Raw genomic sequence first — 72,089 nt, 5'->3', positions numbered from 1 at the left:
TACCAGGATTGGAGGATGAGGAGGCCATGGATACAAGGATTGGGTCTAAGGGCGCCATGCATACCAGGATTGGGTCTGAGGGGGCCATGCATACCAGAATTGGGTCTGAGGGGCCATGCATACCAGGAAGGGGATGAGGGGGCCATGCATACCAGGGATTGGGGATGAGGGGGCCATGCATACCAGGATTGGGGATGAGGGCGCCATGCATACCAGGATTGGGTCTGAGGGGGCCATGCATACCAGGATTGGGTCTGAGGGGCCATGCATACCAGGAAGGGGATGAGGGGGCCATGCATACCAGGATTGGGGATGAGGGGGCCATGCATACCAGGATTGGGGATGAGGGCACCATGCATACCAGGATTGGGTCTCAGGAGACATGCATACCAGGATTGGGTCTGAGGGGCCATGCATACCAGGAAGGGGATGAGGGGGCCATTCATTCCAGGAATGGGGATTAGGAGGCCATGCATACCAGGATTGGGGATGAGGGGGCCATGCATACCAGGATTGGGTCTGAGGGGGCCATGCATACCAGGATTGGGGATGAGGGAGCCATGTATACCAGGATTGGGGATGAGGGGACCATGCATACCAGAATTGGGGTTTGAGGGGGGCATGCATACCAGATTTGGGGATGAGGGGGCCATGCATACCATAATTGGGGATGTGGGGCCATGCATACCAGGATTGAGGATGAGGGGGCCATGCATACCAGAATTGGGGATGAGGGGGCCATGCATACCAGGATTGGGTCTGAGGGGCTATGCATACCAGGAACTGGGATGAGGGGGCCATGCATTCCAGGATTGGGGATGAGGGGAACATGCATACCAGGATTGGGGATGAGGGGGCCATGCATACCAGGATTGGGGAAGAGGGGGTCATGCATACTAGAATTGGGGAAGAAGGGGCCATGCATACCAGGAAGGGGATGAGAGGTCCATGCATATCAGGATTTGGTCTGAGGGGGCCATGCATACCAGGATTGGGTCTGAGGGGGCCATGCATACCAGCATTGGGCCTGAGAGGGCCATGCATACCAGGATTGGGTCTGAGGAGGCCATGCCTACCAGGATTGGGAATGAGGGGGCCATGCATACCAGGATTATGGATGAGGGGGCTATGCATACCAGGATTGGGGATGAAGGGGCCATACATACCAGGATTGGGGATGAGGGGGCCATGCATACCAGGATTAGGTCTAAGGGCGCCATGCATACCAGGATTGGGTCTGAGGGGGCCATGCATACCAGGATTGGGTCTGAGGGGCCATGCATACCAGGAAGGGGATGAGGGGGCCATGCATACAAGTATTGGGGATGAGGGGTGCCACACATACCGGGATTGGGGATGAGGGATGCCACACATACAAGGATTAGGGATGAGGGGTGCCACGCATGCCGGGATTTGGGATCAGGGGTGCCACGCATGCCGGGATTGGGGATGAGGAATGGAGTGTCATGCATACCGGGATGAGGGATGGGTTACCATGCATACCAGGATGAGGGATACCATACACACCAGGATAAGGATGAGGGGTGCCACGCATGCCGGGATTGGGGAAGAGGGGTGCCACGCATGCCGGGATTGGGAAAGAGGGGTGCCACGCATGCCGGGATTGGGAAATAGGGGTGCCACGCATGCCGGGATTGGGGATCAGGGGTGCCACGCATGCCGGGATTGGGGATCAGGGGTGCCACGCATGCCGGAATTGGGGATGAGGAATGGAGTGTCATGCATACTGGGATGAGGGATGTGTTACCATGCATACCAGGATGAGGGATACCATACACACCAGGATAAGGATGAGGGGTGCCACGCATACCGGGATTGGGGGTGAGGGGTGCCACGCATACCGGGATGAGGGGTGCCACGCATACCGGGATTGGGGGTGAGGGGTGCCACGCATACCGGGATTGGGGGTGAGGGGTACCACGCATACCAGGATTGGATGGTGGGAACAGGATGGGGGCAGCACAAATACAAGGAGGGGGCAGCACATACCAGTATGGGAGACCATATACCAATAAAAATGCTCGCCACCCAGGCGTAGAACGAGTTCAATAGCTAGTGTAAAATAAGGGTATAAATGAAAACGCCAAATAGTCCTGCAAAAAAATAAAAAAAGTTACAGCTCTCAGAATATGGCGATGCAAAAACAAATTCATGTTTGTAAAATATTGTTTTTAGTATATAAAAGTAGCAAATCATTCAAAAAACTATATAAATCTGGTATCGCTGTAATTGTACCGACCCGAAGAATAAATCTGTCATCACTTTTACCTGCAAAAAAGTTTATAACAATAACTGAATTGCTGGTTTTTGATCATTCTGTGTCTGAAAAATCTGAATAAAACGCAATCAAAAAATGTTATATACTCCAAAATGGTCCAAAAAAATATTCAAATCTTCACGGAAAAATGAAGCCCTTATTCAGCTTTGTTGGCAAAAAAAAATAAAAAAGTTATAGCTCTCACAATTTGGTGACAAAAAAACAATTTTTTTATAAAAAAAAAAGCATTTTAGTGTGTGATAGTAGCAAAATACAAAAAAAAACGACATAAAATCAGGCATCACATGTACCGCACAGTTAACCGCACAAAAATAATAATACAAACTGTTCTTGTACTTCTATCTATTTGCTCATTCTACCTCCCAAAAATCGGAATAAGGGTCAGGTCACATTTATCCTGTGCTCTCCGCTGAGAGCTTACATCGGGGTTTCCATGTAAAACAGAAAAACCGCGATTCAGGCAAAAACCCAATGGAACCACTCACTATAAAGAGGCAGATGGGGGCACTGTGGACCCCATTTGGTCTGTGTTCCGGCAGTGTCACATTATTTTAGGTGTTTTTTTAGCGCACAAGTGTGGGTGACCACAGTTCTGTAAAGACCTAAAAAGATGGATACCACCGGAAAAGACAGGAAACGGAGCCAAGGTGTTATTATAGTGAGTAGTACCAGCAGGGGTTTCATCTGAATCACATTTTTGTGGGATTTACACGGAAATCCCAATTTAAGCGCTCAGCATAGAACATAAGAATATGATCCAGCCTTATACTGAAAGCAATCAAAAAATATCATGTACCCCAAAATGTTACCAATAAACCCTAACTTATCCTACACAATATCATTGTAGTGTCGGCGTCCCTGCCTCCTGCTAGGCAGGGACGCTGTTCCCCTCACCTCTCCGCTCCGTGCCCGGCGTCTTCCTCCCGCTCTGCTGGCAGCGCGCGCTGCTTCCCGGCCACGGTGCTTAGGGCGCGTGCGCGCTCCCCCTCTCTTAAAGGGGCCGCGCGCGTCGTCCTAAGGAGTCCCCGGCCAATGGCCGGAGGACTTCACCATATACAGTACAGACCAAAAGTTTGGACACACCTTCTCATTTAAAGATTTTTCTGTATGTTCATGACTATGAAAATTGTACATTCACACTGAAGGCATCAAAACTATGAATTAACACATGTGGAATTATATACTTAACAAAAAAGTGTGAAACAACTGAAAATATGTCTTATATTCTAGGTTCTTCACAGTAGCCAGCTTTTGCTTTGATGACTGCTTTGCACACTCTTGGCATTCTCTTCATGAGCTACAAGAGGTAGTCACCGGAAATGGTTTTCACTTCACAGGTGTGCCCTGTCAGGTTTAATAAGTGGGATTTCTTGCCTTATAAATGGGGTTGGAACCATCAGTTGTGTTGTGCAGAAGTCTGGTGGATACACAGCTGATAGTCCTACTGAATAGACTGTTAGAATTTGTATTATGGCAAGAAAAAAGCAGCTAAGTAAAGAAAAACGAGTGGCCATCTTTACTTTAAGAAATGAAGGTCAGTCAGTCCGAAAAAATGGGCAAACTTTGAAAGTGTCCCCAAGTGCAGTTGCAAAAACCATTAAGCGTTACAAAGAAACTGGCTCACATGAGGACCGCCCCAGGAAAGGAAGACCAAGAGTCACCACTGCTTCTGAGGATAAGTTTATCCGAGTCACCAGCCTCAGAAATCGCAGGTTAACAGCAGCTCAGATTAGAGACCAGGTCAATGCCACACAGAGTTCTAGCAGCAGACACATCTCTTCAACAACTGTTAAGAGGAGACTTTGTGCAGCAGGCCTTCATGGTAAAATAGCTGCTAGGAAACCACTGCTAAGGACAGGCAACAAGCAGAGGAGACTTGTTTGGGCCAAAGAACACAAGGAATGGACATTAGACCAGTGGAAATCTGTGCTTTGGTCTGATGAGTCCAAATTTGAGATCTTTGGTTCCAACCACCGTGTCTTTGAGCGACGCAGAAAAGGTGAACGGATGGACTCTACATGCCTGGTTCCCACCGTGAAGCATGGAGGAGGAAGTGTGATGGTGTGGGGGGGCTTTGCTGGTGACACTGTTGGGGATTTATTCAAAATTGAAGGCATACTGAACCAGCATGGCTACCACAGCATCTTGCAGCGGCATGCTATTCCATCCGGTTTGCGTTTAGTTGGACCATCATTTATTTTTCAGCAGGACAATGACCCCAAACACACCTCCAGGCTGTATAAGGGCTATTTGACCAAGAAGGAGAGTGATGGGGTGTTACGCCAGATGACCTGGCTTCCACAGTCACCAGACCTGAACCCAATCGAGATGGTTTGGGGTGAGCTGGACCGCAGAGTGAAGGCAAAAGGGCCAACAAGTGCTAAGCATCTCTGGGAACTCCTTCAAGATTGTTGGAAGACCATTTCCGGTGACTACCTCTTGAAGCTCATCAAGAGAATGCCAAGAGTGTGCAAAGCAGTCATCAAAGCAAAAGGTGGCTACTTTGAAGAACCTAGAATATAAGACATATTTTCAGTTGTTTCACACTTTTTTGTTAAGTATATAATTCCACATGTGTTAATTCATAGTTTTGATGCCTTCAGTGTGAATGTACAGTTTTCATAGTCATGAAAATACAGAAAAATCTTTAAATGAGAAGGTGTGTCCAAACTTTTGGTCTGTACTGTATAAGGCACCTCCTCCAAAATGGAGGTGCTCGAGCAATGCTGTTGCAAAGCCTTCACTCTGCTTCAGTCCTCAGGTCCCGCTACCAGTTACCTGCCAGTCACCTGCCAGATTCCTGCTTGATACTTGCCTGATATCCGCTTACCTGCTTGCAAGCCTGCGGTCCGACGGTCTGCCTTCCGACACCTGTCAGTCTGTCTATGGACCAGCCAGCCCGCTCACCTGGGAGCGCTCACCTGCTACCTGCCTGCTAGCCTACCTGGAGGCTCTGCTGTCACTTGCCGTAACCACCTGCCCGTCCAGAGACTCTTGCCCGCTCACCTGGGAGCGCTCGCCTGCTACCTGCCTGCTAGCCTACCTGGAGGCTCTGCCGTCACTTGCCGTGACCACCTGCCCGTCCAGAGACTCTTGCCCGCTCACCTGGGAGCGTCTACCTGCTAACTGCCTGCTAGCCTACCTGGAGGCTCTGCCGTCACTTGCCGTGACCACCTGCCCGTCCAGAGACACTTGCCCGCTCACCTGGGAGCGTCCACCTGCTTCCTGTCTGCTAGTCTACCTGGAGGTTCTGCCGTCACTTGCCATGACCACCTGCCTGTCCAGAGACTCTCGCCCGCTCACGTGAGAGCGCTCACCAGCCACCCACCTGCTGTCCTTCTACCCAGTGACTGTCCCTGTCACTTACCGTGACTACCTGCCCTTCTACTCAGAGACTGTCCCTGTCACTTGCCGTGACTACCTGCCCTTCTACTCAGAGACTGTCCCTGTCACTTGCTGTGACTACCTGCCCTTCTACCCAGAGACTGTCCCTGTCACTTGCCGTGACTACCTGCCCGTCTTCCCTGGGAGCCACCCGCTTCCTTACAAGGACCACCCCCTTGTATAGTTGCTCAGAGGTTCCACCTCCCAGACCCGTTACAGTTTGCTCGGGCCAGGGAATCCGGTGGCACCCAAGCTCCCTCGCTCTCGGACCTATGTCATGAACTGTCCCATCAGAGGTCCCAACAGGAGTCCATCCTGAGTCACCTGCGGAATGTCAACTCTCGCCTGGACAATCTGACTGCTCCACCAGCAACCACCGCTAGTGTCATGACTCGCAACCCGGCAGCGCCGCTGCCCACCAATACCATGGTATCCTGCCCCGGTCCCCGGCTTTCTGCACCTCCTCACTTCAGAGGTGACCCCGCTCAAGCTCGGGGCTTCATAAACCAGTGCACCCTGCACTTTGAACTTTTGTCCCACCAGTTTATCTCCGACCGGTCCAAAGTAGCCTTTATCATGTCCCACCTCACCGGGGAGGCTCTGGCTTGGCTAAATCCTCTATGGGAAAGAGGAGACTCCCTGGTGTCCGACCTGCCAGCCTTTCTCACGGCTTTCCGGAAAGTCTTCGACGAACCCTGACGGAAGACCTCATCCTCATCGTCTCTGCTACGCCTCCATCAAGGAAATCTCACCGTGGGCCAATATGCCATACGGTTGCGTACCCTTGCTTCGGAGCTGGCCTGGGATAATGACGCCCTGGTGTCTGTCTTCTGGGAGGGTCTGTCCGGCCGTATTAAAGATGAACTCGCCGGTCGGGACATTCCTACCACTCTCGACGACTTAATAACACTTGCCACCCGGATTGACATCCGGTTCCAGGAGCGCGCCAAAGAGGTCACCCGTGAGAGGAGGTTTCCACGTAGTGTTGAGCCACCCCCGTAGTGTTCGAGTTCGGTTCGGTTCGTCGAACACCCGTGTGTTCGCCGAACTGTTCGTCGAACTGTTCGTCGAACACCTTCGAACACCGTTAAAACTAATGGCAGGCAAACAAAAACACATAGAAACACATAGAAAACACCTTCAAAGGTGTCCAAAAGCTGACAAACTGCTCAGAAGACACAACTAACACATGGAAAAGTGACAAGTACATATAGTCATGCGAAAAGAAAAGAGGTGGAGGAGTAAAAGGAGGGGGAGACACAGATATAGGCATGTCATGCCCTTCTAAAATCCAAAAAGTGAGAAGCCGACACGTTCAGTCCGCTCCTGCCCGTGCCACCTCCGCGTCGCCGGGTTTGTGCCAGAGCCGCGGTGAACCCTAACGGCCAGCCCCCCTCTCCCAATACTGGTGCCTGTCCGCTGGTGGGTCGAGCGAGCCCCCCTGTGGTGGAGGCAGCTCTAAGCTTTTTAATTTAAATTGTCTCTCTAATTTGAATGAATACACTTTAAATCCATTTACAATGATCTATTGGAGGGCAAGTCTCATGCCAGCAGCCGCGTAATTCCAGCTCCAGTAGCGTCCACTAAAGCTGCTGCAGTTAAAAAGCTTTTATAAGGATCGAGCTCGGCTGTCCACCGCAAGGCATCCTACTGCCAGTCCGAGCCCCTATGCCTTGGGGTGCCTCCTGATGCTCTTCACTGAGTATCCCGTGGTCCCGAAGCATTTCCTTTGAAAAAATTAAGTGTCCAAACTACAGGTGGTGTAGCTTGCTTAACAGCCGGGATAATCCGCTGACTAGCAGACACTGCTACTAGGCACAAAGTATTTCCTGGGCTAGATGAAGTTAAAAATTTGTAATTAGATACTTTCGTTGGATGCTGAGAAAGCATTCCATAGAGTCTCCTGGCACGCCATATATGATTCTCTTAAAAAGCTTGGGGTAGGGGTCTAGGGGACCCTTTTATAGCCAAAATCACGGCCCTGTATCGCAATACGTCACCTAGGCTGAAGATAAATGGAACTGTAGCACCCTGAGGGCTCGGTTGCTACAGAGGTATTGCACCTCACCCAGAGGTGTGATATCTCACTCTCAGGTAAGGATGTAGTGTGGATCAGGACCCGACACCTGCATGCATTACACCACATTGCCGTGGGGCAGGGCGACCAATATGCCCCTGAGATGGGCACGACAGTCCCTGTCCCTGGCTGGAGTGGGGGGAGGGAACACTGAGGAAGGGGAACCCTGTAGTGCAGGAGCAGGGAGGAAGCAGTTCCTGGGTGCATTGAGAAGGGAGTATAAAAGGTGGGCACCATCTTAGTTCAGTGCAGAGAAGTCTGAGCAGAAGTGGCAGGGAGCAGGGGCTCTGCATGAGCTCTGCTCCGGAGGCGGGCCTAGTAACAGAGGCCCAGGCCTGGAAGAGGGAGAAGGAAGGAAGAGGAGCGGAGAAGGCTCCAGGAACGAGGAACGAAGGGATCCCAGGGGTGCGGACGGGCGAGTCGCCATCGCACGCCCGAATCCACCTGCGTGGAGGGGTCAGGCCAAAGGGGGAGACCGGCCCCCGAAACTAGTGGAGGCAGGAAACGACCCTCAGCTAGAAACAGGAGGCTGTGACATTTTATGTGGCGCAGCCCCTCGCTACACCCGCTAGGAAGGCACCACATAGGGTCAGGGAAACTGGCGCCAAGTTTACCAAGAGGAGGCCCAAGGCAGCCGGACAGAAGGGTTGGTAAGAAAGGCCAGACAAAGGACACACAAAGGGGGTCCTGTGAAGCGCTCCAAAGTTATCTGGGAGTTGTCTGAGCCCCTCACCTGGTGAGCACAGTACGACGTGGGAAGCCGTTACCTGCAGACGTGGTCTGGATAATAAGAACTGTGAGTAAAGGCCCTGGACTGCATCACTGACTCCGTGTCGTTACTGCTGCTGCCCTGCACCATCACCCCCATCCTCCGCATACACTGCCCTGAGGCTATACTCCTCCCGTGGGGAGTTATGCTACGCTTTGCTGCACCCACAACACCAGCCTCAGCGGTCTGCCCTGGAGCGGCGGTTCACTCTGACCGCAATCCACGGGTGGCGTAGTCGGACATTTAAACATCAAAACCACATAAATAGTTCCGCCACTGGTTTGACCGCCCTGAGCCACGGAACCGGGTCGCCGCCACGGAGACTACAACCACCAGCATCCACCAAAAAGGGTCCGGCTCCGGGTGTCCCAAGGCCCAGGGGGTGCGTCAGAACATTTTCATCACCTTTCACAATCACCAATGGGACAAGGCAGGGATGTTCTCTGTCCCCTCTCTTATACATCCTAGTGACGGAGCACCTGCTCTCATCAATTCGCCATAACCCCAATATTAGGTGGATTGAGGTGGGAGGCACCGAGTACAAGTGCTCTCTATTTGCTGATGATGTCCTAGTATATATCACTCAATCACATATATCCATCCATGCTGTTATGGCTGAAATAGATCACTTTGTTACATGGTCAAATTTTAAAATCAATGCAGCGAAGTCTGAGGCCCTCGATGTCTCCCTCCCCAAATCCATATAGGATTCCATCCAGTCCAACTTTCCCTTTGCCTGGCCCTCACAGGGTATCAAATACTTAGGAATTCCTATTCATAGAGACCTCTCCCATCTATGTTATCTTAATTTTGGGCCCTTTATTGAACAACTCCATACAGACCACGGTTGGCAAGTTAGAACTGTAAGATTCACTACGTGAACCACTGGTGTTTTGTGGAAAAGCACATGTACACTGTGTTCCAAATTATTATGCAAAAAGTGTTTAGGAGTGATAAGGGAAGAATTTGTTTGTTTGTCAGTTAAACTCATTGATGGTGATGTGTGTCAGGGCTCTTTATATCACTGTAAGCAATTGCAGACACCTGTGCTAATTAGTTTGGCAGGTGTGTCCAATGAAAGGCAAGACTACTTAAGAAGGCTGTCTCACATTATTAAGCAGCCTACATTTTCTGCCAAAATGGGAAAGAAAAAGGATGTGTCGGCTGCTGAGAAGCAACAAATTGTGGAGTGTTTAGGTCAAGGCATGACTACAATCAACATTGTGCGATGATCAGGATGAAGTGTCTTGGCAATCAAGAAGTATGTAGCTGATTCACAGTACACACGTGTGCGTGCTGATAAGGGCAAATTGAGGACTCTTTCCTACAGGCAATTACGTCAGGTTGAAAGAGCAGCGGCAAAAAAGCCTTGTCATAGCAGCAGACAAGTTTTTGAAGCTGCTTGTGCCTCCAACGTCCCCTGAACAACAAGATGCAGGGTCCTTCAGAGGTTTGCAGCTGTGCATACGCCATCCTGTCGACCTCCTCTATCCACTTCACACAAGCAGAAACGGCTCCAGTGGGCCAAACATTACATGAAGACTGATTTCAAAACTGTTTTGTTCACGTATGAGTGCCGTGCAGCGCTCGATGGTCCAGATAGATGAAGTGGAGGATGGCTGGTTGATGGACACCCCACGCAAACACGGCTACAGCGCCAACAAGGAGGAGGTGGAGTAATGTTTTGGGCTGGAATCATGGGGAGAGAGATTGTCAGCCCCTTTAGGATCCCTGAAGGCGCTAAAGATGAACTCCATAATGTATGTGGATTTTCTCAAACAGCACTTCCTGCCATGGTTCAAGAAGAAGAACCGTGTATTTCACAGCAAGATCATTTTTTTGCATGATAATGCACCATCTCATGCTGCACATAAAACATCTGCATCTCTGGCTGATATGGGCATAAAAGGGGACAAACTTATGGTGTGACCCCCATGCTCCCCTGACCTCTACCCCATTCAGAACCTTTGGAGCATCATTAAAAGGAGTGTCTATGATGGCGGGAGGCAGTTCACATCTAAGCAACAGCTCTGGGAGGGTATTCTGTCCTCATGCAAAACAATTGAAGCAGAAACCATCCAAAACCTGACAAATTCAATGGACGAGAGAGTTCAGAAGCTCCTTTCGAACAAGGGGTCCTATGTGAAAATGTAACATCACCTAGAATAAAGTTTTGAGTTGAAAACTGTTTGATTTCAGTTTCTAACAACCTGCTAATGCTTATAATTTCAAAAATGACCATTTTTTTGGTCTTTATTAAAATGAAAAGGTTGATCGAAAAGTTTGGGGGATCTAAGAGTGTGGCAACCCAGTAGTCATGATTACTTCGAATTCTGACAATATGAGGGTCATGCTGCAGGTAGTGCAGCAAGAAGGCACTTATGTGTCTTGCGCATCTCGGAGCCCCAAAATTATTTTCCGGGCTAGATGCAGCTAAAAATTATTATTAATTTTAAATCTGGTGAAGCTTTAGTATAGATGGCCTAATAGGATCAGTGCTGCACACTGCTGCAAAGCCCAAATTATTTTCCAGTCAAGATACAGATAAACATGATTAGTAATTTTAAATCTGGTGGAGCTTATTATAGATGGCCTAATAGAATCAGTGCTGCACACTGCTACAAAGCCCAAATTATTTTCCAGCCAAGATACAGATAAACATGATTAGTAATTTGAAAGCTTAAAACGGTTGGTAGGGTGATTTTAACCAATCATCAAGCTTTTACTCTCCCCAGGATGACACAGGGGTAGAAAAGTCGTTTCGGATCCATGATTTGTTCATCTTTATGAACGTGAGTCTGTCTACATTATCAGTGGAGAGCCGCGTGCGCTTATCTGTCAGCACACCACCAGCAGCGCTGAACACACGTTCAGACAGAACGCTGGCTGCGGGGCATGACAAGATCTCCAAAGCGTAAGTGGCTAGCTCCGGCCATTTATCCAGATTGGAAGCCCAAAAAGAGCAAGGGTCCAGTGACACAGTCATGGCTTCAATGTTTACTTGGAGATACTCCTGTACCATCGTCTCTAGGCGTTGACTATGTGTCAGACTTCTTGTCTCCTGTGGCCTTGCAAAGGATGGGCTAAAAAAGTGGTGAAATGATTCCGCAAAATTGATGTTACCAGCAGATACTGTGGTTCTGTTACGGTTTGAGTGCTGAACACTTGACGGTCCCACGGTTGGCAAGTTGGAACTGTGAGATTCACTACGTGCACCACTGGTATTTTGTGGAAAAGCACATGTAAGATTCTGCAACAGTCTCTGCTGATACTCCTGCATGCGTGCATCCCTTTCTATGGCAGGAATAATTTCTGCAAATTTACTTTTGTACCGGGGATCTAACAGTGTGGCAACCCAGTAGTCAGGATTATTTCTAATTCTCACAATTCGAGGGTCATTTTGCAGGTAGTGCAGCAAGAAGGCACTCATGTGTGTTGCGCATCCAGGAGCACCAAGTCCCTGTTGTGTTGGTGGCGAGGTAACAATCATGCTTCCTTCCTCTGTCCTCTCCCCCCAACCTCGCACAACAGAAATGTGATCAAGGTCTCCCTCATCTGATGAGTCTTCCATCAGTTCGTCCTCCACTTCTTCCTGGGCTCCTGCACCTTCCTCACTAGTTTGGCTGCTACCATGCGCCCTGGTAAAACCATCTCCCCCACCCTCACATGCCTGCCGCCTTGGTGCTGCCGACCGTCTGGACCTTGCAGATGTTAGCCCTTCCGCATACAACTCCTCCTCCTCTACTTCCTCCACCTCCTCTTGTGCCACCACCTGACTCCGAATTCTGTTTAACATGTGCTCCAGCATGTAAATCACCGGAATAGTCATGCTGATAATGGCATCGTCAGCACTAAACATCTTCGTCGCCATTTCAAAACTGTGCAGAAGGGTGCATAGGTCCCTGATCTGAGACCACTCCTCCAGCGTGATTTGCCCCACCTCTGGATCTCGTTGGCCCAGGCTATATGTCAGAACGTATTGCACCAGGGCTTGTCGGTGCTGCCACAGTCGCTGCAACATGTGCAGAGTTGAATTCCACCGGGTAGGCACATCGCATTTTAGCCGGTGAAGTGGCAGGCCCAACGACTTCTGTAGAGATGTAAGTCGCTGAGCTGCGGGATGCGAACGGCGGAAGTGAGCACACAGCGACCGTACCCTCTGCAGAAGGCCATCTAGTCTGGGATAGTGGGCTAAAAATTGCTGGACAACCAGGTTCAACACGTGAGCCATACAAGGCACGTGTGTGACATTGCCCCGGCGAAGGGCCGCACCCAGGTTTGCAGCATTGTCGCACACGGCCTTCCCTGGTTTCAGGTCCAGTGGAGACAACCATTCATGAAATTGATTCTCCAGAGCTGACCACAACTCCTGAGCTGTGTGACTCACATTTCCCAGACATTTCAATGTAAAAACCGCCTGATGACGTTGAGCCCTACTGCCAGCATAGTAAGGAGGTGTGCAGGATCCCTTCTGCGCAGTTAGAAAGCTTGTGGCATGATCAGACAGGCTTTGGGTGCAGGTGGAAGACCGAGAGGAGGTTGAGGAGGCAGAAGCAGTGGAGGAACTTTGACATAAAGAGGATTGACGCACAACTCGTGGGGACGGCAAGACTTGGATAGCAGCCCCTTGTCCTGCTGTCACCATAGTTACCCAGTGCCCAGTCAGCGACATGTAACGCCCTTGTCCATGCCTACTCGTTCAAGTGTCTGTGGTGAAATGCACCCTGTCACACACAGAGTTTCTCAAAGAAGCGGTGATGTTGTGTGCGACATGCTGGTGGAGCGCAGGCACACCTTTCTTTGAGAAGTAGTGCCGACTGGGCATCTGGTACTGGGGCACTGCGACGGACATAAGGTCTCGAAAATCCTCTGTGTCCACCAGGCGGAAAGGCAGCATTTCTGTAGCCAAGAGCTTGCAGATGGTGACATTCAACCTCTTAGCTTTCTCATGGCTAGGAGGAAATGGTCTTTTACTTGTCCACATCTAAGGGACCGAGGGCTGGCTATTGTGCTTAGACGGGGTTGATAAGGGTGTCCCCGGCAAACTGCCGGTCTGTGAGGAAGATGCAGACGGACATGTTAGGTTGCCTTGATCCAAAGGTGGTGCTATCGATGTCGGACAGCGCTCAACACCAGCTGGTGTTACCACCTCCAAAGAAAATGATGACCTGCCAATCACGCTGGCTGTTGCGGGTAAAGAGGTGGCAAGTCTGCGCCCCAAAACAGGTGTGACTGCTGTCCCCCCAGTCACAGAGGATGAAGAGGCCGCGGATGCACAAGATATGGCAGACGGTGGTTGGCCCGGCCGGCTAGGCCGCATTGTAGCACACTGAGCTTCCCACTGCAACTTATGCTTCATGTCCATGTGCCGGTTCATGCATGAAGTACTCAAACTATGTATTTTTTGGCCTCTACTTAGCTTTTGCTGACAAATGTTACAGATAACACGAGTTGGGTCATCTTTATCGATCTGAAAAAATGCCCAGGCTATGCAAGGCTTAGCACCCATGCGACCTGAAGAGCCACCACGACTTGTGGTGAGAGGCAGAGTTGTGTTTGAGGATGCAGTTGTTGACGTGCTTCCAGTACTACGTCTCTGTCCAGGAAGGCGCAACCTGACCTCGTCGTCACTAGCATCTTCCTCCACCTCCTCTGCTGACCTCATCTCTTGGCTGACTGTGGGTTGACAGTAAGTGGGATCTCCAACCTCATCATCATCACCCTGTGCGTTATCACACCCGTCGTCCTCAGAGCCAACCTGTTCCTGCCCTGACAAAAAACTAAAGTTGTCGCTCCAATCAGGTATTTGAGTCTTATCATCGTCTTCCTCATTGTCTCCAAGTTACAGTTTGGGAATGAGGGTCTACATTATGGTCAGAACCTTCTGCGTCTGGTCCTGGATCCGACTCATAAAGATTCTGGGCATCAGTGCAGATCATTTCCTCGTCTGGATTCACAGAAGCGCTGGAGTCGACCTCTGATTCCCAGGCTATAGTATGAGTAAACAGCTCTGCAGACTCAACCATCTGTTCTACCTCATACTCAGACGGGCAGCTGGAGATTTGGGAGCTGTGAGGAAGCAAGTGCGATTGGGGTGACACCTTTGAGGACTGGAGTATTTGTGATGTTGAAGTTGATGTGGAGGAGAGCCCACTTAAAGGAGCACTTGATATCCGTTGAAGCACCTGCTGTTTTTGTGCCTCATCTGGAATTTGTAGCGATTGGCGTGGCCGTAAGAAAGGGATCTTATCACATTGTCCGCTAAAAGAAGTAGACATTTTAGTTTGGCTGGAAGATGGTCTTTCTTCTGCAGATGTTACTGTTGCTTTAACACCTACCCCATGGACACAACCTTTTTTCCCCTTCCCAACACGCCTATTCCCCTTTCCACCAGCAGCAGGCCTTTTTCCACTCATTTTGGTGGTTAACTAATTCACAATTCTGGAGTTGTTTGCACAAAAAAACAATGGATGGGAACCGAGCAGAGCTGAGTGGCCAAACTGTGGTATTAGGCCAAAACAATTGGCTGGGTTAGATGCAGAAAAAAATTATATTCAATTTGCAACCTGATGGAGTTCTGTATAGATGGATTAATAGAACAAGTCCCACACACAGCTAGAAGCCCAAATATTTTTTCAGAGGTAGATGCAGATAAAAATTATTTTTAATTTGCAACCTGATGGAGGTCAGTATAGATGGACTAATAGAGAAAGTCTCACACACTGCTAGAAGGCCAAATATTTTTTCAGAGCTAGATGCAGATAAAAATTATTTTTAATTTGCAACCTCATGGAGGTCAGTATAGATGGACTAATAGAGAAAGTCCCACACACTGCTAGAAGGCCAAATATTTTTTCAGAGCTAGATGCAGATAAAAATTATATTCAATTTGCAACCTGATGGAGGTCAGTATAGATGGACTAATAGAACAAGTCCCACACACAGCTAGAAGCCCAAATATTTTTTCAGAGGTACTGTAGATGCAGATAAAAATTATTTTTAATTTGCAACCTGATGGAGGTCAGTATAGATGGACTAATAGAGAAAGTCCCACACACTGCTAGAAGGCCAAATATTTTTTCGGAGCTAGATGCAGAAAAAAATTATATTCAGTTTGCAACCTGATGGAGGTCAGTATAGATGGACTAATAGAGAAAGTCCCACACACTGCTAGAAGGCCACATATTTTTTCAGAGGTAGATGCAGAAAAAAATATATTCAGTTTGCAACCTGATGGAGGTCTGTATAGATGGATTAATAGAACAAGTCCCACACACAGCTAGAAGCCCAATATTTTTTCAGAGGTAGATGCAGAAAAAAATATATTCAGTTTGCAACCTGATGGAGGTCAGTATAGATGGACTAATACAACAAGTCCCACACACAGCTAGAAGCCCAATATTTTTTCAGAGCTAGATGCAGAAAAAAATTATATTCAATTTGCAACCTGATGGAGGTCAGTATAGATGGACTAATAGAATGATGCTATGCCCAAAAGATTTTACTTCACTAGGTGCAGTAAAAAAATTGGTATTCTATACACAGGTGGTATATCTTGCAACACAGATAGGCTACTCCACTGACTAACACACTCTGCAATAGGCCAAAAAGGATTAGCTTTGCTAGATTCAGCCAAATGCTGTGAAAAAAACTTGCACAGCACTGGCACAGACCTGCCTGGCAAAAACTGATAGGAACTGATGTAACCTAGTCCTGAAAAGGACTCCAATTACAATTAGTCTTTACTCCCACAATCTATCTATTTAAGAGCACAGACCTGCCTGATAAAAGTCGTAGGAAATGCTGTAACCTAGTCCTTAAAAGGACTGCAATCACAACTATTCCCTACTCCCAAGCTATCTGTAGATTTGTGCGAAAATTGGCTTGAAATTAACAAGGTATAGCGCACACAGCAACAGCGGTGCCGTCTAACACGCAGCTGCAGCAGTGAGAAAATGGTGGCGACGGGGAAAATGGCTTGGTCTTATAGGGCAAGGACATGTGACATACACTGCCAATGACACATGCCCTTGCTTGTGTGAAAAAAAGCACTTCGCTCCGTGTGTGCGCTGCTGATAGGCTGACAGATTGCACCTCCCCACTGTAAATGCGGGAAAGAGAAAAAAAAAATGGAGATCTTCATTGTTCCTGCAGAGATCCATCCCCTGCCCCTCCTCCCACCCCGCTGTACACTCAAACTGCGTATTAACATTAATTTTCATCATTACTGAGAAAAAATCCAGTTATGATTTTGGTGCACGAACAGTTATCGAACATAACCTCGAACAGCCGAATTTTTCTCAAATTGTTCGTGTTCGCCGAACGGCTCGAACACCGCCCAAAACAGCTCGAATTTGAGATTGGCGAACAGTTCGAGTAGAACAACGCTCATCTCTATTTCCACGTCTAGCCCCTATCTTCCAGAAACCCGTCACTCCCTCCGTTACTCCCCAGGCACACTCACCTGAGCCTATGCAGGTCGACCAGACCAAGATGGTCAAAACCCGTCAAGACTTACGCCGTGCCGAGGGGAGCTGCTTCTACTGTGGCAGCAAGGAGCACCGGATCCGTTCCTGCCCAGAGAGGCCTGTGTCTAGGATCGCTCAGAGAGGTCGCCCTATACAAAAATAAACCCTCTTCATCCCTGATGCTGTCAGTCTCAATCATCTGCAGAGAGAACCGCTATTTTGAACTGGCTCAACTTGACTCAGGAGCTGCTGGAAATCTCATCTCTCAATCCCTGGTAGAAAAATACTGCATTCCCACCAAACCTCTGGCCGTACCTTTATCTGTCGCCGCCGTGGATGGGGGCCTCTTACCACATCCCATCCAACTCATCACCGAATCTCTAACTCTACAGGTGGGAATGCTGCATTCTGAGTGCATCTCCTTTCATGTTCTGCCTGGACTCTCTCACGCCCTCTTACTAGGCCTACCTTGGCTTCAGAAACATGCACCTGTGCTTGATTGGCAGACCGGAGAGGTCCTTCGCTGGGGACAGGACTGCCATAAGACTTGTTTAGTTCCCGTCCATCCTGTCCGTCCTTCTCCTACTCCAGCCAATCTACCTGGTCTTCCGGCTCCTTATTGGTCGTATGCGGACGTCTTTAATAAAAAGGAGGCAGAGACATTACCCCCTCATAGACCATACGACTGCCCAATCGACCTGATGCCCGGCGCTACTCCTCCTCGTGGGCGCATTTACCCTTTGTCCGCTGCTGAGACCTGATCCATGTCAGAATATATTGAGGAGAATCTGGCCCGGGGATTCATCCGGAAATCTACTTCCCCGGCGGGAGCAGGCTTCTTCTTTGTCAAAAAGAAGGACGGCTCACTCCGTCCCTGTATAGACTATAGAGGCCTTAACCAGATCACGGTGAAGAATAAATACCCCCTTCCGCTCATTCCGGAATTATTTGACCGTCTGAGGGGGGCTAGAATCTTCACCAAGCTGGACCTCCGTGGGGCGTATAACCTGGTCCGTATCCGTCAGGGGGATGAATGGAAGACGGCATTTAACACCCGGGACGGCCACTATGAATACCTGGTAATGCGCTTCGGTCTCTGTAATGCTCCCGCCGTCTTTCAAGAGTTGGTCAATGACATCTTCCGGGACCTTCTCTACTCCTGCGTAGTGGTGTACCTGGAAGACATCTTGGTCTTCTCTCCGGATCTCCCCACACACCGGAGGGATGTTCGTCAGGTTCTGCTCAGGCTCAGGCAGAACCATCTCTACGCTAAATATGAGAAGTGCCTCTTTGAGCAGACCTCGCTTCCGTTTCTGGGCTACATAATCTCTCAGACCGGCTTACAAATGGACCCTGAGAAACTGTCTGCCATCCAGAAGTGGCCCCGACCAGAGGGGTTGAAAGCTATTCAGCGGTTCCTGGGTTTCGCCAACTACTACCGCCTCTTCATACCACACTTCTCTTCCCGGACTGCCCCAATCTCTGCGCTCACCCGTAAGGGCGCTAATCCCAGAGAATGGCCGCCCGAAGCAGAGGAAGCCTTTCTTTCCTTAAAACAGGCTTTTTCTTCCGCCCCTGTGCTGCATCGTCCGGACGGCAACAAACAATTCTTCCTGGAAGTTGACGCCTCCTCCTCGGGAGCCGGAGCAGTACTTACCCAAAAGTCGCCTTCCGGAAGAATGGTAACTTGCGGCTTCTTCTCCAAACTCTTCTCCTCTTCTGAGCGCAATTATTCTATAGGAGATCGAGAGTTATTGGCCATTAAGTTGGCACTGGAGGAGTGGCGTTACCTGCTCGAGGGGGCTCTTCACCCGGTAATAATTTACACTGACCACAAGAACTTGGCTTACCTCCAGAGCGCCCAGAGACTTAACCCGCGCCAAGCCCGGTGGTCCTTGTTTTTTGCCCGCTTTGACTTCGTTCTTCATTTTCGCCCGGCAGACAAAAACATCAAAGCCGACGCCTTGTCCCGATCCTTCCTGGTGTCTGATCTAGGGGAGGAACCGAAGCACATCATTGACCCCGCCAGAGTAATACAGGTGGCTCCCGTGAATCTAAATAGTTTCCCTCCCAGTAAGAAGGTCCTACACTGGGGTCACTCGTCTAAACTAGCTGGCCATGCCGGTCAGAAAAAGACCCTCCAGCTTATTACCCGACATTACTGGTGGCCTACCCTGCACAAGGATGTAATTAGTGTTGAGCCACCCCCGTAGTGTTCGAGTTCGGTTCGGTTCGTCGAACACCCGTGTGTTCGCCGAACTGTTCGTCGAACTGTTCGTCGAACACCTTCGAACACCGATAAAACCAATGGCAGGCAAACAAAAACACATAGAAACACATAGAAAACACCTTCAAAGGTGTCCAAAAGCTGACAAACTGCTCAGAAGACACAACTAACACATGGAAAAGTGACAAGTACATATAGTCATGCGAAAAGAAAAGAGGTGGAGGAGTAAAAGGAGGGGGAGACACAGATATAGGCATGTCATGCCCTTCTAAAATCCAAAAAGTGAGAAGCCGACACGGTCAGTCCGCTCCTGCCCGTGCCACCTCCGTGTCGCCGGGTTTGTGCCAGAGCCGCGGTGAACCCTGACGGCCAGCCCCCCTCTCCCAATACTGGTGCCTGTCCGCTGGTGGGTCGAGAGAGCCCCCCTGTGGTGGAGGCAGCTCTAAGCTTTTTAATTTAAATTGTCCCTCTAATTTGAATGAATACACTTTAAATCCATTTACAAGGATCTATTGGAGGGCAAGTCTCATGCCAGCAGCCGCGTAATTCCAGCTCCAGTAGCGTCCACTAAAGCTGCTGCAGTTAAAAAGCTTTTATAAGGATCGAGCTCGGCTGTCCACCGCAAGGCATCCTAGTGCCAGTCCCAGCCCCTATGCCTTGGGGTGCCTCCTGATGCTCTTCACTGAGTATCCCGTGGTCCCGAAGCATTTCCTTTGAAAAAATTAAGTGTCCAAACTACAGGTGGTGTAGCTTGCTTAACAGCCGGGATAATCCGCTGACTAGCAGACACTGCTACTAGGCACAAAGTATTTCCTGGGCTAGATGCAGTTAAAAATTTGTAAGTAGATACTCTCGTTGGATGCTGAGAAAGCATTCCATAGAGTCTCCTGTCACGCCATATATGATTCTCTTAAAAAGCTTGGGGTAGGGGTCTAGGGGACCCTTTTATAGCCAAAATCACGGCCCTGTATCACAATACGTCACCTAGGCTGAAGATAAATGGAACTGTAGCACCCTGAGGGCTCGGTTGCTACAGAGGTATTGCACCTCACCCAGAGGTGTGATATCTCACTCTCAGGTAAGGATGTAGTGTGGATCAGGACCCGACACCTGCATGCATTACACCACATTGCCGTGGGGCAGGGCGACCAATATGCCCCTGAGATGGGCACGACAGTCCCTGTCCCTGGCTGGAGTGGGGGGAGGGAACACTGAGGAAGGGGAACCCTGTAGTGCAGGAGCAGGGAGGAAGCAGTTCCTGGGTGCATTGAGAAGGGAGTATAAAAGGTGGGCACCATCTTAGTTCAGTGCAGAGAAGTCTGAGCAGAAGTGGCAGGGAGCAGGGGCTCTGCATGAGCTCTGCTCCGGAGGCGGGCCTAGTAACAGAGGCCCAGGCCTGCAAGAGGGAGAAGGAAGGAAGAGGAGCGGAGAAGGCTCCAGGAACGAGGAATGAAGGGATCCCAGGGGTGCGGACGGGCGAGTCGCCACCGCACGCCCGAATCCACCTGCGTGGAGGGGTCAGGCCAAAGGGGGAGACCGGTCCCCGAACTAGTGGAGGCAGGAAACGACCCTCAGCTAGAAACCGGAGGCTCTGACATTTTATGTGGCGCAGCCCCTTGCTCCACCCGCTAGGAGGGCACCACATAGGGTTAGGGAAACTGGCGCCAAGTTTACCAAGAGGAGGCCCGAGGCAGCCGGACAGAAGTGTTGGTAAGAAAGGCCAGACAAAGGACACACAAAGGGGGTCCTGTGAAGCGCTCCAAAGTTATCTGGGAGTTGTCTGAGCCCCTCACCTGGTGAGCACAGTACGACGTGGGCAGCCGTTACCTGCAGACGTGGTCTGGATAATAAGAACTGTGAGTAAAGGCCCTGAACTGCATCACTGACTCCGTGTCGTTACTGCTGCTGCCCTGCACCATCACCCCCATCCTCCGCATACACTGCCCTGAGGCTATACTCCTCCCGTGGGGAGTTATGCTACGCTCTGCTGCACCCACAACACCAGCCTTAGCGGTCTGCCCTGTAGCGGCGGTTCACTCTGACCGCAATCCACGGGTGGCGTAGTCGGACATTTAAACATCAAAACCACATAAATAGTTCCGCCACTGGTTTGACCGCCCTGAGCCACGGAACCGGATCGCCGCCACGAAGACTACAACCACCAGCATCCACCAAAAAGGGTCCGGCTCCGGGTGTCCCAAGGCCCAGGGGGTGCGTCAGAACATTTTCATCACCTTTCACAATTACCAATGGGACAAGGCAGGGATGTCCTCTGTCCCCTCTCTTATACATCCTAGTGACGGAGCACCTGCTCTCATCAATTCGCCATAACCCCAATATTAGGTGGATTGAGGTGGGAGGCACCGAGTACAAGTGCTCTCTATTTGCTGCTGATGTCCTAGTATATATCACTCAATCACATATATCCATCCCTGCTGTTATGGCTGAAATAGATCACTTTGTTACATGGTAAAATTTTAAAATCAATGCAGCGAAGTCTGAGGCCCTCGATGTCTCCCTCCCTAAATCCATATAGGATTCCATCCAGTCCAACTTTCCCTTTGCCTGGCCCTCACAGGGTATCAAATACTTAGGAATTCCTATTCATAGAGACCTCTCCCATCTATGTTATCTTAATTTTGGGCCCTTTATTGAACAATTCCATACAGACCACGGTTGGCAAATTAGAACTGTAAGATTCACTACGTGAACCACTGGTGTTTTGTGGAAAAGCACATGTACACCGCGTTCCAAATTATTATGCAAAAAGTGTTTAGGAGTGATAAGGGAAGAATTTGTTTGTTTGTCAGTTAAACTCATTGATGGTGATGTGTGTCAGGGCTCTTTATATCACTGTAAGCAATTGCAGACACCTGTGCTAATTAGTTTGGCAGGTGTGTCCAATGAAAGGCAAGACTACTTAAGAAGGCTCTCTCACATTATTAAGCAGCCTACATTTTCTGCCAAAATGGGAAAGAAAAAGGATGTGTCGGCTGCTGAGAAGCAACAAATTGTGGAGTGTTTAGGTCAAGGCATGACTACAATCAACATTGTGCGATGATCAGGATGAAGTGTCTTGGCAATCAAGAAGTATGTAGCTGATTCACAGTACACACGTGTGCGTGCTGATAAGGGCAAATTGAGGACTCTTTCCTACAGGCAATTATGTCAGGTTGAAAGAGCAGCGGCAAAAAAGCCTTGTCATAGCAGCAGACAAGTTTTTGAAGCTGCTTGTGCCTCCAACGTCCCCCGAACAACAAGATGCAGGGTCCTTCAGAGGTTTGCAGCTGTGCATACGCCATCCTGTCGACCTCCTCTATCCACTTCACACAAGCAGAAACGGCTCCAGTGGGCCAAACATTACATGAAGACTGATTTCAAAACTGTTTTGTTCACGGATGAGTGCCGTGCAGCGCTCGATGGTCCAGATGAATGGAGTGGAGGATGGCTGGTTGATGGACACCCCACGCAAACACGGCTACAGCGCCAACAAGGAGAAGGTGGAGTAATGTTTTGGGCTGGAATCATGGGGAGAGAGATTGTCGGCCCCTTTAGGATCCCTGAAGGCGCTAAAGATGAACTCCATAATGTATGTGGATTTTCTCAAACAGCACTTCCTGCCATGGTTCAAGAAGAAGAACCGTGTATTTCACAGCAAGATCATTTTTCTGCATGATAATGCACCATCTCATGCTGCACATAAAACATCTGCATCTCTGGCTGATATGGGCATAAAAGGGGACAAACTTATGGTGTGACCCCCATGCTCCCCTGACCTCTACCCCATTCAGAACCTTTGGAGCATCATTAAAAGGAGTGTCTATGATGGCGGGAGGCAGTTCACATCTAAGCACCAGCTCTGGGAGGGTATTCTGTCCTCATGCAAAACAATTGAAGCAGAAACCATCCAAAACCTGACAAATTCAATGGACGAGAGAGTTCAGAAGCTCCTTTCGAACAAGGGGTCCTATGTGAAAATGTAACATCACCTAGAATAAAGTTTTGAGTTGAAAACTGTTTGATTTCAGTTTCTAACAACCTGCTAATGCTTATAATTTCAAAAATGACCATTTTTTTGGTCTTTATTAAAATGAAAAGGTTGATCGAAAAGTTTGGGGGATCTAAGAGTGTGGCAACCCAGTAGTCATGATTACTTCGAATTCTGACAATATGAGGGTCATGCTGCAGGTAGTGCAGCAAGAAGGCACTTATGTGTCTTGCGCATCTCGGAGCCCCAAAATTATTTTCCGGCCTAGATGCAGCTAAAAATTATTTTTAATTTTAAATCTGGTGAAGCTTATTATAGATGGCCTAATAGGATCAGTGCTGCACACTGCTACAAAGCCCAAATTATTTTCCAGTCAAGATACAGATAAACATGATTAGTAATTTGAAAGCTTAAAACGGTTGGTAGGGTGATTTTAACCAATCATCAAGCTTTTACTCTCCCCAGGATGACACAGGGGTAGAAAAGTCGTTTCGGATCCATGATTTGTTCATCTTTATGAACGTGAGTCTGTCTACATTATCAGTGGAGAGCCGCGTGCGCTTATCTGTCAGCACACCACCAGCAGCGCTGAACACACGTTCAGACAGAACGCTGGCTGCGGGGCATGACAAGATCTCCAAGGCGTAAGTGGCTAGCTCCGGCCATTTATCCAGATTGGAAGCCCAAAAAGAGCAAGGGTCCAGTGACACAGTCGTGGCTTCAATGTTTACTTGGAGATACTCCTGTACCATCGTCTCTAGGCGTTGACTATGTGTCAGACTTCTTGTCTCCTGTGGCCTTGCAAAGGATGGGCTAAAAAAGTGGTGAAATGATTCCGCAAAATTGATGTTACCAGCAGATACTGTGGTTCTGTTACGGTTTGAGTGCTGAACACTTGACGGTCCCACGGTTGTCAAGTTGGAACTGTGAGATTCACTACGTGCACCACTGGTATTTTGTGGAAAAGCACATGTAAGATTCTGCAACAGTCTCTGCTGATACTCCTGCATGCGTGCATCCCTTTCTATGGCAGGAATAATTTCTGCAAATTTACTTTTGTACCGGGGATCTAACAGTGTGGCAACCCAGTAGTCAGGATTATTTCTAATTCTCACAATTCGAGGGTCATGTTGCAGGTAGTGCAGCAAGAAGGCACTCATGTGTGTTGCGCATCCAGGAGCACCAAGTCCCTGTTGTGTTGGTGGCGAGGTAACAATCATGCTTCCTTCCTCTGTCCTCTCCCCCCAACCTCGCACAACAGAAATGTGATCAAGGTCTCCCTCATCTGATGAGTCTTCCATCAGTTCGTCCTCCACTTCTTCCTGGGCTCCTGCACCTTCCTCACTAGTTTGGCTGCTACCATGCGCCCTGGTAAAATCATCTCCCCCACCCTCACATGCCTGCCGCCTTGGTGCTGCCGACCGTCTGGACCTTGCAGATGTTAGCCCTTCCGCATACAACTCCTCCTCCTCTACTTCCTCCACCTCCTCTTGTGCCACCACCTGACTCCGAATTCTGTTTAACATGTGCTCCAGCATGTAAATCACCGGAATAGTCATGCTGATAATGGCATCGTCAGCACTAAACATCTTCGTCGCCATTTCAAAACTGTGCAGAAGGGTGCATAGGTCCCTGATCTGAGACCACTCCTCCAGCGTGATTTGCCCCACCTCTGAATCTCGTTGGCCCAGGCTATACGTCAGAACGTATTGCACCAGGGCTTGTCGGTGCTGCCACAGTCGCTGCAACATGTGCAGAGTTGAATTCCACCGGGTAGGCACATCGCATTTTAGCCGGTGAAGTGGCAGGCCCAACGACTTCTGTAGAGATGTAAGTCGCTGAGCTGCGGGATGCGAACGGCGGAAGTGAGCACACAGCGACCGTGCCCTCTGCAGAAGGCCATCTAGTCTGGGATAGTGGGCTAAAAATTGCTGGACAACCAGGTTCAACACGTGAGCCATACAAGGCACGTGTGTGACATTGCCCCGGCGAAGGGCCGCACTAAGGTTTGCAGCATTGTCGCACACGGCCTTCCCTGGTTTCAGGTCCAGTGGAGACAACCATTCATGAAATTGGTTCTCCAGAGCTGACCACAACTCCTCAGCTGTGTGACTCACATTTCCCAGACATTTCAATGTAAAAACCGCCTGATGACGTTGAGCCCTACTGCCAGCATAGTAAGGAGGTGTGCAGGATCCCTTCTGCGCAGTTAGAAAGCTTGTGGCATGGGCTTGGGTGCAGGTGGAAGACCGAGAGGAGGTTGAGGAGGCAGAAGCAGTGGAGGAACTTTGACATAAAGAGGATTGACGCACAACTCGTGGGGACGGCAAGACTTGGACAGCAGCCCCTTGTCCTGCTGTCACCATAGTTACCCAGTGCCCAGTCAGCGACATGTAACGCCCCTGTCCATGCCTACTCGTCCAAGTGTCTGTGGTGAAATGCACCCTGTCACACACAGAGTTTCTCAAAGAAGCGGTGATGTTGTGTGCGACATGCTGGTGGAGCGCAGGCACACCTTTCTTTGAGAAGTAGTGCCGACTGGGCATCTGGTACTGGGGCACTGCGACGGACATAAGGTCTCGAAAATCCTCTGTGTCCACCAGGCGGAAAGGCAGCATTTCTGTAGCCAAGAGCTTGCAGATGGTGAAATTCAACCTCTTAGCTTTCTCATGGCTAGGAGGAAATGGTCTTTTACTTGTCCACATCTGAGGGACCGAGGGCTGGCTATTGTGCTTAGACGGGGTTGATAAGGGTGTCCCCGGCAAACTGCCGGTCTGTGAGGAAGATGCAGGCGGACATGTTAGGTTGCCTTGATCCAAAGGTGGTGCTATCGATGTCGGACAGCGCTCAAGACCAGCTGGTGTTACCACCTCCAAAGAAAATGATGACCTGCCAATCACGCTGGCTGTTGCGGGTAAAGAGGTGGCAGGTCTGCGCCCCAAAACAGGTGTGACTGCTGTCCCCCCAGTCACAGAGGATGAAGAGGCCGCGGATGCACAAGATATGGCAGACGGTGGTTGGCCCGGCCGGCTAGGCCGCATTGTAGCACACTGAGCTTCCCACTGCAACTTATGCTTCATGTCCATGTGCCGGTTCATGCATGAAGTACTCAAACTATGTATTTTTTGGCCTCTACTTAGCTTTTGCTGACAAATGTTACAGATAACACGAGTTGGGTCATCTTTATCGATCTGAAAAAATGCCCAGGCTATGCAAGGCTTAGCACCCATGCGACCTGAAGAGCCACCACGACTTGTGGTGAGAGGCAGAGTTGTGTTTGAGGATGCAGTTGTTGACGTGCTTCCAGTACTACGTCTCTGTCCAGGAAGGCGCAACCTGACCTCGTCGTCACTAGCATCTTCCTCCACCTCCTCTGCTGACCTCATCTCTTGGCTGACTGTGGGTTGACAGTAAGTGGGATCTCCGACCTCATCATCATCACCCTGTGCGTTATCACACCCGTCGTCCTCAGAGCCAACCTGTTCCTGCCCTGACAAAAAACTAAAGTTGTCGCTCCAATCAGGTATTTGAGTCTTATCATGGTCTTCCTCATTGTCTCCACCAACAGGAGTTACAGTTTGGGAATGAGGGTCTACATTATGGTCAGAACCTTCTGCGTCTGGTCCTGGATCCGACTCATAAAGATTCTGGGCATCAGTGCAGATCATTTCCTCGTCTGGATTCACAGAAGCGCTGGAGTCGACCTCTGATTCCCAGGCTATAGTATGAGTAAACAGCTCTGCAGACTCAACCATCTGTTCTACCTCATACTCAGACGGGCAGCTGGAGATTTGGGAGCTGTGAGGAAGCAAGTGCGATTTGGGTGACACCTTTGAGGACTGCAGTATTTGTGATGTTGAAGTTGATGTGGAGGAGAGCCCACTTAAAGGAGCACTTGATATCCGTTGAAGCACCTGCTGTTTTTGTGCCTCATCTGGAATTTGTAGCGATTGGCGTGGCCGTAAGAAAGGGATCTTATCACATTGTCCGCTAAAAGAAGTAGACATTTTAGTTTGGCTGGAAGATGGTCTTTCTTCTGCACCTGCCCCACGGACACAACCTTTTTTCCCCTTCCCAACACGCCTATTCCCCTTTCCACCAGCAGCAGGCCTTTTTCCACTCATTTTGGTGGTTAACTAATTCACAACTCTGGAGTTGTTTGCACAAAAAAACAATGGATGGTAACCGAGCAGAGCTGAGTGGCCAAACTGTGGTATTAGGCCAAAACTATTGGCTGGGTTAGATGCAGAAAAAAATTATTTTTAATTTGCAACCTGATGGAGGTCAGTATAGATGGACTAATAGGCCAAGTCCCACACACCGCTAGAAGCCCAAATATTTTTTCAGAGCTAGATGCAGAAATTTTTTTTATTCAATTTGCAACCTGATGGAGGTCAGTATAGATGGACTAATAGAACAAGTCCCACACACTGCTAGAAGCCCAAATATTTTTTCAGAGCTAAATGAAGTAAAAAATTATTTTTAATTTGCAACCTGATGGAGGTCAGTATAGATGGACTAATAGACCAAGTCCCACACACTGCTAGAAGCCCAAATATTTTTTCAGAGCTAGATGCAGAAAAAAATTATTTTTAATTTGCAACCTGATGGAGGTCAGTATAGATGGACTAATAGACCAAGTCCCACACACTGCTAGAAGCCCAAATATTTTTTCAGAGCTAGATGCAGAAAAAAATTATTTTTAATTTGCAACCTGATGGAGGTCAGTATAGATGGACTAATAGACCAAGTCCCACACACCGCTAGAAGCCCAAATATTTTTTCAGAGCTAGATGCAGAAAAAAATTATTTTTAATTTGCAACCTGATGGAGGTCAGTATAGATGGACTAATAGACCAAGTCCCACACACCGCTAGAAGCCCAAATATTTTTTCAGAGCTAGATGCAGAAAAAAATGATATTCAATTTGCAACCTGCTGGAGGTCAGTATAGAAGGACTAATAGAACAAGTCCCACACACTGTTAGAAGCCCAAATATTTTTTCAGAGATAAATGAAGAAAAAAAATATTTTTAATTTGCAACCTGATGGAGGTCAGTATAGATGGACTAATAGACCAAGTCCCACACACTGCTAGAAGCCCAAATATTTTTTCAGAGCTAGATGCAGAAAAAAATTATTTTTAATTTGCAACCTGATGGAGGTCAGTATAGATGGACTAATAGACCAAGTCCCACACACCGCTAGAAGCCCAAATATTTTTTCAGAGCTAGATGCAGAAAAAAATTATATTCAATTTGCAACCTGCTGGAGGTCAGTATAGATGGACTAATAGAACAAGTCCCACACACTGCTAGAAGCCCAAATATTTTTTCAGAGCTAGATGCAGAAAAAAATTATATTCAGTTTGCAACCTGATGGAGGTCAGTATAGATGGACTAATAGAATGATGCTATGCCCAAAAGATTTTACTTCACTAGGTGCAGTAAAAAAATTGGTATTCTATACACAGGTGGTATATCTTGCAACACAGATAGGCTACTCCACTGACTAACACACTCTGCAATAGGCCAAAAAGGATTAGCTTTGCTAGATTCAGCCAAATGCTGTGAAAAAAACTTGCACAGCACTGGCACAGACCTGCCTGGCAAAAACTGATAGGAACTGATGTAACCTAGTCCTGAAAAGGACTCCAATTACAATTAGTCTTTACTCCCACAATCTATCTATTTAAGAGCACAGACCTCCCTGATAAAAGTCGTAGGAAATGCTGTAACCTAGTCCTTAAAAGGACTGCAATCACAGCTATTCCCTACTCCCAAGCTATCTGTATATTTGTGCGAAAATTGGCTTGAAATTAACAAGGTATAGCGCACACAGCAACAGCGGTGCCGTCTAACACGCAGCTGCAGCAGTGAGAAAATGGTGGCGACGGGGAAAATGGCTTGGTCTTATAGGGCAAGGACATGTGACATACACTGCCAATCACACATGCCCTTGCTTGTGTGAAAAAAAGCACTTCGCTCCGTGTGTGCGCTGCTGATAGGCTGACAGATTGCACCTCCCCACTGCAAATGGAGATCTTCATTGTTCCTGCAGAGATCCATCCCCTGCCCCTCCCCCCGCCCCGCTGTACACTCAAACTGCGTATTAACATTAATTTTCATCATTACTGAGAAAAAATCCAGTTATGATTTTGGTGCACGAACAGTTATCGAACATAACCTCGAACAGCCGAATTTTTCTCAAATTGTTCGTGTTCGCCGACCGGCTCGAACACCGCCCAAAACAGCTCGAATTTGAGATTGGCGAACAGTTCGAGTAGAACAACGCTCATCTCTAGATGTAATAGACTTTGTTTCAGCCTGTTTGTCCTGCGCCCGCAACAAAGTTCCGAGACACTTGCCAGCCGGTCGCCTCCTTCCTCTTCCAGTACCTGCTGCCCCGTGGCAGCATATAGCTATGGACTTTATAACGGATCTCCCTGTCTCTGCCGGTTGTACGGTCATTTGGGTGGTCGCTGACCGCTTTTCCAAGATGGCGCACTTCATTCCCCTGCCGGGTCTCCTGTCTGCACCCGAACTGGCTAAAGACTTTATCCTCCACATCTTCCGTCTCCATGGTCTGCCCCTCCACATCGTGTCGGATCGTGGGGTTCAGTTCACCTCACGCTTCTGTAGAGCCACATGTAAGCTGCTTGACGTCACCCTGGACTTCTCCTCCGCTTACCACCCACAGTCCAATGGTCAAGTGGAGCGGATCAATCAGATCCTGACCAGTTACCTCCGGCACTTCGTTAATGCCCACCATTCGGACTGGGTGGATCTCCTACCATGGGCCGAATTCTCTTACAATAATCACGAGAGCGAATCTTCCTCCAAATCCCCGTTTTTTGTAGTCTTCGGTCAGCATCCTCGGATCCCATTTCCCGTCTCCACCTCGGTGGACAATCCGGCTGCGGAATCTCTCATTAGCGAATTCTCCTCCATTTGGGAGAGTACCCGATCTGCACTCCTTCAGTCGTCCGAGCGGATGAAAAAACACGCTGACAAAAAACGCCTGGAGCCTCCACTATTCCGTCCTGGAGATAAAGTCTGGCTCTCGTCCAAGTATGTCCGGCTCAAGATTCCCTCCTACAAGTTAGGGCCTCGGTTCATCGGCCCACTGGAAGTTGTCAAACAAATCAATCCGGTGGCCTATAAATTGAAACTCCCGGCCAACTTACGGATCCCTAACTCCTTCCATGTATCTCTCCTCAAACCCGTGGTACTTAACTCTTTTTCCAAGTCTACAGGTACGCCCCCTGCTCCGGTTTCCGCTGAGAACGAGTTTGAGGTAGAGAACATTCTGGCCACCAAAAGGGTAAGAGGAAAGACCTTTTTTCTGGTAGATTGGAAGGGGTTTTGTCCTGAGGAGAGAACGTGGGAGCCCCGGGAGAACATCCATGCCCCTCTCATCCTTGATAAATTTCTCTCTGGCCTAAAAAAGGGGGGGCCTAAAGGGGGGGTTACTGTAGCGTCGGCGTCCCTGCCTCCTGCTAGGCAGGGACGCTGTTCCCCTCACCTCTCCGCTCCGTGCCCGGCGTCTTCCTCCCGCTCTGCTGGCAGCGCGCGCTGCTTCCCGGCCACGGTGCTTAGGGCGTGCGCGCTCCCCCTCTCTTAAAGGGGCCGCGCACGTCTTCCTAAGGAGTCCCCGGCCAATGGCCGGAGGACTTCACCATATATAAGGCACCTCCTCCAAAATATAGGTGCCCGAGCAATGCTGTTGCAAAGCCTTCACTCTGCTTCAGACCTCAGGTCCCGCTACCAGTTACCTGCCAGTCACCTGCCAGATTCCTGCTTGATACTTGCCTGATATCCGCTTACCTGTTTGCAAGCCTGCGGTCCGACGGTCTGCCTTCCGACACCTGTCAGTCTGTCTATGGACCAGCCAGCCCGCTCACCTGGGAGCGCTCACCTGCTACCTGCCTGCTAGCCTACCTGGAGGCTCTGCCGTCACTTGCCGTGACCACCTGCCCGTCCAGAGACTCTTGCCCGCTCACCTGGGAGCGCTCGCCTGCTACCTGCCTGCTAGCCTACCTGGAGGCTCTGCCGTCACTTGCCGTGACCACCTGCCTGTCCAGAGACTCTCGCCCGCTCACCTGGGATTGCTCACCAGCCACCCGCCTGCTGTCCTTCTACCCAGAGACTGTCCCTGTCACTTACCGTGACTACCTGCCCTTCTACTCAGAGACTGTCCCTGTCACTTGCCGTGACTACCTGCCCTTCTACTCAGAGACTGTCCCTGTCACTTGCCGTGACTACCTGCCCGTCTTCCCTGGGAGCCACCCGCTTCCTTACAAGGACCGCCCCCTTGTATAGTTGCTCAGAGGTTCCACCTCCCAGACCCGTTACAACCATCCCCCACTCAGGTCCGTCATCTGTCAGTGGAACTATAGGGGGTCCCACGTTACTGGTAGAACAAAGACTATGGAAATGCAACGGCTCCCCCCTCAAATAAAATCCAATGAAATCTGCGCTCCTAAATCCAAAAGCCCCATCCTTGTGCCTAAACCGTAGTAAACGGCCACATGTTTGGCATTATTGTAGCGGGGAGAGCACACTTAACAATTTACGGGGTGTCCCCAATAGAACAAGCTGGGCACAATGTATGGGGGCACTACAATATATGGGGGCACGACAATTATAGGTGCACAATGTATGGGCACTAAACTGGCAGATTTGCAATTCTCCAGAATAAAGCACAGCGTGGATGTTATAAAATAGTTATTGAGCCGTAGATGAATTCATTGCGAGGTGCAATTTCTACAACGGGGTCACTTTTGGGGTTTTTCTGCTGTTCTGGCACCTTTGGGGCTTTTCTGCTGTTCTGGCACCTTTGGGGCTCCGCAAATGGCGCCCGAATACTATTCTAGCAAAATCTGTGATCTAAACCCCAAATAGTGCCCGTTCCTTCCCAGCCCTGACATGTTGGCTAACAGTAATTTCTGGTTACATATGGGTCATCACCGCATTTGGGAGAAATGCACAATAAATTTTGGGGTCCAGTTCCACCTATTTACCCTCGTGTATCTGAAACTTTTGCCGCTAATTTTTACTAACAAAATGTTATATTATATATATTGCCATGTTCAGTAAAAATTGCATAAGTTATGGAAGGAACTGAAGCTCAGAGTTCATAGAAGGAGCCCACGGGACCTTCAGGGTGTGAAGAGTGTTTGTGTAAGAATTGGTCAAACTCACACCTGAGCAATGCCTGCGACTAGTTTCTCCATATAGGAGGCGTCTTGAAACTTCATCACCAACAAAGGCTTTTGTACAAAGTATTAAATAGATTTCAGTAAGCGTGTTCAATACTTTTTCCCTCTGTATTTTTTTCTTAATTACACATATTTTAATATATGTACATCTATGGTGTGATTTCTTTGCCTGTTTGGATTGGATGGGCTGTTACTAACAGCTGGTGAGAATTTCATGTCAGTAGCACCTTTAGATATAGATTTACTTGGAAAATTGGTGACGTGTTCAATACTTATTTCACCTGCTGTATATTTGCAGCTATTGTATCGTTTGGATTGTTAGAAACAGAACTTTGTAAATCAATTAATAGTATTTTGAGAACCCGGCAGAGACATCTGTGTTTTTATGAATAAGAATATATTGTATAAATTTGGATACAATTGGGCTTGTGGAAGCTTGTAGAAGCCCGGGGGAGAAAATTCATGAAGGATTATGCCACTTTAGGCGCATAGATAATCTATGCATAGAAATGACTAAGACAATTATTTTAATCATTTTGTGAGCGCTTTCTCATTCACCAGTCTTAATGAAAAGCATGCATGAATAAGATTCGCTGATTTCTTTAAGAGGCGCACAGCACCTAATGATGTATCTGATCAGTGGTGTGCGTCTCCATCTGCCTCTTCAGAAATGTTACTCCAGTCAGGGACTACAGTCATATTTCTGGAGAAGAAATGGTTCCTATTTTGAAGAATTTGATGGCGGGCACAGCACCGCCCCGTCCTACAGCACCGCTCCGTCCTACAGCACCGCCCGGTCCTACAGCATCGCCCGGTCCTACAGCATCGCCCCGTCCTACAGCACCGCTCCGTCCTACAGCACCTCTCCATTCTACAGCACCGCCCAGTCCTACAGCACTGCCCCGTCCTACAGCACCGCTCCGTCCTACAGCACCGCTCCATTCTACAGCACCGCCCAGTCCTACAGCGCTGCCCCGTCCTACAGCGCCGCCCCATCCTACAGCGCCGCCTCGTCCTACAGAACCGCCCTGTCCTACAGCACTGCCCCGTCCTACAGCACCGCCCAGACCTACAGCACCGCCACGTCCTACAGAACCGCTCTGTCCTACAGCACTGCCCCGTTCAACACTGGCTCTTCCCCAACTCCTCCTATTTTGGCGGGGCTACCTGAAAGTGTTGTGGAAACGCAAAAAAATCCCAATTGTTTGGCGCATCTTTGCCTTGAACAATAATTTGAAACTTTTGAAAGTGTTTTATGCCAGTTTTCTGGTAATGACACTTTCATAAATTGGGATCTAAAAGTTTTTGAGATTCAACAAATAAAGGGCAAACTTTGGAGATGCTGTAAAGATGCATGAGACATGAGCGTGAGACTGATAGGCTATAAAGAATGAAATATATTGATTGTGCTAAAATAATTCAGCTCAAAATGTTGAAACAAATGACAAAATTACGCTAAAATGTGGACATTTACAACATGATACTGAATATTACCCCAGTACTAAAAAAACAACATTTTCAATATGAGAAATCTAAAAATAGTCATGAAAGTTGCCAAAACATAAAGCAACAAGAAATCAAGAATCACTATTAAACAGCTGAGACAAAGAGGGCTGTATGGAGGAGACATATAGGGCTGTATGGAGGAGACATAGAGGGTTGTATGGAGGAGAAATAGAGGGCTGTACGGTGGAGACATAGAGGGCTGTACGGTGGAGACATAGAGGGCTGTACAGTGGAGACAGAGGGCTGTACGGTGGAGACAGAGGGCTGTATGGCGGAGACATAGAGGGCTGTATGGCAGAGACAAAGAGGGCTGTACAGCATAGACATAGAGGGCTGTATGGCAGAGACATAGAGGACTGTACGGAGGAGACATAGAGGACTGTACATGTTGAGGGAGAGCAGTAATGACCCTTCACGGTTGACCAAATGAGTGTCAAATTATTATGCTGCAAGGTTGATTGCAATCCAATAGAAAACCAGATGGAGGTAAAGCTCTGTATGGGGGGATTCAAGAATCTCCAACCCCGTTTATTTCTACTTACCATTTTATATTGTTTTGAGTTTATTAATATCCAATCACCTACACCCATACTACAAGCTTGAACCAATGTTAGTACAATTATTACGGAAATACACAAATGGTCATATTATCGTTAGTTCGGTGCATGGTGGAAAGTTACAAGGTCGTACATCCCGGCTCAGACTAGCTAGATAACAGGAGCTGGGTGTCTCATAGAATGTTCCTGAGAGAAAAGGTTAGTGTGGGAAAGTTGCATGTGAATCAAGAGGAAAGAAGGAAAGAATGTATGTTATGCAAAGAGTATAATAACATGATTTTGAAGCAAGCAGACAAAATGGAGTTGCCATAGCCTGAATAGTATCAATATGTCCTTTACATTTCCCCCCTAAAAATTACGTTATTATCAACAATAGAGGTGCTTTCCCAGGGTCATGGTTTGAGCCTGAGGGATATTGGTCTTCACTCAATTAGTGCCCTTGTTACCAATTGAGGCTGTTGCGGCATGTCCACCCCCCTTGTTCATTGATATAATCATAAAGCTCTGATCTTCAGACGTGAGGTTGGTCGGGGCGTGCGGGTGAAGGTCATCATTCCCTTGCCGTCCAGGTCCTCAATGCTGGTTACATCTGGGAGGTCCGTGTATAGTAGCACTGGATGTTGGTTGACAGCGTTCTCCTTGCTCTCTGATGACTGGCAGGTTTTCCTCATGCAAATTGGGATACAATAAAAGACTAGTTTTAGTAAAACATATTAACAAGATATAAGCAGCAATATGTAACACTCCTTGTAATATTCCAGCAATCCATCCACCAATCCCTTTAAACCAATTAGCAGGATTTAAAAAGGAAAACGTATCAGACCACCAACTGTCTTTGGTCAATTCATTATGTTTGTTATATTCTTCCCTGAGTTTCCTAATGTCTTCCATTTTAGTCTTTAACCGTATGGTAGAGTCGGGGTCAATATAGTGACAACAGGCTGGGCCTATAACCTGACACATCCCTCCTTGAGCTGCTGTCAAATAGTCCAGCACTAAAGTATGTTGATTAGCTACTATAATAAGTTGATTCTGCACCGCAACAGTAGTATTAATTACTTCCAATATACTCCAAATCTGGTCATCTAAGTAGTCAGTGACTTCCACTAATTTGTCCCACGTTTGTGTAACCATAGGGTAGAGGAAGACAGTACTGGCTATCTTATTGGTATACTCATTTGTACTAAATGAGGTCTTCCTGATGGGCGTGGGGTGTTGTCCTTAGCACGTTTATAGATGGTATGAAGAGGGATGGCTCTCATATCTACTTTACCATGGGGAATAAGATAAGTGGCTTGAGTTAGTCGGGCCAACGTACAAATCCCCCCTACTGCGACTGGGAGCTATTTATACGCTTTATTCCCACAGACCCAATATGTGGCTGATGGCAGATCCCATAAAGTAGAGTACTGTAATACTAATTTATGTACCAAATCGATAAAAACGGTGTTATTTGATAACATACACCATGAAGGCATTTGTCCCAGGGGGCTACAGTATCCAACATCCAGATTGCTACATGTTGGATCACTAGGCTTATATTCAGAAAATTCATTGCAAGGGATGTTACCAGATATTTTATAATATGTGTCATTGGTACCTTTTATAAACAGATTTGCATGTACCCATGAGTGATTATGAATGTATCTTTCCAACAATGATGGTTTAAAAGCATCTGCCGTACTAGAGGTAGCATTAAAACTGATTTGTAGACCTTCAGTTGGTATGAAGCCTAAATTAGTCAAGGAAGACTTGTTTCTGGGCACCCACTTGTTTCCGTTAAGGGCAAGAAATTGTAGGTGTTTACTAGTGGCAGTATGATTTCCTTGCCACCAAGGGAGATCCACCCAACCAACTACTGGTATACCTACAGTGGTGTTCCATAATCTACTAAACTTAGTAGCATTATTAGCAAGGGCATCGCTACAATTGGGCCAGTTTAGTAATTCCTCCAGAGTGACTGGGACCGCCAGAAAAGGCATACTAGTGGTTGAAACTGGTGAGTGAGTACATATCCAACAGTCACTGATGTGGTTGTTCTCTAATTGACTCAATTCTTGTACCAAAATCTGGTGGTGAGTAATGAACTTATTATTAAAAGGGTCACTATTCTGTTGTAGGCTATTCCAGGTATTGACTAATCTAACCATACATATTATCATAAAACATCTCAGGATGGTTGGCGTTTGCAGTGTGAATCATGGATCCATGCTGACTTCCCTTCAAGTTTTACTGCTGTTGGGGGTGTAAGGAGCATTTGTTATGGTCCATCATACAATGGTTCTAGTCCGTGTTTCCGAACATGCTTCTTCACATACACGTAATCTCCGGGTTTGAGGGTATGACAACCTTCTGCACCAGCTGGATCTGGAATAGAAGATGATACTAACGCATGGGTGTTAGTTAAGGCTTTGGCAAGCTGAATCACATATTGCCCAACATGATCTCTTTCTTCTGATAATTGTTGTGGAGTAAATCGAGCTATAGCTGGTTGCGACTAGTGTTGAGCCACCCCCGTAGTGTTCGAGTTCGGTTCGGTTCGTCGAACACCCGTGTGTTCGCCGAACTGTTCGTCGAACTGTTCGTCGAACACCTTCGAACACCGTTAAAACCAATGGCAGGCAAACAAAAACACATAGAAACACATAGAAAACACCTTCAAAGGTGTCCAAAAGCTGACAAACTGCTCAGAAGACACAACTAACACATGGAAAAGTGACAATTACATATAGTCATGCGAAAAGAAAAGAGGTGGAGGAGTAAAAGGAGGGGGAGACACAGATATAGGCATGTCATGCCCTTCTAAAATCCAAAAAGTGAGAAGCCGACACGTTCAGTCCGCTCCTGCCCGTGCCACCTCCGTGTCGCCGGGTTTGTGCCAGAGCCGCGGTGAACCCTGACGGCCAGCCCCCCTCTCCCAATACTGGTGTCTGTCCGCTGGTGGGTCGAGCGAGCCCCCCTGTGGTGGAGGCAGCTCTAAGCTTTTTAATTTAAATTGTCTCTCTAATTTGAATAAATACACTTTAAATCCATTTACAAGGATCTTTTGGAGGGCAAGTCTCATGCCAGCAGCCGCGTAATTCCAGCTCCAGTAGCGTCCACTAAAGCTGCTGCAGTTATAAAGCTTTTATAAGGATCGAGCTCGGCTGTCCACCGCAAGGCATCCTACTGCCAGTCCGAGCCCCTATGCCTTGGGGTGCCTCCTGATGCTCATCACTGAGTATCCCGTGGTCCCGAAGCATTTCCTTTGAAAAAATGAAGTGTCCAAACTACAGGTGGTGTAGCTTGCTTAACAGCCGGGATAATCCGCTGACTAGCAGACCCTGCTACTAGGCACAAAGTATTTCCTGGGCTAGATGCAGTTAAAAATTTGTAATTAGATACTCTCGTTGGATGCTGAGAAAGCATTCCATAGAGTCTCCTGGCACGCCATATATGATTCTCTTAAAAAGCTTGGGGTAGGGGTCTAGGGGACCCTTTTATAGCCAAAATCACGGCCCTGTATCACAATACATCACCTAGGCTGAAGATAAATGGAACTGTAGCACCCTGAGGGCTCGGTTGCTACAGAGGTATTGCACCTCACCCAGAGGTGTGATATCTCACTCTCAGGTAAGGATGTAGTGTGGATCAGGACCCGACACCTGCATGCATTACACCACATTGCCGTGGGGCAGGGCGACCAATATGCCCCTGAGATGGGCACGACAGTCCCTGTCCCTGGCTGGAGTGGGGGGAGGGAACACTGAGGAAGGGGAACCCTGTAGTGTAGGAGCAGGGAGGAAGCAGTTCCTGGGTGCATTGAGAAGGGAGTATAAAAGGTGGGCACCATCTTAGTTCAGTGCAGAGAAGTCTGAGCAGAAGTGGCAGGGAGCAGGGGCTCTGCATGAGCTCTGCTCCGGAGGCGAGCCTAGTAACAGAGGCCCAGGCCTGGAAGAGGGAGAAGGAAGGAAGAGGAGCGGAGAAGGCTCCAGGAATGAGGAACGAAGGGATCTCAGGGGTGCGGACGGGCGAGTCGCCACCGCACGCCCGAATCCACCTGCGTGGAGGGGTCAGGCCAAAGGGGGAGACCGGTCCCCGAAACTAGTGGAGGCAGGAAACGACCCTCAGCTAGAAACAGGAGGCTGTGACATTTTATGTGGCGCAGCCCCTCGCTACACCCGCTAGGAAGGCACCACATAGGGTCAGGGAAACTGGCGCCAAGTTTTCCAAGAGGAGGCCCGAGGCAGCCGGACAGAAGGGTTGGTAAGAAAGGCCAGACAAAGGACACACAAAGGGGGTCCTGTGAAGCACTCCAAAGTTATCTGGGAGTTGTCTGAGCCCCTCACCTGGTGAGCACAGTACGACGTGGGCAGCCGTTACCTGCAGACGTGGTCTGGATAATAAGAACTGTGAGTAAAGGCCCTGGGCTGCATCACTGACTCCGAGTCATTACTGCTGCTGCCCTGCACCATCACCCCCATCCTCCGCATACACTGCCCTGAGGCTATACTCCTCCCGTGGGGAGTTATGCTACGCTCTGCTGCACCCACAACACCAGCCTCAGTGGTCTGCCCTGGAGCGGCGGTTCACTCTGACCGCAATCCACGGGTGGCGTAGTCGGACATTTAAACATCAAAACTACATAAATAGTTCCGCCACTGGTTTGACCGCCCTGAGCCACGGAACCGGGTTGCCGCCACGGAGACTACAACCACCAGCATCCACCAAAAAGGGTCCGGCTCTGGGTGTCCCAAGGCCCAGGGGGCGCGTCAGAACATTTTCATCAGCTTTCACAATCACCAATGGGACAAGGCAGGGATGTTCTCTGTCCCCTCTCTTATACATCCTAGTGACGGAGCACCTGCTCTCATCAATTCGCCATAACCCCAATATTAGGTGGATTGAGGTGGGAGGCACCGAGTACAAGTGCTCTCTATTTGCTGATGATGTCCTAGTATATATCACTCAATCACATATATCCATCCATGCTGTTATGGCTGAAATAGATCACTTTGTTACATGGTCAAATTTTAAAATCAATGCAGCGAAGTCTGAGGCCCTCGATGTCTCCCTCCCCAAATCCATATAGGATTCCATCCAGTCCAACTTTCCCTTTTCCTGGCCCTCACAGGGTATCAAATACTTAGGAATTCCTATTCATAGAGACCTCTCCCATCTATGTTATCTTAATTTTGGGCCCTTTATTGAACAACTCCATACAGACCACGGTTGGCAAGTTAGAACTGTAAGATTCACTACGTGAACCACTGGTGTTTTGTGGAAAAGCACATGTACACTGTGTTCCAAATTATTATGCAAAAAGTGTTTAGGAGTGATAAGGGAAGAATTTGTTTGTTTGTCAGTTAAACTCATTGATGGTGATGTGTGTCAGGGCTCTTTATATCATTGTAAGCAATTGCAGACACCTGTGCTAATTAGTTTGGCAGGTGTGTCCAATGAAAGGCAAGACTACTTAAGAAGGCTGTCTCACATTATTAAGCAGCCTACATTTTCTGCCAAAATGGGAAAGAAAAAGGATGTGTCGGCTGCTGAGAAGCAACAAATTATGGAGTGTTTAGGTCAAGGCATGACTACAATCAACATTGTGCGATGATCAGGATGAAGTGTCTTGGCAATCAAGAAGTATGTAGCTGATTCACAGTACACACGTGTGCGTGCTGATAAGGGCAAATTGAGGACTCTTTCCTACAGGCAATTACGTCAGGTTGAAAGAGCAGCGGCAAAAAAGCCTTGTCATAGCAGCAGACAAGTTTTTGAAGCTGCTTGTGCCTCCAACGTCCCCCGAACAACAAGATGCAGGGTCCTTCAGAGGTTTGCAGCTGTGCATACGCCATCCTGTCGACCTCCTCTATCCACTTCACACAAGCAGAAACGGCTCCAGTGGGCCAAACATTACATGAAGACTGATTTCAAAACTGTTTTGTTCACGGATGAGTGCCGTGCAGCGCTCGATGGTCCAGATGGATGGAGTGGAGGATGGCTGGTTGATGGACACCCCACGCAAACACGGCTACAGCGCCAACAAGGAGGAGGTGGAGTAATGTTTTGGGCTGGAATCATGGGGAGAGAGATTGTTGGCCCCCTTTAGGATCCCTGAAGGCGCTAAAAATGAACTCCATAATGTATGTGGATTTTCTCAAACAGCACTTCCTGCCATGGTTCAAGAAGAAGAACCGTGTATTTCACAGCAAGATCATTTTTCTGCATGATAATGCACCATCTCATGCTGCACATAAAACATCTGCATCTCTGGCTGATATGGGCATAAAAGGGGACAAACTTATGGTGTGACCCCCATGCTCCCCTGACCTCTACCCCATTCAGAACCTTTGGAGCATCATTAAAAGGAGTGTCTATGATGGCGGGAGGCAGTTCACATCTAAGCAACAGCTCTGGGAGGGTATTCTGTCCTCATGCAAAACAATTGAAGCAGAAACCATCCAAAACCTGACAAATTCAATGGACGAGAGAGTTCAGAAGCTCCTTTCGAACAAGGGGTCCTATGTGAAAATGTAACATCACCTAGAATAAAGTTTTGAGTTGAAAACTGTTTGATTTCAGTTTCTAACAACCTGCTAATGCTTATAATTTCAAAAATGACAATTTTTTTGGTCTTTATTAAAATGAAAAGGTTGATCGAAAAGTTTGGGGGATCTAAGAGTGTGGCAACCCAGTAGTCATGATTACTTCGAATTCTGACAATATGAGGGTCATGCTGCAGGTAGTGCAGCAAGAAGGCACTTATGTGTCTTGCGCATCTCGGAGCCCCAAAATTATTTTCCGGGCTAGATGCAGCTAAAAATTATTATTAATTTTAAATCTGGTGAAGCTTTAGTATAGATGGCCTAATAGGATCAGTGCTGCACACTGCTACAAAGCCCAAATTATTTTCCAGTCAAGATACAGATAAACATGATTAGTAATTTTAAATCTGGTGGAGCTTATTATAGATGGCCTAATAGAATCAGTGCTGCACACTGCTTCAAAGCCCAAATTATTTTCCAGCCAAGATACAGATAAACATGATTAGTAATTTGAAAGCTTAAAACGGTTGGTAGGGTGATTTTAACCAATCATCAAGCTTTTACTCTCCCCAGGATGACACAGGTGTAGAAAAGTCGTTTCGGATCCATGATTTGTTCATCTTTATGAACGTGAGTCTGTCTACATTATCAGTGGAGAGCCGCGTGCGCTTATCTGTCAGCACACCACCAGCAGCGCTGAACACACGTTCAGACAGAACGCTGGCTGCGGGGCATGACAAGATCTCCAAGGCGTAAGTGGCTAGCTCCGGCCATTTATCCAGATTGGAAGCCCAAAAAGAGCAAGGGTCCAGTGACACAGTCGTGGCTTCAATGTTTACTTGGAGATACTCCTGTACCATCGTCTCTAGGCGTTGACTATGTGTCAGACTTCTTGTCTCCTGTGGCCTTGCAAAGGATGGGCTAAAAAAGTGGTGAAATTATTCCGCAAAATTGATGTTACCAGCAGATACTGTGGTTCTGTTACGGTTTGAGTGCTGAACACTTGACGGTCCCACGGTTGGCAAGTTGGAACTGTGAGATTCACTACGTGCACCACTGGTATCTTGTGGAAAAGCACATGTAAGATTCTGCAACAGTCTCTGCTGATACTCCTACATGCGTGCATCCCTTTCTATGGCAGGAATAATTTCTGCAAATTTACTTTTGTACCGGGGATCTAACAGTGTGGCAACCCAGTAGTCAGGATTATTTCTAATTCTCACAATTCGAGGGTCATGTTGCAGGTAGTGCAGCAAGAAGGCACTCATGTGTGTTGCGCATCCAGGAGCACCAAGTCCCTGTTGTGTTGGTGGCGAGGTAACAATCATGCTTCCTTCCTCTGTCCTCTCCCCCCAACCTCGCACAACAGAAATGTGATCAAGGTCTCCCTCATCTGATGAGTCTTCCATCAGTTCGTCCTCCACTTCTTCCTGGGCTCCTGCACCTTCCTCACTAGTTTGGCTGCTACCATGCGCCCTGGTAAAACCATCTCCCCCACCCTCACATGCCTGCCGCCTTGGTGCTGCCGACCGTCTGGACCTTGCAGATGTTAGCCCTTCCGCATACAACTCCTCCTCCTCTACTTCCTCCACCTCCTCTTGTGCCACCACCTGACTCCGAATTCTGTTTAACATGTGCTCCAGCATGTAAATCACCGGAATAGTCATGCTGATAATGGCATCGTCAGCATTAAACATCTTCGTCGCCATTTCAAAACTGTGCAGAAGGGTGCATAGGTCCCTGATCTGAGACCACTCCTCCAGCGTGATTTGCCCCACCTCTGGATCTCGTTGGCCCAGGCTATACGTCAGAACGTATTGCACCAGGGCTTGTCGGTGCTGCCACAGTCGCTGCAACATGTGCAGAGTTGAATTCCACCGGGTAGGCACATCGCATTTTAGCCGGTGAAGTGGCAGGCCCAACGACTTCTGTAGAGATGTAAGTCGCTGAGCTGCGGGATGCGAACGGCGAAAGTGAGCACACAGCGACCGTGCCCTCTGCAGAAGGCCATCTAGTCTGGGATAGTGGGCTAAAAATTGCTGGACAACCAGGTTCAACACGTGAGCCATACAAGGCACGTGTGTGACATTGCCCCGGCGAAGGGCCGCACCCAGGTTTGCAGCATTGTCGCACACGGCCTTCCCTGGTTTCAGGTCCAGTGGAGACAACCATTCATGAAATTGGTTCTCCAGAGCTGACCACAACTCCTCAGCTGTGTGACTCACATTTCCCAGACATTTCAATGTAAAAACCGCCTGATGACGTTGAGCCCTACTGCCAGCATAGTAAGGAGGTGTGCAGGATCCCTTCTGCGCAGTTAGAAAGCTTGTGGCATGACCAGACAGGCTTTGGGTGCAGGTGGAAGACTGAGAGGAGGTTGAGGAGGCAGAAGCAGTGGAGGAACTTTGACATAAAGAGGATTGACGCACAACTCGTGGGGACGGCAAGACTTGGACAGCAGCCCCTTGTCCTGCTGTCACCATAGTTACCCAGTGCCCAGTCAGCGACATGTAACGCCCCTGTCCATGCCTACTCGTCCAAGTGTCTGTGGTGAAATGCACCCTGTCACACACAGAGTTTCTCAAAGAAGCGGTGATGTTGTGTGCGACATGCTGGTGGAGCGCAGGCACACTTTTCTTTGAGAAGTAGTGCCGACTGGGCATCTGGTACTGGGGCACTGCGACGGACATAAGGTCTCGAAAATCCTCTGTCTCCACCAGGCGGAAAGGCAGCATTTCTGTAGCCAAGAACTTGCAGATGGTGAAATTCAACCTCTTAGCTTTCTCATGGCTAGGAGGAAATGGTCTTTTACTTGTCCACATCTGAGGGACCGAGGGCTGGCTATTGTGCTTAGACGGGGTTGATAAGGGTGTCCCCGGCAAACTGCCGGTCTGTGAGGAAGATGCAGGCGGACATGTTAGGTTGCCTTGATCCAAAGGTGGTGCTATCGATGTCGGACAGCGCTCAACACCAGCTGGTGTTACCACCTCCAAAGAAAATGATGACCTGCCAATCACGCTGGCTGTTGCGGGTAAAGAGGTGGCAGGTCTGCGCCCCAAAACAGGTGTGACTGCTGTCCCCCCAGTCACAGAGGATGAAGAGGCCGCGGATGCACAAGATATGGCAGACGGTGGTTGGCCCGGCCGGCTAGGCCGCATTGTAGCACACTGAGCTTCCCACTGCAACTTATGCTTCATGTCCATGTGCCGGTTCATGCATGAAGTACTCAAACTATGTATTTTTTGGCCTCTACTTAGCTTTTGCTGACAAATGTTACAGATAACACGAGTTGGGTCATCTTTATCGATCTGAAAAAATGCCCAGGCTATGCAAGGCTTAGCACCCATGCGACCTGAAGAGCCACCACGACTTGTGGTGAGAGGCAGAGTTGTGTTTGAGGATGCAGTTGTTGACGTGCTTCCAGTACTACGTCTCTGTCCAGGAAGGCGCAACCTGACCTCGTCGTCACTAGCATCTTCCTCCACCTCCTCTGCTGACCTCATCTCTTGGCTGACTGTGGGTTGACAGTAAGTGGGATCTCCAACCTCATCATCATCACCCTGTGCGTTATCACACCCGTCGTCCTCAGAGCCAACCTGTTCCTGCCCTGACAAAAAGCTAAAGTTGTCGCTCCAATCAGGTATTTGAGTCTTATCATCGTCTTCCTCATTGTCTCCACCAACAGGAGTTACAGTTTGGGAATGAGGGTCTACATTATGGTCAGAACCTTCTGCGTCTGGTCCTGGATCCGACTCATAAAGATTCTGGGCATCAGTGCAGATCATTTCCTCGTCTGGATTCACAGAAGCGCTGGAGTCGACCTCTGATTCCCAGGCTATAGTATGAGTAAACAGCTCTGCAGACTCAACCATCTGTTCTACCTCATACTCAGACGGGCAGCTGGAGATTTGGGAGCTGTGAGGAAGCAAGTGCGATTGGGGTGACACCTTTGAGGACTGGAGTATTTATGATGTTGAAGTTGATGTGGAGGAGAGCCCACTTAAAGGAGCACTTGATATTCGTTGAAGCACCTGCTGTTTTTGTGCCTCATCTGGAATTTGTAGCGATTGGCGTGGCCGTAAGAAAGGGATCTTATCACATTGTCTGCTAAAAGAAGTAGACATTTTAGTTTGGCTGGAAGATGGTCTTTCTTCTGCAGATGTTACTGTTGCTTTAACACCTACCCCACGGACACAACCTTTTTTCCCCTTCCCAACACGCCTATTCCCCTTTCCACCAGCAGCAGGCCTTTTTCCACTCATTTTGGTGGTTAACTAATTAACAACTCTGGAGTTGTTTGCACAAAAAAACAATGGATGGGAACCGAGCAGAGCTGAGTGGCCAAACTGTGGTATTAGGCCAAAACTATTGGCTGGGTTAGATGCAGAAAAAAATTATATTCAATTTGCAACCTGATGGAGGTCAGTATAGATGGACTAATAGAGAAAGTCCCACACACTGCTAGAAGGCCAAATATTTTTTCAGAGCTAGATGCAGATAAAAATTATTTTTAATTTGCAACCTGATGGAGGTCAGTATAGATGGACTAATAGAGAAAGTCCCACACACTGCTAGAAGGCCAAATATTTTTTCAGAGGTAGATGCAGAAAAAAATATATTCAGTTTGCAACCTGATGGAGGTCTGTATAGATGGATTAATAGAACAAGTCCCACACACAGCTAGAAGCCCAATATTTTTTCAGAGGTAGATGCAGAAAAAAATATATTCAGTTTGCAACCTGATGGAGGTCAGTATAGATGGACTAATACAACAAGTCCCACACACAGCTAGAAGCCCAATATTTTTTCAGAGGTAGATGCATAAAAAAATATATTCAGTTTGCAACCTGATGGAGGTCTGTATAGATGGATTAATAGAACAAGTCCCACACACAGCTAGAAGCCCAATATTTTTTCAGAGGTAGATGCAGAAAAAAATATATTCAGTTTGCAACCTGATGGAGATCAGTATAGATGGACTAATACAACAAGTCCCACACACAGCTAGAAGCCCAATATTTTTTCAGAGGTAGATGCAGAAAAAAATATATTCAGTTTGCAACCTGATGGAGGTCTGTATAGATGGACTAATACAACAAGTCCCACACACAGCTAGAAGCCCAATATTTTTTCAGAGGTAGATACAGAAAAAAATATATTCAGTTTGCAACCTGATGGAGTTCAGTATAGATGGACTAATACAACAAGTCCCACACACAGCTAGAAGCCCAATATTTTTTCAGAGGTAGATGCAGAAAAAAATATATTCAGTTTGTAACCTGATGGAGGTCTGTATAGATGGATTAATAGAACAAGTCCCACACACAGCTAGAAGCCCAATATTTTTTCAGAGGTAGATGAAGAAAAAAATATATGCAGTTTGCAACCTGATGGAGGTCAGTATAGATGGACTAATACAACAAGTCCCACACACAGCTAGAAGCCCAATATTTTTTCAGAGCTAGATGCAGAAAAAAATTATATTCAATTTGCAACCTGATGGAGGTCAGTATAGATGGACTAATAGAATGATGCTATGCCCAAAAGATTTTACTTCACTAGGTGCAGTAAAAAAATTGGTATTCTATACACAGGTGGTATATCTTGCAACACAGATAGGCTACTCCACTGACTAACACACTCTGCAATAGGCCAAAAAGGATTAGCTTTGCTAGATTCAGCCAAATGCTGTGAAAAAAACTTGCACAGCACTGGCACAGACCTGCCTGGCAAAAACTGATAGGAACTGATGTAACCTAGTCCTGAAAAGGACTCCAATTACAATTAGTCTTTACTCCCACAATCTATCTATTTAAGAGCACAGACCTGCCTGATAAAAGTCGTAGGAAATGCTGTAACCTAGTCCTTAAAAGGACTGCAATCACAACTATTCCCTACTCCCAAGCTATCTGTAGATTTGTGCGAAAATTGGCTTGAAATTAACAAGGTATAGCGCACACAGCAACAGCGGTGCCGTCTAACACGCAGCTGCAGCAGTGAGAAAATGGTGGCGACGGGGAAAATGGCTTGGTCTTATAGGGCAAGGACATGTGACATACACTGCCAATGACACATGCCCTTGCTTGTGTGAAAAAAAGCACTTCGCTCCGTGTGTGCGCTGCTGATAGGCTGACAGATTGCACCTCCCCACTGTAAATGCGGGAAAGAGAAAAAAAAAATGGAGATCTTCATTGTTCCTGCAGAGATCCATCCCCTGCCCCTCCCCCCACCCCGCTGTACACTCAAACTGCGTATTAACATTAATTTTCATCATTACTGAGAAAAAATCCAGTTATGATTTTGGTGCACGAACAGTTATCGAACATAACCTCGAACAGCCGAATTTTTCTCAAATTGTTCGTGTTCGCCGAACGGCTCGAACACCGCCCAAAACAGCTCGAATTTGAGATTGGCGAACAGTTCGAGTAGAACAACGCTCATCTCTAGTTGCGACCCAAATAGTATCTCATAGGGTGACAGTTTGTGTTTCCCTATGGGGGTGGTGCGTATGTGATATAGTGCAATGGGAAGGAGCTCAGGCCACTGGGCCGTAGTCTCCTGCATCATTTTGGTCAATTGCCTTTTCAGTGTGCCATTCAATCTCTCCACCTTGCCACTTGACTGTGGATGGTAAGGAGTATGTAACGCCACTGTTGATCCGATCATGGTAAGTATTTCTTGATATACGCATGAGGAAAAGGTTGGTCCTTGATCACTTTCGATAACTTCTGGGACTCCATACCGGCAAACAACTTCAGAGACCAGCTTCTTGGCGGTGATAAAGCTGCAGCCTCTACCAATGTATCTTCAGTTGTGACAGCATATCCAGTATGAAGCCTGCCAGAGGTGTCAACATATCTGGATCCATCCGTATATAACGTAAGTTCTGGATCATCCAAGGGTACTTCCCCCACTAAAACAAGTGGAGTTGACTCTTTCCCCTCTCCTTCAGGTGCTGGTAGCAGGGTGGCCGGGTTGATGGTGGTGCACCGGTGTAACTTCACATTTTCTGGCAAAATCAACGAACACTGCAGCCACAGGTGTCTCTGTGTGGACACATGTTTAGGTTGCTGTAAAGCCAAAACAGCCACAATATCGTGTGGAGCATAAATGTGAGTCTCATGTCCAAGGATGATGTCCGCTGTCTTCTCAAGTAACTGCTGTGTGGCGTGAACCGCTCGTAGACAGCTGGGGGAGGCCCTGGCTACTGGGTCCAGATGCGCTGAGTAATAACCGACCGGGCGCTGGTTTGTACAGTGTCTCTGCGTGAGTACCCCGGCTGCATGCCCTCCCGTCTCAGAGACATACAAATGGAAAGGTTGAGCATAGTCCGGATTTCCAAGGGCAGGGGCTGTCATCCTTGATTTTAGTTGCTCAAAGGCTTGTTGCAGCAGTTCTTGGTGGTCCTTGTTGTTTACATCAGCCAGAGTGTCTTCTTTTAATGCATCATATAGGGGTTGCATCAGACGTGAGGCGTCTGGGATCCATTGTCTGCAGTATGTGCATAGTCCAAGGAACCGTTGCAGCTCTATGGGATCTTTTGGGAATGGTAGCAGGTAGATGGCCATCTTTCTTTCTTCTGTGAGATGTCTGGCACCCTGAGTAAGGCAGTGGCCTAAGAAAACCACTTGATCGAGGCAAAACTGAAATTTCGAGGCTGAGTCTCGACAATTCAGTTTTGCCAGATGCTTAAGGAGGCTAACACTGGCCCTGATGGACATTTGCTCCGTGGGGGCACACAAGAGAAGATCATCCACGTATTGTAATAGTACTACCTCAGAGTTGTCCAGCTGCCACGGCAGCAGACAGCTAGACATGTTCTTTGCAAACTGATTAGGGCTATTCTGCGCACCCTGCGGCATCACCGTCCAAGTCAATTGCCTGCCCTGATATGTACAGTAAATGCAAACAGAAACTGACAGTCTTTGTGTAATGGAATGCTAAAAAAGGAGTTTGCTAAATCAATTACTGTAAACCAGGCTGCGGTAGATGGTATTTGTGAGAGAAGTGTATGTGGGTTAGGCACCACAGGAGTTTCCAAGACTTTCGCTGAATTTACTGCCCTCAAATCCTGCACCAATCGATAAGCGGGCGGCTGCCCCGGTTGGGATCTTTTCTTTACGGGGAACAATGGCGTATTGCACGGGGAGACGCAGGGGATTAGTGCCCTTTTCTCTAACAAGGTCTGGATTTGCTGGTGTAGACCTTGTTCTTGTGCATGTGTGAGCGGGTACTGGCGAACCTTGGGAAAGGGCGCTTCAGGCTTGAGGTACACCTGTATTGGTTCTACCGGCAATCTCCCAATGTCATCTGGGCCTTGTGACCACAGATGAGAAGGGATTTCCTCTATGTATGGAGCTAACCTGGGATCTTTTGGGAGATTTCCACTCGTATCTGATATGTTAATCATAACCGTGGGTAGCGCCCGTAAGATGCAGACCTCCTCTATGTGTGCATCAGAGTTTGGATTCTTTAAAGTAAGGATCATCTGACCATTGTCCTGGTATTGGATTCGGGATTGGAATTTAGACAAGAGGTCTGCCCCTAAAAGATTTACCGGGCAGGTCGGGGATATGACAAATTGTGCCATTACTTCTGGAAATGGGCCAATCGGAATAGGTTTGGTAAGAGTGTGTTTGTTAGGTCTGCCATCTACACCGATGAATATTAGATTGTCATTAGAAAATTGGACTGGAAGACCCTGGGGCAGTTCAGTGGATTTTAAAATGGAGTTGGCCCCCCCAGTGTCTACCATGAACTTCACCGGATTCCTTCCTACTGGGAGAACTACAGATGAACAGAGCCCGGGGGTGGTTATGGGCATCACGATGGCAGACTCTGGTTGGCCTCCATTTCAGAATGGTCGGTCCTGGGGGACATTTTCTCGTGAGTCTCGTGGGCCGGGCGTCCTATTTCTAGATAGGGGGGCTTGGGTGGTGCACTGGCTGGCAGGGGTGTGACAGTCCCTTTGGAAGCGTCCTGCCCGGTCACACCTCCAACACAGAAGACGGGAATTCGTTACTGCTCTTCTCCCGGGATACATTACTCGCTGATCAGGTACTGTCATGGGGTAATAGTGGGGCTGTAAGGGAGGATACTGGGGGGACAAGGGGGGATACTGTGCTACGGGTACTGTGGGTGCCGCAACTGCCACTGCAGCGGGTTTGGATTTAGACTTAGCCACAGAAGCGGTCCGGGCGACACTCTTCTGGAAGCTTTTTGCTACTTTTAGGGCATCTCCTGGGGTGGCTGACTCAACATCTGGCCATACAGCCAATATCGCGTCCTTGATTTCAGTACGTAAACCCTGGATTATGGCGGACACTAACAGCTGGCAATGAGTTTTAGTATGTAAGGAGAACCCAAGGTCCTTATAGACCTGCAAAAGGCGCTCATAAAACTTCTCAACCGACTCTCCCTTCTCTTGAGTGACATCTGTGAGGGTGGTGGATTGATCAGCCAGCTTATCCTGAGCCCATATTTTAAGAGCTCGACAGAAGTCAATCCCACTCTCATACGTATTGGAGTCTAATGCTCTGTTATATGGGATAGCAGTCTCTATCATCGGATAATATCCTTCACCGGCTTTTACACGAAGCAGGTGTAAAAGATTTTGCCTTGTTGTTGAATATATCTCTCTATTTGTGGCCATGCCCCTGTAAAAAGCCATGGGGGAATGTTCGGGATCCGGGAGACGATTACACAGAGTATCCGTCTGTGCTGGGGTAAACGGGGTATATTTGGGTGGGCTGGTATTCTGGTCCGCTTCCTCCATTTCCTCCAACTTTGTGAGAGGGGGTGGAGGTGGAGGGAAATCAGGGGGAGGGGGGAGATCAGCATGAGTACTGATTGATGGGAGATCTCGGAGGTAGGGAAGCGCTGGGGGAGACCAGATATCGGATCTGATCGTGGGTTTGATTAGTTGAGCGGCATAATCGACTAGATCCCTGTCGATGGCCAAGAGTCTTATCTCTCTCAATTTAGTTGGATGCGTGGCAATGTATTGTTTTATAGTCTCGACTATTATTTTGACCGCATCCTGTTTTGGATATCCAAAGATACCAGTGGAAATAAATGGCAGGGCTAGGGTTGGGACCGCATGAAGCTGTGATGCGTATGCTATGGTGTTCTGAACTGTTTCTGTAAGCAGGTGTTGTGACCTGGGTACATCTAGGGGATCATATCTTGGTCCCGCCGCATGTATAACATACTGACATGATAGCTGTCCGGCTCTTGTAGCCATCACCTCTCCTTCTCTTAACAGACCGTTGTCACGGATGTGATCGTTGGATGCAATCTGTATTGCAGGTCCCCCAAGACGACACATTTCTGCAGCTAGCCCCCCCCCCCCACGCTGTAGTCTCGTATTTGCTGCATTTACAATGATCCCAACTTGCTGTTGCGGTATGCTCCCTATGCCTATTCTCAGTATAGTGGAGAATTCCGAAGGACCATTCAGTAAAACAGACGTCAACTCCTGGTACTTGTGTCCATGTTCTATTTCCCCAGTTTGGGAGAGGGTGAATAGGGTAGAATTCGAAGGACCCTGGGTCTCCCCGAATGGAGTGTGGACCATGGCGGGGGCAGGTGGGGGCAATGGTTTATAATACCCACCGTCATCGTTAAGTAATGGGAAGGCTGGTGCTGCAGCATCGGGTCTGCGTGCTCCACAATTATAGCACGTCTTGCGCCATCCTGGATTAGTGGCCCAACACACATTACAAAGCCAGCCATCTGGGTTATATGATGGTGGCTGGCCACCAATGGGAAGTGCAGGGTATTTACTCTTCTTAGGTAAAAATTGCTCAGTTTCCGGATTGAGGGGCTGGGGTACGGCTACATTTGTGGGGGTATGGGATGCTTCTTTAGGGGCTTCAGATTCGGTTTGTGGACACATAAGTCGGGAAGGGGAACCTACTTCCTCCTCTATCTTGTCCCCATCAGCTTCATTTTGTAGCACAAAACAGCCAGTCATCGTTACAGTGCTAGATAATTTTCCCTTCTTTACATAAAGATAAATGAAATAACCAGGCTTCATCTCCTTCTCTATTTCAACATATCCTTCATCACAAATCTCATGTGCAACTTTCCTAAACTTTTCAGCAACTTCCAATAATCCACAGTCAACTAATCTACCCCTTTTCTGCCAGATGCCTTCATCCCACAATGTAGGATGAAGTTTCCCTTCCACGGGAAAGTTTAACACCTTAAACACTTTTGGTGCATTCGTAAATGACTTTTTCCCCTCTCGTCCGACCATGATGGTCATCACATCCTCTCCCTCCTGCGGGAGAGACACTCTCTTTCTGCTCCACGGAAACATTGATTAATCACTGCACTGCTGCCTTTCAACTGACAAAAGATCCTTGATTTGTGCACAGTACGAGTCCGGCCGGCCTCAGCTGCTGTTTCATTGACTTCACCCCTCCCATTTAGGGAGTCACATACGGCCAAGATGAAAGGAGGAGAGCTCTCGTCCACAGCTCTCCGGACACTAGATATAGTTATATCTGTGTGTGTGTCCTACCCAATCTTCGATCACCTGCCGCAACTGAACCTAACAGTGTTCAGTCTCCTAAGGATCTTTGTCAGAAGTTAAGGAAGATTCATACAATATTCACTTGTCAATCCGAGGTGGTATTGTTTTAAAAGTTATCAATATCAGACCCCTAATGGGACTACAACCCTATAGTCTCACCTCTGACTATATCCAACCAGGACGTAAAAGTAATCCCCCAATCATTAGAATATCTTATATTAATTCTAATGATTGGGGGATTACTTTTACTCCTACAATAGGGAAAGATTTTATTAACTTTTTAGATATCACCATCTCTCATCAGGGACAACATGTAATTACTAAAACTTTTTTTAAAGATGTGGATGCCAATAGTTATATCCATTTTTCCAGCGGTCACTATAAAAAGTGGCTTGAAAATGTCCCTTTTAATCAGTTTCAACGGATAAAACGTAACTGCAGTAATGAGGTTGATTTTGAATTACAAGCCAATATCCTGCATGAGCGTTTTCATAGGCAAAGTTACCCCAAAGGGCTTATCAAGCGCGCTTATCAGAAAACTAGGAACGTATCACAAAAACAGTGCATCCAGCCCAAAACTGTCCCACAGGCTAGTGCAGGTGATGATTTTAATTGTAATTTGATCACAACTTTTAATTCAGCACATGAGTCCATTCGGAACTCACTGCACAAACATTGGCACATTCTTCTAAAAGATCCAATTCTGTGTTCTCTCATTCCTAAACAGCCTAAGGTTACCTTCAGACGAGCCCTTACGCTGAGAAACATCCTAGCCCCCAACCGCCTGAAACACACTACCTCCAATGGTACATGCATCAATAAACGTTCACAAAGAAATGGGAGTTTCAAATGCTTTTCGAGACAATGCCTTTGTTGCAACAGCATTAAACACAATACCCAAACTTTTAAATCTAACCATACAGGTGAAGTTTTTACTATCAAGTCAAATATGAGCTGTCAATCTCGTTTCATTATATACCTCATAGAATGCCAATGTGGCCTGCAGTACGTGGGCACGACCACCCAGACACTACACCGAAAGCTTAACTCTCATCGGTCCAATATTGTAAAAGGTTTCATGAAGCATGGTTTATCCCGGCATTGCGCATTGGTGCACGGTAAGAATGCCACAGGCATTTCTATCACACCAATTGAATCCATTTCCCTTTATCTCCCAAACCCTATGGAAACCTTGAAGAGGAAAGAAATATATTGGATATACGGGATCAGCACCCTTAAACCCTATGGACTCAATGAAATTACTGAGATTTTTATTTAATTATTTATTTTATTCTAGTTTTAGCTCTGCACAGTCGTTGCATAGGGCCACAGATCCTTTTTTTATGTATTTTCTTTGGTACTTTTTCTGATTGTTATTTTAATATAATTTCTATTAATATCCCCATTTTTTATTCTATATCACAATGTGTTTTATCCTAAATAATCAATATACACATGATCTTGGATTCAATTTATCCATTCTTGAAAATTAATTTTTGATTTTTTTTTTTTTTAGTTATTCCCTCCTTGTATTTATGAAAATTATTATCCCCATTTCATTTTTCATCCCCCTTTTTTAACTCTCCTGCACTCCAAACCGCAGTCTTTACAACATTTTTGTCCTTTTTATTCATTTATAAGTATAGTTCCTTTTCTGTATCACCTTCACCTCATCCACCAGATGGCTCCTCTGTTAAATGTTGCCCTTCTGATGTCCATACACTGCCAAATCCCAGGTTCTAATCACATTTCTCCTACACTCCAATCGCTTCTCCTCCACAATTCGTCTTTTATGTATGTGGTGTCATTTATATGTGCATTTCCCCTCTTTCCTTTGCCCCCTTTCCCACATTTGCCTGGGTGGTTCACCTGTTAAATATTCACTCACTGGTGTCTATTCACTGCCCCATCTTGGGTTCTTATCCCACTTCACCCACATTGTAATCATTTAACTGTTTACATTTTATCAGTATTAAGGATGGTCCTTTTTTTTTTTTCCCCCAACTTTAATTTATTCAAAATTGCAAGTTGAACGTCCCTCCCCTTCCTAATTTTCCTATTGGTTTAGGTGTTCCTGTGGGTGTTCCCAATGTAACTGGCATCCATTTTAGGCCTTTAAAAACCCATCCATTCTCATGCTGTACACATTTGTTTTTTATTACTTGAAAAAGACGTTGATGCGGCATTGAAACGCGTTGTTAATAAAAAGCCTTTATCATCATCATCATCATCATCTCTGAAGAATTGATTCACTTCAGCAGCGCAGCCCACCTACGTGTTTATCCAACTGGATCCAATATCTCCTGGAGGATTCATCTTCCAGCCACGGGGCAGCAGCAGCTGGTTTTCTTCATGCCTTCATAGGAGTTGTGCCTGTCACAACTCCATCAGGTGAGTGTAACCAGGACTCTCCTACTCTCCCCCATAGGGTATCACCCTATTGTGCGCTCTGTTTCCCACATTTAGATCTCCATATAATAATAGCATGATTAGCTGAACAGTTAGACAATGTGGCTCAGAGGATGAAACCAGTTTTGTCCCTTTTCATGAGCATTGACAATTATTGATGAGCGAACATGCTCGCCACTGCTCTGTGCTTGCCCGAGCATCACTGTGCTCGACAAGCTCAGCGCTTGGCGAGTATTTCCGGGGTTGCTTGGTGGGAGCTCGGGTCCCCTCCCTGCATGTTTGGCGCTATTTAGAGAGACAATAAACATGCAGGGATTGTCTGCCATGCACTGTGATGCCGTAGCCATGTTGGTTGTGGCATTACAGTGTTTGGCTGGCTGCACAGCGTCATCAGGTGTATATAAGACCTGGCACCGCCATGCTCATCCCAGTCACTCCGGAATCAGGCAGAGTAGGAAGAGGTGCTGCTGAGCTAGGGAGAGATTTGCTTGTTTATGTTAGTATAGGTATTCCACAACAGATATATATATCCATCTGGACTAACAGTCCTTCTGAGGACTAATCCAGCTGCATATATCCAGTGGTGATAGCAGGAGTTAGGCAGGCAGTGTATGTGACAGACAGCAGTGCATATAGTGCAAGAGGGTCCATTGAATGTTCCTGTTGCTGCTGTTCTTACAGATATTTGAAGACATAGCCCAAGATATCAGGGGCCAGGGAAAAAAAATGTTATCTTAATTCTGGTTATTTGCTTAAAAAGCAATCCACAGTACACCATTTTTCTGCTCCATTTGCTTGTTCTCACTGCAGAATAAAGCCAGATCTGTTCCATGTTTCAGCGATAAAAATCCAGAAATTTAAACTGAACGTGGAAAATATTGGGGCCCATTCTGCTGTATGGAGGACTGTGTAGGGGCCCATTCTGCTGTATGGAGGACTGTGTAGGGGCCCATTCTGCTGTATGGAGGACTGTGTAGGGGCCCATTCTGCTGTATGGAGGACTGTGTAGGGGCCCATTCTGCTGTATGGAGGACATGTGGGGCAAACAATCAGCAGATTTGGGTTCCAGTATCATCTCTATGCTGACGACACCCAATTATACACTTCTTCCCCTGACATCACCCCTACCCTAATACAAAATACCAAGGATTGTTTGTCTGCTGTGTCTAACATCATGTCCTCCCTCTATCTTAAACTGAATCTCTCCAAAACTGAACTTCTTGTGTTTCCCCCCTCTACTAACCTAACTCTACCTAACATCGAAATTACCTTGAAAGGTTCAACCATAACTCCCAAGCAGCATGCCCGCTGCCTTGGGGTCATATTCGATACTAACCTTTCCTTTACTCCCTATATCCGATCACTCACTCGCTCTTGTCACCTGCATCTTAAAAACATCTCCAGAATCCGATCTTTTTTCACTATTGAAACTGCTAAAACTCTTACTGTCGCTCTTATTCACTCTCGTCTGGACTACTGCAACTCTCTTCTGATCGGTCTCCCTCTTACCAAAATTTCCCCTCTCCAATCTGTCCTGAATGCGGCAGCCAGGGTCGTATTTCTGTCCAGCCGCTTCACCGATGCCTCCACCTTGTGCCAGTCATTACACTGGTTACCCATTCGCTATAGGGTCCAATATAAACTCATTGCTCTCACCCACAAAGCTCTCCACAATTCTGCACCACCTTATATCTCCTCTCTCATCTCAGTCTATCGTCCTACACGTGCCCTCCGTTCCACAAATGACCTAAGACTAACATCCCCCATAATCCGAACCTCGCACCTCCGTCTCCAAGACTTCTCTCCTGCTGCGCCAGTTCTCTGGAATGCTCTACCCCAGACGATCCGATTGATGCCTAGCCCCTATGTCTTCAAGCGCGCTTTAAAAACCCATCTCTTTAAACAAGCCTACCATCTCAAATACCCAGTAAACTAACTTTTTCCTGTTCCCTCCTAAATACTATTCAGAATCTGCTCCCTACTGTTCATCTGTCTCTACACCCTCCATGCACACGATAACTGCACTAGGTAATTGAGTATTGCACTTGAACATACAGGCTGATGACTGGATCATACAGCTTTATATGATAAACCCGACTTATTATAATTGCCAGACCTGAAATAACAAGCACTTTCCACCTATTGTGTTCCCCCATTTCCTTGTAGAATGTAAGCTTGCGAGCAGGGACCTCACTCCTGATGTAACTGTTTAAACTGTCTCATCTTGTATTGAATTTATTGTTTGTAAATGTCCCCGCTTAATTGTAAAGTGCTGCGGAATATGCTGGCGCTATATAAATAAAAATTATTATTATACTGTATGGAGGACTATGTGGGACCCAATTTTCTGTATGGAGGGCTATGTGGGGCACATTATACTGTATGGAGGGCTATGTGGGGCCCATTATTCTGTATGGAGGACTATGTGGGGCCCATTATTCTGTATGGAGGACTATGTAGAGCCTATTCTGTATGGAGGATAATGTGGGGCCCATTATTCTGTATGGAGGGCTATGTGGGGCCCATTATTCTGTATGGAGGACTATGTGGGGCCCATTATTCTGTATGGAGGACTATGTGGGGCCCATTATTCTGTATGGAGGACTATGTGGGGCCCATTATTCTGTATGGAGGACTATGTAGAGCCTATTCTGTATGGAGGATAATGTGGGGCCCGTTATACTGTATAGGGGACTATGTGGGGCTCATTATTCTGTATAGGGGACTATGTAGGCCCTATTATACTGTATGGAGGTCTATGTGGGGACCATTATACTGTAGGCAGGTCTATGTGGGGACCATTATACTGTAGGCAGGTCTATGTGGGGCCCATTATTCTGTATGGAGGACTATGTACGGCCCATTACTCTGTATGGAGTAGTATGTGGGGCCCATTACTCTGTATGGAGTAGTATGTGGGGCCCATTATTATGTATGGAGTAGTATGTGGGGCCCATTATTATGTATGGAGTAGTATGTGGGGCCCATTATTATGTATGGAGTAGTATGTGGGGCCCATTATTCTGTATGGAGTAGTATGTGGGGACCATTATTCTGTATGGAGTAGTATGTGGGACCCATTATTCTGTATGGAGTAGTATGTGGGACCCATTATTCTGTATGGAGTAGTATGTGGGACCCATTATTCTGTATGGAGGACTATGTGGGGCCATTATTCTGTATGGAGGACTATGTGGGGCCATTATTCTGTATGGAGGACTATGTGGGGCCATTATTCTGTATGGAGGACTATGTGGGGCCATTATTCTGTATGGAGGACTGTGTGGGGCCCATTCTACTGTGCGGAGGACTGTGTGGGGCCCATTCTACTGTGCGGAGGACTGTGTGGGGCCCATTCTACTGTGCGGAGGACTGTGTGGGGCCCATTCTACTGTGCGGAGGACTGTGTGGGGCCCATTCTACTGTGTGGGGCCCATTCTACTGTGTGGAGGACTGTGTGGGGCCCTTAAGCCATTGGACACACTCCACAAGGTCCCAGAGTTCCAATTTTCATTTGGAAATCAAGGTCCCAGAGTCTGGAGGAAGAGTGGAGAGGCCACAATCCAAGCTGCTTGAAGTCTAGTGTGAAGTTTCCACAATCAGTGATGGTTTGGGGGGCCATGTCATCTGCTGGTGTAGGTCCACTGTGTTTTATCAACACCAATGTCAGCGCAGCCATCTACCAGGAAATTTTAGAGCACTTCATGCTTCCCTCTGCCGACAAGCTTTTTGGAGCTGGAAATGTCATTCTCCAGCAGGACTTGGCACCTGTCCACACTGCCAAAAGTACCAATACCTGGTTTACACACAACAGTATCACTGTGCTTGATTGGCCAGAAAACTCGCCTGACCTTAACCCCATAGAGAATCTATGGGATATTGTCGAGAGGAAGATGAGAGACACCAGACCCAACAATGCAGACGAGCTGAAGGCTGCTATCAAAGCAACCTAGGCTTCCATAACACCTCAGCAGTGCCACAGTCTGATCGCCTCCATGCCACGCCGCGTTGATGCAGTAATTGATGCAAAAGGAGCCTCGACCAAGTATTGAGGGCATTTACTGAACATACATTTCAGTAGGCCAACATTTCGGATTTTAAAATAATTTTTAAAGCTGTTATAAAGTATTCTAATTTACTGAGATAATAATTTTTGTGTTTTCATTGACTGTAAGCCATAATCCTCAACATTAACCCCTTTACCCCCCAAAGTGGTTTGCACGTTACTGACCAGGCCAATTTTTACAATTCTGACCACTGTCACTTTATGAGGTAATTACTCTGAAGCGCTTCAACGGATCCCCCTGATTCGGAGATTATTTTTTCGTGACATATTGTACTTCATGATTGTGGTAAAATTTCTTCGATATCACTTGCGTTTGTGAAAAAAAAACGGAAATTTGGCGAAAATTTTGAAAATTTTGCAATTTTCAAAATTTGAATTTTTATGCCCTTAAATCAGAGAGATATGTCACACAAAATAGTTAATACATAACATTTCCAACATGTCTACTTTACATCAGCACAATTTTGGAACCAAAATTTTTATTTTTTTTTTATTTTTACTAGGGAGCTATAAGGGTTAAAAGTTGACCAACGATTTCTCATTTTTCCAACAAAATTTACAAAACAATTTTTTTTTATTTTTGTATTTTTTTTAGGGACCACATCACATTTGAAGTGACTTTGAGGGGTCTTTATGACAGAAAATACCTAAAAGTGACACCATTCTAAAAACTGCTCCCCTCAAAGTGCTCAAAACCACATTCAAGAACTTTATTAACCCTTCAGGTGCTTCACAGGAATTTTTGGATTGTGGAAGCTAAAAATGAACATTTAACTTTTTTCACAAAAATGTTACTTTAGACCCAATTTTTTTAATTTTGCAGGGGTAACGGGAAAAAATGGACCCCAAAATTTGATGTGCAATTTCTCCTGAGCACGCTGATACTCCATACATGGGGAAAAACCACTGTTTGGGCGCACGGCAGGGTTAGGAAGGGAAGGAGCGCCATTGACTTTTTGATTGTAAAATTTGCTTGAATAATTAGCGGACGCCATGTTGCGTTTGGAGAGCCCCTGATGTGCCTAAACAGTGGAAACCCCCCACAAGTGATGCCATTTTGAAAACTAGACCCCTCAGGGAACTTATCTAGATGTGTGGTGAGCACCCTGAACCCCCAAGTGTTTTACAGAAGTTTATAACATGAAGCCGTGAAAATAAAATAAAAAAAACTTTTTCCACAAAAAGATGTTTTAACCCCAATTTTTTTTTTTTTATTTTCACAAGGGTAAGAGGAGAAAATGGACCCCAAAAACTTTTGTGCAATTTCTCCTGAGTACGCCAATACCCCATATATGGGGAAAATAATGTTTGGGCGCACAGCAGAGTTCAGAAGGGAAGGAAGGAGCACTGTGTGACTTTTTGAATGCAAAATTGGCTGGAATCGAGAGCGAACGTTTGGAGAGCCCCTGATGTGCCTAAATAGTGGAAACCCTACCACAAGTGACCCCATTTTGGAAACTACACCCCTCAAGGATTATAACAAGGGGTATAGTGAACATTTTGAACCCAGAGGTACGACACAGAATTTGATAACATTAGGTCATCATATTGAATAAGTTGTCATTATTCTTGAGTGCAAGTGCTCGCTACTTGAGTTTGCATCGGGTACTCAGGTATGCACCATGTATCGCAGGTGCTCGAGTGACATGCTCGAGTGCCCGCCTGCATGTTTCACGGTTATTAGACACCCAAAAAAAAAACATGCGGGGGATGGCTCGTGCATGGCAGGCAATCCCTGCAAAGTTTTTTTGGCGGCGACGCATATGGGGCGGAGACTCGAGCACCCACGATACTCAATGCATACCCGAGCACCCGATGCAAACTCAAATAGCGAGCACTTGCGCTCAACACTAGTCGCCATATCGTCATCTTTTTTTTACTTTTGAAAAAAATCCCAAACCCAACCCTAATCCTAGAGTTTATTTTTTACGCCGTTCCTAGTGTGGTATAAGTGATTAGACGACTTTATTATTTGGGTCAGTGCGATTACAGAGAAACCAGAATCATATCGGTTTTTATGATTGACAGCTGTCACACACTAAAAGACGCATTTTCTTGTAAAATCTAGTTTTTGCTTCGTCATATTTTGAGAGCTATAATTTTTCCATATTTTGGCTGACAGTCATGTGATGGCTTGTTTTTTTGCGGGACAAGTTGACGTTTTTATTGGTACCATTTTCGGGCATGTGACATTTTTTGATCGCTTTCTATTCCGATTTTTGGGAGGCAGAATAAACAACCAACAATTCAGGATTTTTTTTATTCTGCTCCACGTGTGGTAAAATTAATAAGGTTATTCTTCGGGTCAGTACATTTACAGCGGTACCACATTTATATCGTTCTGCTATGTTTTGGAGTTTTTACACAATAAAAGCTATTTTATGCAAAAAAATATTTTTTTGCATCGCTTTATTCTGAGAGCTATAACTTTTTAATTTTTCAGCTGTATGTTTTTTTGCTTCGTTTATTTATTTTTTTTACAATAAAGGGGTTAACTAGTGGGACAGTTATAGGTCAGCTCGTTACGGACGTGGTGATACCAAATATGTGTACTTTTATTGTTTAGTTTTTTTCAGAATATTTATTGATGGGTACATTATATTTTTATTTTTACAATTTTGTTTTTTTTTTATTTTTTTTCATTTTGTAACACTTTTTTTACTTCCATTCTTTGTCCCACTATGGGACTTTCACTTTTTTTATTCTGATCGCGTGTGTAGTATAGGGATGGAGAACCATCCCTGTGCTATACAGGCTGTCAGCACTGCAGACACAGAAGATACTTTGGTCATGCACTGCGCATGACCAAAGTATCTTTCTGCTGTCTGGTGACCCAGCTTTAAATGGGTTAACAGAAATAAAACACCTGAAATAGATCACTGTTTGTAATGACTCTATATAAAATATGAGCTCCACTTTTTGTATTGAAGAGCGGAAATAAATTAACTTTTTGATGATATTCTAGTTTAGTGAGATGCACCTGTATTTGAGCAGTTTGAGAATGAATGCTCAAAGCAGCAGGCAGAAAGTCACTATTAAGTGGGTGAAAGAAGCATATCACTGTAATAATACATTGCTCAAAAAAATAAAGGGAACACAAATAACATCCTAGATCTGAATGAATGAAATATTCTCATTGAATACTTTGTTCTTACAAAGTTGAATGTACTGACAACAAAATCACACAAAAATCATCAATGGAAATCAAATTTATTAACCAATGGAGGCCTGGATTTTGAGTCACCCCCAAAATTAAAGTGGAAAAACACTACAGGCTGATCCAACTTTGATGTAATGTTCTTAAAACAAGTCAAAATGAGGCTCAGTATTGTGTGTGGCTTCCACGTGCCTGTATGACCTCCCTACAACGCCTGGGCATGCTCCTGATGAGGTTGTGGATGGTCTCCTGTGGGATCTCCTCCCAGACCTGGACTAAAGCATCCGCCAACTCCTGGACAGTCTGTGGTGCAACGTGACGTTGGTGGATGGAGCGAGACATGATGTCCCAGATGCGCTCAATCGGATTCAGCTCTGGAGAACGGGCGGGCCAGTCCATAGCTTCAATGCCTTCATCTTGCAGGAACTGCTGACACACTCCAGCCACATGAGGTCTGGCATTGTCCTGCATTAGGAGGAACACATGACCAACCGAACCAGCATATGGTCTCACAAGGGGTCTGAGGATGTCATCTCGGTACCTAATGGCGGTCAGTCTACCTCTGGCGAGCACAAGGAGGGCTGTGCAGCCCTCCAAAGAAATGCCACCCCACACCATTACTGACCCACTGCCAAACCGGTTATGCTGAAGGATGTTGCAGGCAGCAGATCGCTCTCCACGGCGTCTCCAGACTGTCACGTCTGTCACACGTGCTCAGTGTGAACCTGCTTTCATCTGTGAAGAGCACAGGGCGCCAGTGGCGACTTTGCCAATCCTGGTGTTCTGTGGCAAATGCCAAGCGTCCTGCACGGTGTTGGGCTGTGAGCACAACCCCCCATCTGTGGACGTCGGGCCCTCATACCACCCTCATGGAGTCGGTTTCTAACAGTTTGTGCAGACACATGCACATTTGTGGCCTGCTGGAGGTCATTTTGCAGGGCTCTGGCAGTGCTCCTCCTGTTCCTCCTTGCACAAAGGTGGAGGTAGCGGTCCTGCTGCTGGGTTGTTGCCCTCCTAAGGCCCCCTCCACGTGTCCTGGTGTACTGGCCTGTCTCCTGGTAGCGCCTACAGCCTCTGGACACTACGCTGACAGACACAGCAAACCTTCTTGCCACAGCTCGCATTGATGTGCCATCCTGGATGAGCCGCACTAACTGAGCAACTTCTGTGGGTTGTAGAGTCCGTCTCATGCTACCAGGAGTGTGAAGGCACAACCAACATTCAAAAGTGACCAAAACATCAGCCAGAAAGCATTGGTACTGAGATGTGGTCTGTGGTCCCCACCTGCATAACCACTCCTTTATTGAGGGTGTCTTGATAATTGCCAATAATTTCCATCTATTGTCTATTCCATTTGCACAACAGCATGTGAAATTGATTGTCAATCAGTGTTGCTTCCTAAGTGGACAGTTTGATTTCACAGAAGTTTGCTCAAAAAAATAAAGGGAACACTTAAACAGAATATAACTCCAAGTAAATCAGTGTATATATTACCAAGTTTTTTCTTTTTTAATCTTCACTAGTACTGTTAATTTATGAGGAAATAAATTAGTATTTAAATTTGTGGCTTCATCTCTTAAATCCATTTTAGTCCACCTTGACAAACTTACTTAATTCATTTTCTATTTCCACAGTCAAATTGTTTGCATCGACAATCACTTTATACTCGGGTGCTGCTTCCACAGGTCCCATAACTAGGAGTCAGAAAATAAATCACAATAATGCAAAGATATAAAACAATCGTTATATCAGAATGTAATTCAATCTGAACAGGAAGCGACAGCAAGTCTTAATATGCCATCACATCTGGAGAGGAATAAACTTCGGTATAATCTTATATCCCCCTCCTAATACAACACAGGCTAAGAATAAACGAGTTTTGTCGGCTTCTTCTGCAGGATCCCGGCCTCCTGCTTGATGACAGTTTGAGCCAATATCATCGCACTGCATGCACGAACTGTGTGCGCCAAGATGCTGCAAGGAGAAGCAGCTTTACCTCTGCAGCTTCAGAAAAGCGCAGTCACTGAATGTGGCAGACTACAGTAATCAGGCCAGCTCCAGAGGAGCGATTACAGGCTCTATAGAACAGAGTTTGAAAGTACTGCACACCATGTCTATGAGACCGGCCACCAATGACATTGCAGCAGTGGCCAGTAACCAAAATAATTCCTCTGTCCTTGAGAATGAAGAGCATCTTTAATAAGCAGGTTGCAAACTTGCTCGCTTTTACAAGAGCTTTGCAATGGTAGCCACTTATGATGGTGCTGAACTATACCTTCAGATGCTTTTGGTTGTTTTTTGACATACTCTTCGATCTTGTCAAGAATGTCTGAAAACCAAAAAATATATATATTAATAAAATTACTCTTTTTTTTTTTTTTTTTCTTTTGTTATGCAGTGAACGGATGTAGAAGTTGGTGCTCAATAAATAGGTTTTCTGCACAATGCACAGAGGAACTGTCTAAGATCCCCGACCTTAGTCTTATACTTACCAGCTGCCATCTTCACCTTTTATCGGTGCAGCTCCAGCCTCGTGGTGTGGATATTGTGACTGCAACTTCTGACCGACCAAAAGTCAGAGGTAACGATAACAAAGGGTCAATGTAAGAATATGAGAGCCAGAAGAAGGCTCTCAGACTTACTTGAAAAGTGACCCGTGGCTTGCCCAGCAAACACTGGAGCGATCCGGCAAGTCACAAACTGCAGGAGACGGACCGAAGAGGCGAAAATAGGTGAGATGTCAGCAGGTAAATATAAGACTAAGGCAGGGACCTTAGACCAGAAGCACCACTCCAGTGATAAAAACAACAAAAACACGCTGGAGTGGTGCTTTAACATAACGTAGAGCAGCATCTCAAACTACCACTTCCCAGTTATGTCCACTGGAGGGACGAGGCAGTCTGTAATTCATGGTGACATCTATTTTTCATGCCCCAGATCTGACAAAGTGAGCAGAGCTTGTGCAAGATGGACTGGTCAAATTCTTGTCTACTCCACAAATCTAATTCCAGCACAAGCACAGAGAGGTGCAGACCACAACGCGCCTTGCCTAATCCATTGCGTGTGCCTATTAATCAGGAGCGTCTGTTCCCACTCGCCCCCTGACCAACACCAGCGAGAGACTCGCCGACCATTGTTCTGAGGCTACTTAGTGTCTGAATATTGTTTGTGATGGTGACCAAGAGCAAAAATGGAGAAAAATTAGGATGTGGAGTGCCGGGAGATGTGACAAGAGTTTTTCGGGTTTTCTGACACTCACCTGTCTGCTGTCCCATAACTTTGCTATACTTTTCACTGACTCAGCGTTAATATCCACCTGCATCTCCTCCTGCACTTCCTCAATGGTCTCCAAGTCATCCTCGTCTATTAAGTTGTCCTCTTCTTCCTCTGCGGCCTCCTCCAGGTCAGCCAGCAACTCGTCTGCCAGAGACATGTCTTATCCCTGCGGGAAAAGGCAAATTCATAGCAGGATTGTGCTTTATAGAAGTAATTCACTCATAGAAAACGCTATATCCTCATTGACATAAATGTAGTAATACATCAGTCACCAGATAATACAGCTTTATGTTACATAGAAACCCTATAACCAGCACGGCGGCGGCACCGCCGCACACGTCCTATAACCAGCGCAGCGCCGCCGCACACGTCCTATAACCAGCGCGGCGCCCCCGCACACGTCCTATAACCAGCGCGGCGCCCCCGCACACGTCCTATAACCAGCGCGGCACCCCCGCACACGTCCTATAACCAGCGCGGCACCCCCGCACACGTCCTATAAACAGCGCGGCACCACCGCACACCACCAGCCAAGTACGCCCTACATTCTGCCATGCTAACACTCTGGGCACATATCCCACCCGCAGACATCAGCGCAGCATTTACCAAGTGCAAGAAGCCTGGTTAAAGGTGTCAGAAAGTTGTCGCACTTCTCTTCAACTATAACCGGAAGTTGTGGTGCAAAAATACAGCGTCACTGCAGCGACAGCTTCCGGAATGCTATCTGGTTTTCCGATTGGTCCGCAAATGCGCATGCGTACCCACACGAACGCTAAGCATGATTTCATTGGTCGATCAGCTGATGTTTTTTTCTCCTTTTTGTATAGTGTAACTTTATTTGTATACACCAGTCGTAGTGTTCATATCACGCTGCGCTTGGGAAGAAGGACAGACAATGTGAACAGGTAGGTGCGGAGGAGGAGGACATGGTCTTGTCCTGTGATGTCAGGGTAATGTGTGGAGGTGGATTCTACCTATGAGGCTGCTCGTGTATATCGCAGGGACTTGTGTCAGGTTGCGCAGTAGTGCCCTCCCCGGTGTAAAAGCAGACAGATCTGACACTGGTGCAGCATGTGTGAGCCCATAAATATGTATTTTTGGATTGTAGCACTTGGAGAGTAAGGGTAGATCCGTACAGGATGGATATGATAACGATTCTCCGCATTGATCTGTACAGGTAAAAATGTTATCAAATTCTGTGTCGTACCTCTGGGTTCAAAATATTCACTATGCCGCTTGATATAATCCTTGAGGGGTGTAGTTTCCAAAATGGGGTCACTTGTAGGGGGGTTTCCACTATTTAGGCACATCAGGGGCTCTCCAAACGTCCGCTCTCGATTCCAGCCAATTTTGCGTTCAAAAAGTCACAGTGCTCCTTCCTTCCCTTCTGAACTCTGTCGTGCGCCCAAACACTATTTTCCCCATATATGGGGTATTGGCGTACTCAGGAGAAATTGCACAAAAGTTTTTCTCCTCTTACCCTTGTGAAAATTAAAAAAAATTGGGGTTAAAACATCTTTTTGTGGAAAAAGTTTGATTTATTTTTTTTATTATTTTCACGGCTCCATGTTATAAACTTCTGTAAAGCACTTAGGGGTTCAGGGTGCTCACCACACATCTAGATAAGTTCCCTGAGGGGTGTAGTTTTCAAAATGGCATCACTTGTGGGGGGTTTCCACTGTTTAGGCACATCAGGGGTTCTCCAAACACAACATGGCGTCCGCTAATTATTCAAGCAAATTTTACAATCAAAAAGGCAATGGCGCTCCTTCCCTTCCTAACCCTGCCGTGCGCCCAAACAGTGGTTTTTCCCCATGTATGGAGTATCGGCATGCTCAGGAGAAATTGCACATCAAATGTTGGGGTCCATTTTTTCCTGTTACAACCGCAAAATTAAAAAAATTGGGTCTAAAGTAACATTTTTGTGAAAAAAGTTAAATGTTCATTTTTTGCTTTCCACATTCCAAAAATTCCTGTGAAGCACCTGAAGGGTTAATAAAGTTCTTGAATGTGGTTTTGAGCACCTTGAGGGAAGCAGTTTTTATAATGGTGTCACTTTTAGGTATTTTCTGTCATAAAGACCCCTCAAAGTCACTTCAAATGTGATGTGGTCCCTAAAAAAAATAAATAAAATAAAATTTTGTAAATTTTGTTGGAAAAATGAGAAATCGTTGGTCAACTTTTAACCCTTATAGCTCCCTAGTAAAAATTAAAAAAAAATAAATACATTTTGGTTCCAAAATTGTGCTGATGTAAAGTAGACATGTTGGAAATGTTATTTATTAACTATTTTGTGTGACATATCTCTCTGATTTAAGGGCATAAAAATTCAAATTTTGAAAATTGCAAAAGTTTCAAAATTTTCGCCAAATTTCCATTTTTTTTTCACAAACGCAAGTGATATCGAAGAAATTTTACCACAATCATGAAGTACAATATGTCAAGAAAAAATAATCTCCGAATCAGGGGGATCCGTTGAAGCGCTTCAGAGTAATTACCTCATAAAGTGACAGTGGTCAGAATTGTAAAAATTGGCCTGGTCAGTAACGTGCAAACCACTTTGGGGGGTAAAGGGGTTAATGTTGATGATTATGGCTTACAGTCAATGAAAACACAAAAATTATTATCTCAGTAAATTAGAATACTTTATAACAGCTTTAAAAATTATTTTAAAATCCGAAATGTTGGCCTACTGAAATGTATGTTCAGTAAATGCCCTCAATACTTGGTCGAGGCTCCTTTTGCATCAACTACAGCATCAATGCGGCGTGGCATGGAGGCGATCAGCCTGTGGCACTGCTGAGGTGTTATGGAAGCCCAGGTTGCTTTGATAGCAGCCTTCAGCTCGTCTGCATTGTTGGGTCTGGTGTCTTCATCTTCCTCTCGACAATATCCCATAGATTCTCTATGGGGTTAAGGTCAGGCGAGTTTTCTGGCCAATCAAGCACAGTGATACTGTTGTGTGTAAACCAGGTATTGGTACTTTTGGCAGTGTGGACAGGTGCCAAGTCCTGCTGGAGAATGACATTTCCAGCTCCAAAAAGCTTGTCGGCAGAGGGAAGCATGAAGTGCTGTAAAATTTACTGGTAGATGGCTGCGCTGACATTGGTGTTGATAAAACACAGTGGACCTACACCAGCAGATGACGGCCCCCCAAACCATCACTGATTGTGGAAACTTCACACTAGACTTCAAGCAGCTTGGATTGTGGCCTCTCCACTCTTCCTCCAGACTCTGGGACCTTGATTTCCAAATGAAAATTGGAACTCTGGGACCTTGTGGAGTGTGTCCAATGGCTTAAGGGCCCCACATAGTCCTCCATACAGTAGAATGGGCCCCACACAGTCCTCCACATAGTAGAATGGGCCCCACACAGTCCTCCACACAGTAGAATGGGCCCCACACAGTCCTCCACACAGTAGAATGGGCCCCACACAGAATAATGGGCCCCACACAGTCCTGCACACAGAATAATGGGCCCCACACAGTCCTGCACACAGAATAATGGGCCCCACACAGTCCTGCACACAGAATAATGGGCCCCACACAGTCCTGCACACAGAATAATGGGCCCCACACAGTCCCCCACACAGAATAATGGGCCCCACACAGTCCCCCACACAGAATAATGGGCCCCACACAGTCCCCCACACAGAATAATGGGCCCCACACAGTCCCCCACACAGAATAATGGGCCCCACACAGTCCCCCACACAGAATAATGGGCCCCACACAGTCCCCCACACAGAATAATGGGCCCCACACAGTCCTCCACACAGAATAATGGGCCCCACACAGTCCTCCACACAGAATAATGGGCCCCACACAGTCCTCCACACAGAATAATGGGCCCCACACAGTCCTCCATACAGAATAATGGGCCCCACACAGTCCTCCACACAGAATAATGGGCCCCACACAGTCCTCCACACAGAATAATGGGCCCCACACAGTCCTCCACACAGAATAATGGGCCCCACACAGCCCTCCACACAGAATAATGGGCCCCACACAGCCCTGCACACAGAATAATGGGCCCCACACAGCCCTGCACACAGAATAATGGGCCCCACACAGCCCTGCACACAGAATAATGGGCCCCACACAGCCCTGCACACAGAATAATGGGCCCCACACAGCCCTGCACACAGAATAATGGGCCCCACACAGCCCTGCACACAGAATAATGGGCCCCACACAGCCCTGCACACAGAATAATGGGCCCCACCCAGTCCTGCACACAGAATAATGGGCCCCACCCAGTCCTGCACACAGAATAATGGGCCGCACCCAGCCCTGCACACAGAATAATGGGCCGCACCCAGCCCTGCACACAGAATAATGGGCCGCACCCAGCCCTGCACACAGAATAATGGGCCCCACCCAGTCCTGCACACAGAATAATGGGCCCCACCCAGTCCTGCACACAGAATAATGGGCCGCACCCAGCCCTGCACACAGAATAATGGGCCCCACCCAGCCCTGCACACAGAATAATGAGCTACACATAGCACCTGCGATGTGTAGCAGCATTCATGATCTCCTATGAACGTCAGCCACAGGCCGGCGTTCATAGGAGATTCAAAATGACAGGCATGGGGGTCTTCTACAAACCCATGCCTGTCATGGCGCAAATTCAACAATGACGGGCCCTTTATTCAGAAATTCAGCTCATTGCACATGGACGTCTACAGCCAGCCACTTCTCTTCTCCTCGACGACAGAACATATCGGCGTCCATCTTGGCAGCCATTTCCTGCAGCCCTTCCTGACTTTATTGTCCAGCACTGACCTAGGGCAGGGAAAGGGACGGACGTGTTATGTATTCAGATACTTGTACCCCCCTATAGATTGTATACAAGTAGTGGGAGTAAAGGGTGTGTCCGCATGAAGTACTTTTGACATGATTTTCAAAATTCACCTCAGAAATTCATGTCATGATAATGGCGCAACGTCACGTTCCTTTGTTTTTTTTTCAGTGAGGTCATAGTGAAAGCAATGTGCTTTTCCCATTAAAATCCACAGGAAGCTTATCTAAAGAGTATTTGAAGAATGAACAAATCCTGTTTTGTGCCTCCATTTTGGTGCCCTGTTGACATTTTCACAAAATGGCCACCAACGTTTTAGATTCATCTTATGCGGTGCTTTTTTTTTGGACGTTCAAGACACATCCTTCCTCGTCCATTGCCCTTTACTTCAGCCCTGTATATCCAGTCTACTAAATGGGTGGGTATATGTTAAATTCCTGAAGAACACTGCATAGGGAAGACTGTGCGGCCATTTTGTGAAGATACAAATGGAGTTCTAGTGAGGAGTAACAGCGACAGGATTGACCATATCTTTGTCATTTATTGTCCAGTTTGATTAGGGGGGTTTCACTGACCCCTTAACTCCTTCCTGACAGGATTTTACTTCTAAAATTAGCAACCGGAGTGAGCTCCGATCTCTGCTGTGAGGCAGCCATCGTCCCCCAGATCATTGGGTTTTAATGGCAGCCTGAGGATCCCTGTCGCTTCAATGCTAGTGCTCCCAATAAAGCTAATGCTGTGTCTTGGCTTCATAGGAGGTGGCCATTTTTGCTGTATACTGAGGTACTACAATATATATCCCTGTAGGGACTAAAAAGGATAATTGAAAATTAATAAAAAATAAAATCTGAAAAAAAAATAAAACAAATTAACCCAAACCCCAAAATTTATTTTTTTTGGTCACCAGACATCCCAAAATAAATGGAATAAAAGGTATTGTTTGTACCCCAAAATACCAATATAACTACAGCTCGCTATATATAAAAAAGCTCCATCAGTGTAAGTGGTGTTGGCGCTGTCGGTTACCGCCGTGGGATCTGGGCATGTGCACCACTCGTCGGTTGCTCGGGGGCTGGTACGGTGCACGTTGTAAGTACAGGCTGAAATCTGGGGAGGGGGCACCTGGAGAATCGAGTAATGGGGGCAAAAGTGGCAGGCACTATGGGGGAAATACATTGTGTGGGTAGCATTACTTTCAGTTGGGAAAACAAGTTATCCTATTTTTCACAGGATAGGTGATAACTTGTTGATCGGTGGGGGTCCGATCACTTGGGCGCAGGGGCGTAATGATCGCAGAGGGTGCGACCGGGCCCTTGCGGGAGACCATGGACCCCAGGGTCTACTTCAACTGGATGTGCGTCCGAGATCGCACATAGGCGCTGGGGTCGGCGGCCTCCCTCCCGCACGGGCTCAGAAGAGGACGCCGGAAGTTGAGGGAGCAGAGGAAGGTGAGAAGAATGTTTTGAGGTTTTTTTTAATACAGAACGGGGAACACATATACCAGAAAGAGGCCCAGGATGGGGGACATATATGCCAGGATGGGGGATATATATACTAGGATAGGGAACATATACCAGGATGCGGCCCAGGATGGGGGACATATATACCAGGACGAGGGACATATATACCAGGATGGGGGACATATATACCAGGATGGGGGGCATATACCAGGATGCGGCCCAGGATGGGGGACATGTATGCCAGGATGGGGGACATGTATGCCAGGATGGGGGACATGTATGCCAGGATGGGGGACATGTATGCCAGGATGGGGGACATGTATGCCAGGATGGGGGATATATATACCAGGAAGG

Source organism: Phyllobates terribilis, unplaced genomic scaffold (assembly GCF_046119375.1).
Source record: "Phyllobates terribilis strain yellow unplaced genomic scaffold, ASM4611937v1 Scaffold_147__1_contigs__length_4592116, whole genome shotgun sequence".
Taxonomy (NCBI): domain Eukaryota; kingdom Metazoa; phylum Chordata; class Amphibia; order Anura; family Dendrobatidae; genus Phyllobates; species Phyllobates terribilis.
Note: the sequence above shows the minus strand (reverse complement) of the source record.